The following is a 71,265-nucleotide window of genomic DNA, read 5'->3' as shown; positions in this document are numbered from 1 at the left end:
GTCCACTCACCCACGGCAGACGGTCAGGCAGGGCGCAGTGTGGATCTGGCTGTGTCCACTCACCCACGGCAGACGGGCAGGCAGGGCGCAGTGCGGATCCGGCTCTGTACACTCACCCACGGGAGACGGGCAGGCAGGGCGTAGTGCGGATCCGGCTGTGTCCACTCACCCACGGGAGACGGGCAGGCAGGGCGCAGTGCGGATCCGGCTGTGTCCACTCACCCACGGCAGACGGTCAGGCAGGGCGCAGTGCGGATCTGGCTGTGTCCACTCACCCACGGCAGGCGGTCAGGCAGGGTGCTGTGCGGATCTGGCTATGTCCACGCACCCACAGCAGGCGGTCAGCCAGGGCGCAGTGCGGATCTGGCTGTGTCCAGTCACCCACGGCAGACGGTCAGGCAGGGTACAGTTCGGATCTGGCTGTGTCCACTCACTTACGGCAGACGGGCAGGCAGGGCGCAGTGTGGATCTGGCTGTGTCCACTCACCCACGGCAGACGGTCAGGCAGGGCGCAGTGCGGATCTGGCTGTGTCCACTCACCCACGGGAGACGGGCCGGCAGGGCGCAGTGCAGATCTGGCTGTGTCCACTCGCCCACGGGAGACGGGCAGGCAGGGCGCAGTGCGGATCTGGCTGTGTCCACTCACACACGGCAGGCGGTCAGGCAGGGCGCAGTGCGGATATGGCTGTGTCCACTCACCCACGGCAGACGGTCAGGCAGTGCGCAGTGCGGATCTGGCTGTGTCCACTCACCCACGGGAGACGGGCAGGCAGGTCGCAGTGTGGTTCTGGCTGTGTCCACTCACCCACGGGAGGCGGGTAGTCAAGGCGCAGTGCGGATCTGGCTGTGTCCACTCACCCACTGGAGACGGGCAGAGAGGGTGCTGTGTGGATCTGGCTATGTCCACTGACCCACGGCAGATGGGCAGGCAGGGCGCAGTACGGATCTGGCTGTGTCCACTCACCCACGGCAGGCGGTCAGGCAGGGTGCAGTGCGGATCTGGCTGTGTCCACTCACCCCCGGGAGACGGGCAGGCAGGGCGCAGTGCGGATCTGGCTGTGTCCACTCACCCACGGGAGACGGGCATGCAGGGCGCAGTGCGGATCTGGCTGTGTCCACTCACCCACGGGAGACGGGTAGGAAGGGCGCAGTGCGGATCTGGCTGTGTCCACTCACCCACGGGAGACGGGCAGGCAGGGCGCAGGGCGGATCTGGCTGTGTCCACTAACCCACGGGAGATGGGCAGTGACGGTGCTGTGTGGATCTGGCTATGTCCACTTACCCACGGCAGACGGGCAGGCAGGGCGCAGTATGGATCTGGCTGTGTCCACTCACCCACGGCAGGCGGTCAGGTAGGGCGCAGTACGGATCTGGCTGTGTCCACTCACCCACGGGAGACGGACAGGCAGGGCGCAGTGCGGATCTGGCTGTGTCCACTCACCCACGGGAGACGGGCAGGCAGGGCGCAGTGCGGATCTGGCTGTGTCCACTCACCCACGGGAGACGGTCAGGCAGGGCGCAGTGCGATTATGGCTGTGTCCACTCAGTCACCGGAGATGGGCAGGCAGCTCGCAGTGCGGATCTGGCTGTGTCCACTCACCCACGGGAGACGGGCAGGCAGGGTGCAATGCGGATTTGGCTGTGTCCACTCACCCACTGGAGACGGGCAGGCAGGGCGCAGTGCGGATCTGGCTGTGTCCACTCGCCCACGGGAGACGGGCAGGCAGGGCGCAGTGCGGATCTGGCTGTGTCCACTCACCCACGGGAGACGGGCAGGCAGGGCGCAGTGCGGATCTGGCTGTGTCCACTCACCCACGGGAGATGGGCAGGCAGGGCGCAGTGCGGATCTGGCTGTGTCCACTCACCAACGGGAGACGGGCAGGCAGGGCGCAGTGCGGATCCGGCTGTGTCCACTCACCAACGGGAGATGGGATAAAGACGATGCTGTGTGGATCTGGCTATGTCCACTGACCCACGGCAGACGGGCAGGCAGGGCGCAGTACGGATCTGGCTGTGTCCACTCACCCACGGCAGGCGGACAGGCAGGGCGCAGTGCGGGTCTTGCTGTGTCCACTCACCCACGGCAGGAGGTCAGGCAGGGCGTAGTGCGGATCTGGCTGTGTCCACTCACCCACGGCAGACGGGCAGGCAGGGCGCAGTGTGGATCTGGCTGTGTCCACTCACCCACGGCAGATGGTCAGGCAGGGCGCAGTGCGGATCTGGCTGTGTCCACTCACCCACGGCAGACCGGCAGGCAGGGCGCAGTGCGGATCTGGCTGTGTTCACTCGCCCACGGGAGACGGGCAGGCAGGGCGCAGTACGGATCTGGCTGTGTCCACTAACCCACGGCAGGCGGTCAGGCAGGGCGCAGTGCGGATCTGGCTGTGTCCACTCACCCACGGCAGACGGTCAGGCAGGGCGCAGTGCGGATCTGGCTGTATCCACTCACCCACGGCAGGCGGTCAGGCAGGGCGCAGTGTGGATCTGGCTGTGTCCACGCACCCACAGCAGGCGGTCAGCCAGGGCGCAGTGCGGATCTGGCTGTGTCCACTGACCCACGGCAGACGGGCAGGCAGGGCGCAGTTCGGATCTAGCTGTGTCCACTCACCCACGGCAGGCGGTCAGGCAGGGCGCAGTGCGTATCTGGCTGTGTCCACTCACCCACGGCAGGCGGTCAGGCAGGGCGTAGTGCGGATCTGGCTGTGTACACTCATTCACGGCAGACTGGCAGGCACGGCGCAGTGTGGATCTGGCTGTGTCCACTCACCCACGGGAGACGGGTAGGAAGGGCGCAGTGCGGATCTGGCTGTGTCCACTCACCCACGGCAGGCGGTCAGGCAGGGTGCAGTGCGGATCTGGCTGTGTCCATTCACCCACGGGAGACGGGCAGGCAGGGCGCAGTGCGGATCTGGCTGTGTCCACTCACCCACGGCAGACGGTCAGGCAGGGCGCAGTGCGGATCTGGCTGTGTCCACTCACCCACGGCAGGTGGTCAGGCAGGGTGCAGTGCGGATCTGGCTGTGTCCACTCACCCACGGGAGACGGGCTGGCAGGGCGCAGTGCGGATCTGGCTGTGTCCACTCACCCACGGGAGACGGGCAGGCAGGGCGCAGAGCGGATCCGGCTGTGTCCACTCACCCACGGGAGATGGGCAGAGACGGTGCTGTGTGGATCTGGCTATGTCCACTGTCCCACGGCAGACGGGCAGGCAGGGCGCAGTACGGATCTGGCTGTGTCCACTCACCCACGGCAGGCGGACAGGCAGGGCGCAGTGCGGAACTGGCTGTGTCCACTCACCCACGGCAGGTGGTCAGGCAGGGCGCAGTGCGGTTCTGGCTGTGTCCACTCACCCACGGGAGACGGGGAGGCAAGGCGCAGTGCGGATCTTGTGTGTGCACTCACCCACGGGAGAAGGGCAGAGACGGTGCTGTGTGGATCTGGCTATGTCCACTGACCCACGGCAGACGGGCGGGCAGGGCGCAGTACGGATCTGGCTGTGTCCACTCACAACGGCAGGCGGTCAGGCAGGGCGCAGTGCGGATCTGGCTGTGTCCACTCACCCACGGGAGACGGGCAGGCAGGGCGCAGTGCGGATCTGGCTGTGTCCACTCACTCACGGGAGACGGGCAGGCAGGGCGCAGTGCGAATCTGGCTGTGTCCACTCACCCACGGGAGACTGGCAGAGACAGTGCTGTGTGGATCTGGCTATGTCCACTGACCCACGGCAGGCGGTCAGGCAGGGCGCAGTGCGGATATGGCTGTGTCCACTCACCCACGGCAGGCGGTCAGGCAGGGCGCAGTGCGGATCTGGCTGTGTCCACTCGCCCACGGGAGACGGGCAGGCAGGGCGCAGTGCGGATCTGGCTGTGTCCACTCACCCACGGCAGGCGGTCAGGCAGGGCGCAGTGCGGATCTGGCTGTGTCCACTCATTCACGGCAGACGGTCAGGCAGGGCACAGTGCGGATCTGGCTGTGTCCACTCACCCACGGCAGGCGGTCAGGCAGGGCGGAGTGCGGATCTGGCTGTGTCCACGCACCCACGGCAGGCGGTCAGCCAGTGCGCAGTGCGGATCTGGCTGTGTCCACTCACCCACGGCAGATGGTCAGGCAGGGCGCAGTGCGGATCTGGCTGTGTCTACTCACCCACGGCAGACGGGCAGGCAGGGCGCAGTGCGGATCTGGCTGTGTCCACTCACACACGGCAGACGGTCAGGCAGGGCGCAGTGCGGATCTGGCTGTGTCCACGCACCCACAGCAGGCGGTCAGCCAGGGCGCAGTGCGGATCTGGCTGTGTCCACTGACCGACGGCACACGGGCAGGCAGGGCGCAGTACGGATCTGGCTGTGTACACTCACCCACGGCAGGCGGTCAGGCAGGGCGCAGTGCGGATCTGGCTGTGTCCACTCACCCACGGCAGGCGGTCAGGCAGGGCGTAGTGCGGATCTGGCTGTGTCCAGGCACCCACGGCAGACGGGCAGGCAGGGCGCAGTGCGGATCCGGCTGTGTCCACTCACCCACGGGAGATGGGCAGAGACGGTGCTGTGTGGATCTGGCTATGTCTACTGACCCACGGCAGACGGGCAGGCAGGGCGCAGTACGGATCTAGCTGTGTCCACTCACCCACGGCAGGCGGTCAGGCAGGGCGTAGTGCGGATCTGGCTGTGTCCACTCACCCACGGCAGGCGGTCAGGCAGGGCGCAGTGCGGATCTGGCTGTGTCCACTCACCCACGGCAGGCGGTCAGGCAGGGCGCAGTGTGGATCTGGCTGTGTCCACTCACCCACGGCAGGCGGTCAGGCAGGGCGTAGTGCGGATCTGGCTGTGTCCACTCACCCACGGCAGACGGGCAGGCAGGGCGCAGTGCGGATCCGGCTGTGTCCACTCACCTACGGGAGATGGGCAGAGACGGTGCTGTGTGGATCTGGCTATGTCCACTGACCCACGGCAGACAGGCAGGCAGGGCGCAGTGCGGATCTGGCTGTGTCCACTCACCCACAGCAGACGGGCAGGCAGGGCGCAGTGCGATTTTGGCTGTGTCCACTCACCCACGGGAGACGGGCAGGCAGGGCGCAGTGCCTATCTGGCTGTGTCCACTCGCCCACGGGAGACGGGCAGGCAGGGCGCAGTTTGGATCTTTCTGTGTCCACTCACCCCCGGCAGGTGGTCAGGCAGGGCGCAGTGCGGATCTGGCTGTGTCCACTCATTCACGGCAGACGGTCAGGCAGGGCACAGTGCGGATCTGGCTGTGTACACTCACCCACGGCAGGCGGTCAGGCAGGGCGCAGTGCGGATCTGGCTGTGTCCACGCACCCACAGCAGGCGGTCAGCCAGGGCGCAGTGCGGATCTGGCTGTGTCCACTCACCCACGGCAGACGGTCATGCAGGGCGCAGTACGGATCTGGCTGTGTCCACTCACCCACGGCAGACGGTCAGGCAGGGCGCAGTGCGGATCTGGCTGTGTCCACTCACCCACGGCAGACGGGCAGGCAGGGCGCAGTGCGGATATGGCTCTGTCCACTCGTCCACGGGAGACGGGCAGGCAGGGCGCAATGCGGATCTGGCTGTGTCCACTCACCCACGGCAGGCGGTCAGGCAGGGCGCAGTGCGGATATGGCTGTGTCCACTCACCCACGGCAGACGGTCAGGCAGGGTGCAGTGCGGATCTGGCTGTGTCCACTCACCCACGGGAGACGGGCAGGCAGGGCGCAGTGCGGATCTGGCTGTGTCCACTCACCCACGGCAGACGGGCAGGCAGGGCGCAGTGCGGATCTGGCTGTGTCCACTTACCCACGGGATACGGGCAGAGACGGTGCTGTGTGGATCTGTCTATGTCCACTGACCCACGGCAGACGGGCGGGCAGGGCGCAGGACAGATCTGGCTGTGACCACTCACCCACGGCAGGCGGTCAGGCAGGGTGCAGTGCGGATCTGGCTGTGTCCACTCACCCACGGGAGACGGGCAGGCAAGGCGCAGTGCGGATCTTGTGTGTGCACTCACCCACGGGAGACGGGCAGAGACGGTGCTGTTCGGATCTGGCTATGTCCACTGACCCACGGCAGACGGGCGGGCAGGGCGCAGTACGGATCTGGCTGTGTCCACTCAACCACGGCAGGCGGTCAGGCAGGGTGCAGTGCGGATCTGGCTGTGTCCACTCACCCACGGGAGACGGGCAGGCAGGGCGCAGTGTGGATCTGGCTGTGTCCACTCACCCACGGGAGACGGGCAGGCAGGGCGCAGTGCGGATCTGGCTGTGTCCACTCACCCACGGGAGACGGGCAGAGACGGTGCTGTGTGGATCTGGCTATGTCCACTGACCCACGGCAGACGGGCGGGCAGGGCGCAGTACGGATCTGGCTGTGTCCACTCACCCACGGCAGGCGGTCAGGGAGGGCGCAGTGTGGATATTGCTGTGTCCACTCACCCACGGCAGACGGTCAGGCAGGGGGCAGTGCGGATCTGGCTGTGTCCACTCACCCACGGGAGACGGGCAGAGACGGTGCTGTGTGGATCTGGCTATGTCCACTGACCCACGGCAGGCGGTCAGGCAGGGCGCAGTGCGGATCTGGCTGTGTCCACTCACCCACGGCAGACGGTCAGGCAGGGCGCAGTGCGGATCTGGCTGTGTCCACTCACCACGGCAGGCGGTCAGGCAGGGCGCAATGCGGATCTGGCTGTGTCCACGCACCCACGGCAGGCGGTCAGCCAGGGCGCAGTGCGGATCTGGCTGTGTCCACTGACCCACGGCAGACGGGCAGGCAGGGCGCAGTGCGGATCTGGCTGTGTCCACTCACCCACGGGAGACGGGCAGTCAGGGTGCAGTGCGGATTTGACTGTGTCCACTCACCCACGGCAGGCGGTCAGGCAGGGCGCAGTGCGGATCTGGCTGTGTCCACTCACCCACGGCAGACGGTCAGGCAGGGCGCAGTGCGGATCTGGCTGTGTCCACTCACCCACGGCAGGCGGTCAGACAGGGCGCAGTGCGGATCTGGCTGTGTCCACGCACCCACGGAAGGCGGGCAGAGACGGTGCTGTTCGGATCTGGCTATGTCCACTGACCCACGGCAGACGGGCAGGCAAGGCGCAGTGCGGATCTTGTGTGTGCACTCACCCACGGGAGACGGGCAGAGACGGTGCTGTGTGGATCTGGCTATGTCCACTGACCCACGGCAGACGGGCGGGCAGGGCGCAGTACGGATCTGGCTGTGTCCACTCACCCACGGCAGGCGGTCAGGCAGGGTGCAGTGCGGATCTGGCTGTGTCCACTCACCCACGGGAGACGGGCAGGCAGGGCGCAGTGCGGATCTGGCTGTGTCCACTCACCCACGGGAGACAGGCAGGCAGGGCGCAGTGCGGATCTGGCTGTGTCCACTCACCCACGGGAGACGGGCAGAGACGGTGCTGTGTGGATCAGGCTATGTCCACTGACCCACGGCAGACGGGCGGGCAGGGCGCAGTACGGATCTGGCTGTGTCCACTCACCCACGGCAGGCGGTCAGGGAGGGCGCAGTGCGGATATTGCTGTGTCCACTCACCCACGGCATACGGTCAGGCAGGGGGCAGTGCGGATCTGGCTGTGTCCACTCACCCACGGGAGACGGGCAGGCACGGCACAGTGCGGATCTGGCTGTGTACACTCACACACGGCAGGCTGTCAGGCAGGGCGCAGTGCGGATATGGCTGTGTCCACTCACCCACGGCAGACGGTCAGGCAGGGCGCCGTGCGGATCTGGCTGTGTCCACTCACCCACGGCAGGCGGTCAGGCAGGGTGCAGTGCGGATCTGGCTGTGTCCACTCACCCACGGGAGATGGGCAGGCAGGGCGCAGTGCAGATCTGGCTGTGTCCAGTCACCCACGGGAGACGGGCAGGCAGGGCGCAGTGCGTATCTGGCCGTGTCCACTCGCCCACGGGAGACGGGCAGGCAGGGCGCAGTGCGGATCTGGCCGTGTCCACTCACCCACGGGAGACCGGCAGGCAGGGCGCAGTGCGGATCTGGCTGTGTCCACTCACCCACGGGAGACAGGCAGGCAGGGCGCAGTGCGGATCTGGCTGTGTCCACTCACCGACGGGAGACGGGCAGGCAAGGCGCAGTGCGGATCTGGCTGTGTCCACTCACCCACGGGAGACGGGCAGGCAGGGCGCAGTGCGGATCTGGCTGTGTCCACTCACCCACGGGAGACGGGCAGGCAGGGCGCAGTGCGGATCTGGCTGTGTCCACTCGCCCACGGGAGATGGGCAGGCAAGGCGCAGTGCGGATCTGGCTGTGTCCACTCACCGACGGGAGACGGGCAGGCAAGGCGCAGTGCGGATCTGGCTGTGTCCACTCACCCACGGGAGACGGGCAGGCAGGGCGCAGTGCGGATCTGGCTGTGTCCACTCACCCACGGGAGACGGGCAGGCAGGGCGCAGTGCGGATCTGGCTGTGTCCACTCACCCACGGGAGACGGGCAGGCAGGGCGCAGTGCGGATCTGGCTGTGTCTACTCACCCACGGCAGGCGGTCAGGCAGGGCGCAGTGCGGATCTGGCTGTGTCCACTCATTCACGGCAGGCGGTCAGGCAGGGCCAGTGCGGATATGGCTGTGTCCACTCACCCACGGCAGACGGTCAGGCAGGGCGCAGTGCGGATCTGGTTGTGTCCACACACCCACGGGAGACGGGCAGGCAGTGCGCAGTGCGGTTCTGGCTGTGTCCACTCACCCACGGGAGACGGGCAGGCAGGGCGCAGTGCGGATCTTGTGTGTGCACTCACCCACGGGAGAAGGGCAGAGACGGTGCTGTGTGGATCTGGCTATGTCCACTGACCCACGGCAGACGGGCGGGCAGGGCGCAGTACGGATCTAGCTGTGTCCACTCACCCACGGCAGGCGGTCAGGCAGGGCGCAGTGCGGATATGGCTGTGTCCACTCACCCACGGGAGACGGGCAGGCAGGGCGCAGTGCGGATCTGGCTGTGTCCACTCACCCACGGGAGATGGGCAGGCAGGGCGCAGTGCGGATCTGGCTGTGTCCACTCACCCACGGGAGACGGGCAGAGACGGTGCTGTGTGGATCTGGCTATGTCCACTGACCCACGGCAGACGGGCGGGCAGGGCGAAGTACGGATCTGTCTGTGTCCACTCACGCACGGCAGGCGGTCAGGGAGGGCGCAGTGCGGATATGGCTGTGTCCACTAACCCACGGCAGACGGTCAGGCAGGGGGCAGTGCGAATCTGGCTGTGTCTACTCACCCACGGGAGACTGGTAGAGACGGTGCTGTGTGGATCTGGCTATGTCCACTTACCCACGGCAGGCGATCAGGCAGGGCGCAGTGCGGATACGGCTGTGTCCACTCACCCACGGCAGGCGGTCAGGCAGGGCGCAGTGCTGATCTGGCTGTGTCCACTCGCCCACGGGAGACGGGCAGGCAGGGCGCAGTGCGGATCTGGCTGTGTCCACTCACCCACGGCAGGCGGTCAGGCAGGGCGCAGTGCGGATCTGGCTGTGTCCACTCATTCACGGCAGACGGTCAGGCAGGGCACAGTGCGGATCTGGCTGTGTCCACTGACCGACGGCAGACGGGCAGGCAGGGCGCAGTACGGATCTGGCTGTGTCCACTCACCCACGGCAGGCGGTCAGGCAGGGCGCAGTGCGGATCTGGCTGTGTCCACTCACCCACGGCAGGCGGTCAGGCAGGGCGTAGTGCGGATCTGGCTGTGTCCAGGCACCCACGGCAGACGGGCAGGCAGGGCGCAGTGCGTATCCGGCTGTGTCCACTCACCCACGGGAGATGGGCAGAGACGGTGCTGTGTGGATCTGGCTATGTCCACTGACCCACGGCAGACGGGCAGGCAGGGCGCAGTACGGATCTAGCTGTGTCCACTCACCCACGGCAGGCGGTCAGGCAGGGCGTAGTGCGGATCTGGCTGTGTCCACTCACCCACGGTAGGCGGTCAGGCAGGGCGCAGTGCGGATCTGGCTGTGTCCACTCACCCACGGCAGGCGGTCAGGCAGGGCGCAGTGTGGATCTGGCTGTGTCCACACACCCATGGCAAGCGGTCAGGCAGGGCGTAGTGCGGATCTGGCTGTGTCCACTCACCCACGGCAGACGGGCAGGCAGGGCGCAGTGCGGATCCGGCTGTGTCCACTCACCCACGGGAGATGGGCAGAGACGGTGATGTGTGGATCTGGCTATGTCCACTGACCCACGGCAGACGGGCAGGCAGGGCACAGTACGGATCTGGCTGTGTCCACTCACCCAAGGCAGGCGGTCAGGCAGGGTGCAGTGCGGATCTGGCTGTGTCCACTCTCCCACGGGAGACGGGCAGGCAGGGCACAGTGCGGATCTGTTTGTGTCCACTCACCCATGGGAGACGGGCAGGCAGGGCGCAGTGCGGATCTGGCTGTGTCCACTCACCCACGGGAGACGGGCAGGCAGGGCGCAGTGCGATTTTGGCTGTGTCCACTCACCCACGGGAGACGGGCAGGCAGGGCGCAGTGCCTATCTGGCTGTGTCCACTCGCCCACGGGAGACGGGCAGGCAGGGCGCAGTTTGGATCTGGCTGTGTCCACTCACCCACTGCAGGCGGTCAGGCAGGGCGCAGTGCGGATCTGGCTGTGTCCACTCATTCACGGCAGACGGTCAGGCAGGGCACAGTGCGGATCTGGCTGTGTCCACTCACCCACGGCAGGCGGTCAGGCAGGGCGGAGTGCGGATCTGGCTGTGTCCACGCACCCACAGCAGGCGGTCAGCCAGGGCGCAGTGCGGATCTGGCTGTGTCCAATCACCCACGGCAGATGGTCAGGCAGGGCGCAGTACGGATCTGGCTGTGTCCACTCACCCACGGCAGACGGGCAGGCAGGGCGCAGTGCGGATCTGGCTGTGTCCACTCACACACGGCAGACGGTCAGGCAGGGCGCAGTGCGGATCTGGCTGTGTCCACTCACCCACGGCAGACGGGCAGGCAGGGCGCAGTGCGGATCTGGCTGTGTCCACTCGCCCACGGGAGACGGGCAGGCAGGGCGCAGTGCGGATCTGGCTGTGTCCACTCACCCACCGCAGGGGTCAGGCAGGGCGCAGTGCGGTTCTGGCTGTGTCCACTCACCCACGGGAGACGGGTAGGCGAGGCGCAGTGCGGATCTGGCTGTGTCCACTCACCCACGGGAGATGGGCAGAGACGGTGCTGTGTGGATCTTGCTATGTCCACTGACCCACGGCAGACGGGAAGGCAGGGCGCAGTACGGATCTGGCTGTGTCCACTCACCCACGGCAGGCGGTCAGGCAGGGCGCAGTACGGATTTGGCTGTGTCCACTCACCCACGGCAGGCGGTCAGGCAGGGTGCAGTGTGGATCTGGCTGTGTCCACTCACCCACGGGAGACGGGCAGGCAGGGCGCAGTGCGGATCTGGCTGTGTCCACTCACCCACGGGAGACGGGCAGGCAGAACGCAGTGCGATTTTGGCTGTGTCCACTCACCCACGGGAGACGGGCAGGCAGGGCGCAGTGCGGATCTGGCTGTGTCTACTCACCCACGGCAGGCGGTCAGGCAGGGCGCAGTGCGGATCTGGCTGTGTCCACTCATTCACGGCAGACGGTCAGGCAGGGCGCAGTGCGGATCTGGCTGTGTCCACTCACACACGGCAGACGGTCAGGCAGGGCGCAGTGCGGATCTGGCTGTGTCCACTCACCCACGGCAGACGGGTAGGCAGGGCGCAGTGCGGATCTGGCTGTGTCCACTCGCCCACGGGAGACGGGCAGACAGGGCGCAGTGTGGATCTGGCTGTGTCCACTCACCCACGGCAGACGGGCAGGCAGGGGGCAGTGCGGATCCGGCTGTGTCCAATCACCCCCGGGAGATGGGCAGAGACGGTGCTGTGTGGATCTGGCTATGTCCACTGACCCACGGCAGACGGGCGGGCAGGGCGCAGTACGGATCTGGCTGTGTCCACTCACCCACGGCAGGCGGTCAGGCAGGGCGCAGTGCGGACCTGGCTGTGTCCACTCACCCACGGCAGGCGGTCAGGCAGGGCGTAGTGCGGATCTGGCTGTGTCCACTCACCCACGGCAGGCGGTCAGGCAGAGCGCAGTGCGGATCTGGCTGTGTCCACGCACCCACAGCAGGCGGTCAGCAAGGGCGCAGTGCGGATCTGGCTGTGTCCACTGACCGACGGCAGACGGGCAGGCAGCGCGCAGTACGGATCTGGCTGTGTCCACTCACCCACGGCAGGCGGTCAGGCAGGGCACAGTGCGGATCTGGCTGTGTCCACTCACCCACGGCAGGCGGTCAGGCAGGGCGTAGTGCGGATCTGGCTGTGTCCAGGCACCCACGGCAGACGGGCAGGCAGGGCGCAGTGCGGATCCGGCTGTGTCCACTCACCCACGGGAGATGGGCAGAGACGGTGCTGTGTGGATCTGGCTATGTCCACTGACCCACGGCAGACGGGCAGGCAGGGCGCAGTACGGATCTAGCTGTGTCCACTCACCCACGGCAGGCGGTCAGGCAGGGCGTAGTGCGGATCTGGCTGTGTCCACTCACCCACGGCAGGTGGTCAGGCAGGGCGCAGTGCGGATCTGGCTGTGTCCACTCACCCACGGCAGGCGGTCAGGCAGGGCGCAGTGTGGATCTGGCTGTGTCCACACACCCATGGCAAGCGGTCAGGCAGGGCGTAGTGCGGATCTGGCTGTGTCCACTCACCCACGGCAGACGGGCAGGCAGGGCGCAGTGCGGATCCGGCTGTGTCCACTCACCCACGGGAGATGGGCAGAGACGGTGATGTGTGGATCTGGCTATGTCCACTGACCCACGGCAGACGGGCAGGCAGGGCACAGTACGGATCTGGCTGTGTCCACTCACCCAAGGCAGGCGGTCAGGCAGGGTGCAGTGCGGATCTGGCTGTGTCCACTCTCCCACGGGAGACGGGCAGGCAGGGCACAGTGCGGATCTGTTTGTGTCCACTCACCCATGGGAGACGGGCAGGCAGGGCGCAGTGCGGATCTGGCTGTGTCCACTCACCCACGGCAGGCGGTCAGGCAGGGCGCAGTGCGGATCTGGCAGTGTCCACGCACCCACAGCAGGCGGTTAGCCAGGGCGCAGTGCGGATCTGGCTGTGTCCACTCACCCAGGGCAGGTGGTCAGGCAGGGCGTAGTGCGGATCTGGCTGTGTCCACTAACCCACGGCAGGCGGGCAGGCAGGGCGCAGTGTGGATCTGGCTGTGTCCACTCACACACGGCAGACGGTCAGGCAGGGCGCAGTGCGGATCTGGCTGTGTCCACTCACCCACGGCAGACGGGTAGGCAGGGCGCAGTGCGGATCTGGCTGTGTCCACTCGCCCACGGGAGACGGGCAGACAGGGCGCAGTGCGGATCTGGCTGTGTCCACTCACCCACGGCAGACGGGCAGGCAGGGGGCAGTGCGGATCCGGCTGTGTCCAATCACCCCCGGGAGATGGGCAGAGACGGTGCTGTGTGGATCTGGCTATGTCCACTGACCCACGGCAGACGGGCGGGCAGGGCGCAGTACGGATCTGGCTGTGTCCACTCACCCACGGCAGGCGGTCAGGCAGGGCGCAGTGCGGATCTGGCTGTGTCCACTCACCCACGGCAGGCGGTCAGGCAGGGCGTAGTGCGGATCTGGCTGTGTCCACTCACCCACGGCAGGCGGTCAGGCAGAGCGCAGTGCGGATCTGGCTGTGTCCACGCACCCACAGCAGGCGGTCAGCAAGGGCGCAGTGCGGATCTGGCTGTGTCCACTGACCGACGGCAGACGGGCAGGCAGCGCGCAGTACGGATCTGGCTGTGTCCACTCACCCACGGCAGGCGGTCAGGCAGGGCACAGTGCGGATCTGGCTGTGTCCACTCACCCACGGCAGGCGGTCAGGCAGGGCGTAGTGCGGATCTGGCTGTGTCCAGGCACCCACGGCAGACGGGCAGGCAGGGCGCAGTGCGGATCCGGCTGTGTCCACTCACCCACGGGAGATGGGCAGAGACGGTGCTGTGTGGATCTGGCTATGTCCACTGACCCACGGCAGACGGGCAGGCAGGGCGCAGTACGGATCTAGCTGTGTCCACTCACCCACGGCAGGCGGTCAGGCAGGGCGTAGTGCGGATCTGGCTGTGTCCACTCACCCACGGCAGGTGGTCAGGCAGGGCGCAGTGCGGATCTGGCTGTGTCCACTCACCCACGGCAGGCGGTCAGGCAGGGCGCAGTGTGGATCTGGCTGTGTCCACACACCCATGGCAAGCGGTCAAGCAGGGCGTAGTGCGGATCTGGCTGTGTCCACTCACCCACGGCAGACGGGCAGGCAGGGCGCAGTGCGGATCCGGCTGTGTCCACTCACCCACGGGAGATGGGCAGAGACGGTGATGTGTGGATCTGGCTATGTCCACTGACCCACGGCAGACGGGCAGGCAGGGCACAGTACGGATCTGGCTGTGTCCACTCACCCAAGGCAGGCGGTCAGGCAGGGTGCAGTGCGGATCTGGCTGTGTCCACTCTCCCACGGGAGACGGGCAGGCAGGGCACAGTGCGGATCTGTTTGTGTCCACTCACCCATGGGAGACGGGCAGGCAGGGCGCAGTGCGGATCTGGCTGTGTCCACTCACCCACGGGAGACGGGCAGGCAGGGCGCAGTGCGATTTTGGCTGTGTCCACTCACCCACGGGAGACGGGCAGGCAGGGCGCAGTGCCTATCTGGCTGTGTCCACTCGCCCACGGGAGACGGGCAGGCAGGGCGCAGTTTGGATCTGGCTGTGTCCACTCACCCACTGCAGGCGGTCAGGCAGGGCGCAGTGCGGATCTGGCTGTGTCCACTCATTCACGGCAGACGGTCAGGCAGGGCACAGTGCGGATCTGGCTGTGTCCACTCACCCACGGCAGGCGGTCAGGCAGGGCGGAGTGCGGATCGGGCTGTGTCCACGCACCCACAGCAGGCGGTCAGCCAGGGCGCAGTGCGGATCTGGCTGTGTCCAATCACCCACGGCAGATGGTCAGGCAGGGCGCAGTACGGATCTGGCTGTGTCCACTCACCCACGGCAGACGGGCAGGCAGGGCGCAGTGCGGATCTGGCTGTGTCCACTCACACACGGCAGACGGTCAGGCAGGGCGCAGTGCGGATCTGGCTGTGTCCACTCACCCACGGCAGACGGGCAGGCAGGGCGCAGTGCGGATCTGGCAGTGTCCACTCGCCCACGGGAGACGGGCAGGCAGGGCGCAGTGCGGATCTGGCTGTGTCCACTCACCCACCGCAGGGGTCAGGCAGGGCGCAGTGCGGTTCTGGCTGTGTCCACTCACCCACGGCAGACGGACAGGCAGGGCGCAGTGCGGATCCGGCTGTGTCCAATCACCCCCGGGAGATGGGCAGAGACGGTGCTGTGTGGATCTGGCTATGTCCACTGACCCACGGCAGACGGGCGGGCAGGGCGCAGTACGGATCTGGCTGTGTCCACTCACCCACGGCAGGCGGTCAGGCAGGGCGCAGTGCGGATCTGGCTGTGTCCACTCACCCACGGCAGGCGGTCAGGCAGGGCGTAGTGCGGATCTGGCTGTGTCCACTCACCCACGGCAGGCGGTCAGGCAGAGCGCAGTGCGGATCTGGCTGTGTCCACGCACCCACAGCAGGCGGTCAGCAAGGGCGCAGTGCGGATCTGGCTGTGTCCACTGACCGACGGCAGACGGGCAGGCAGGGCGCAGTACGGATCTGGCTGTGTCCACTCACCCACGGCAGGCGGTCAGGCAGGGCACAGTGCGGATCTGGCTGTGTCCACTCACCCACGGCAGGCGGTCAGGCAGGGCGTAGTGCGGATCTGGCTGTGTCCAGGCACCCACGGCAGACGGGCAGGCAGGGCGCAGTGCGGATCCGGCTGTGTCCACTCACCCACGGGAGATGGGCAGAGACGGTGCTGTGTGGATCTGGCTATGTCCACTGACCCACGGCAGACGGGCAGGCAGGGCGCAGTACGGATCTAGCTGTGTCCACTCACCCACGGCAGGCGGTCAGGCAGGGCGTAGTGCGGATCTGGCTGTGTCCACTCACCCACGGCAGGCGGTCAGGCAGGGCGCAGTGCGGATCTGGCTGTGTCCACTCACCCACGGCAGGCGGTCAGGCAGGGCGCAGTGTGGATCTGGCTGTGTCCACACACCCATGGCAGGCGGTCAGGCAGGGCGTAGTGCGGATCTGGCTGTGTGCACTCACCCACGGCAGACGGGCAGGCAGGGCGCAGTGCGGATCCGGCTGTGTCCACTCACCCACGGCAGACGGTCAGGCAGGGCGCAGTACGGATCTGGCTGTGTCCACTCACCCACGGCAGGCGGTCAGGCAGGGCGCAGTGCGGATATGGCTGTGTCCACTCACCCACGGCAGACGGTCAGGCAGGGCGCAGTGCGGATCTGGCTGTGTCCACTCACCCACGGGAGACGGGCAGGCAGGGCGCAGTGCGGATCTGGCTGTGTCCACTCACCCACGGGAGACGGGTAGGCAAGGCGCAGTGCGGATCTGGCTGTGTCCACTCACCCACGGGAGACGGGCAGAGACGGTGCAGTGTGGATCTGGCTATGTCCACTGACCCACGGCAGATGGGCGGGCAGGGCGCAGTACGGATCTGGCTGTGTCCACTCACCCACGGCAGGCGGTCAGGCAGGGCGCAGTGCGGATCTGGCTGTGTCCACTCACCCACGGGAGACGGGCAGGCAGGGCGCAGTGCGGATCTGGCTGTGTCCACGCACCCACAGCAGGCAGTCAGCCAGGGCGCAGTGCGGATCTGGCTGTGTCCACTGACCCACGGCAGACGGGCAGGCAGGGCGAAGTACGGATCTGGCTGTGTCCACTCACCCACGGCAGGCGGTCAGGCAGGGCGCAGTGCGGATCTGGCTGTGTCCACTCACCCACGGCAGGCGGTCAGGCAGGGCGTTGTGCGGATCTGGCTGTGTCCACTCACCCACGGCAGACGGGCAGGCAGGGCGCAGTACGGATATGGCTGTGTCCACTCGCCCACGGGAGACGGGCAGGCAGGGCGCAGTGCGGATCTGGCTGTGTCCACTCACCCACGGGAGACCGGCAGAGACGGTGCTGTGTGGATCTGGCTATGTCCACTAACCAACGGCAGACGGGCGGGCAGGGCGCAGTACGGATCTGGCTGTGTCCACTCACCCACGGCAGGCGGTCAGGGAGGGCGCAGTGCGGATATGGCTGTGTCCACTCACCCACGGCAGACGGTCAGGCAGGGGGCAGTGCGGATCTGGCTGTGTCCACTCACTCATGGAAGACGGGCAGAGACGGTGCTGTGTGGATCTGGCTATGTCCACTGACCCACGGCAGGCGGTCAGGCAGGGCGCAGTGCGGATATGGCTGTGTCCACTCACCCACGGCAGACTGTCAGACAGGGGGCAGTGCGGATCTGGCTGTGTCCACTCACCCACGGGAGACGGGCAGGCAGGGCGCAGTGCGGATCTGGCTGTGTCCACTCACCCACGGGAGACGGGCAGGCAAGGCGCAGTGCGGATCTGGCTGTGTCCACTCACCCACGGGAGATGGTCAGGCAGGGCGCAGTGCGGCTCTGGCTGTGTCCTCTCACCCACGGCAGGCGGTCAGGCAGGGCGTAGTGTGGATCTGGCTGTGTCCACTCACCCACGGCAGGCTGTCAGGCAGGGCGCAGTGCGATTCTGGCGGTGTCCACGCACTCACAGCAGGCGGTCAGCCAGGGTGCAGTGCGGATCTGGCTGTGTCCACTGACCCACGGCAGACGGGCAGGCAGGGCGCATTACGGATCTGGCTGTGTCCACTCATCCACGGCAGGCAGTCAGGCAGGGCGCAGTGCGGATCTGGCTGTGTCCACTCTCCCACGGCAAGCGGTCAGGCAGGTCGTAGTGCGGATCTGGCTGTGTCCACTAACCCACGGCAGACGGGCAGGCAGGGCGCAGTGCGGATCCGGCTGTGTCCACTCACCCACGGGAGATGGGCAGAGACGGTGATGTGTGGATCTGGCTATGTCCACTGACCCACGGCAGATGGGCAGGCAGGGCGCAGTACGGATCTGGCTGTGTCCACTCACCCACGGCAGGCGGTCAGGCAGGGTGCAGTGCGGATCTGGCTTTGTCCACTCACCCACGGCAGGCGGTCAGGCAGGGCGTAGTGCGGATCTGGCTGTGTCCACTCACCCACGGCAGACGGGCAGGCAGGGCGCAGTGTGGATCTGGCTGTGTCCACTCAACCATGGTAGACGGTCAGGCAGGGCGCAGTGCGGATCTGGCTGTGTCCACTCACCCACGGCAGACGGGCAGGCAGGGCGCAGTGCGGATGTGGCTGTGTCCACTCGCCCACGGGAGACTTGCAGGCAGGGCGCAGTGCGGATCTGGCTGTGTCCACTCACCAACGGCAGGCGGTCAGGCAGGGCGCAGTGCGGATCTGGCTGTGTCCACGCACCCAGAGCAGGCGGTCAGCCAGGGCGCATTGCGGATCTGGCTGTGTCCACCCACCCACGGCAGACGGTCAGGCAGGGCGCAGTACTGATCTGGCTGTGTCCACTCACCCACGGCAGACGGGCAGGCAGGGCGCAGTGCGGATCTGGCTGTGTCCACTCACCCACGGGAGACGGGCAGGCAGGGCGCAGTGAGGATCTGGCTGTGTCTACACACCCACGAGGGACCGGCTGGCAGGGTGCTGTGTGGATTTGGCTGTATCCACTCACCCACCAGGGACGGGCAGGTAGGGTGCAGTGTGGATGTGGCTGTGTCCACACACCCACGGAGACGGGCAGGTAGGGTGCTGTCTGGAACTGGCTGTTTCCACTCACCCACGGGAGACGGGCAGGCAGGGTGCTGTCTGGATATGGCTTTGTCCACACACACATGGGGGATGGGCAGGCAGGGTGCTGTGTGGTTTTGGCTGTGTCCACTCACCTACGGGAGATGGGCAGGCCGGGTGCTGTGTGGTTCTGGCTGTGTCCACTCACCCACGGGAGACGGGCAGGCAGGGCGCAGTGCGGATCTGGCTGTGTCCACTCACCCACGGAAGACGGACAGGCAAGGCGCAGTGTGGATCTGGCTGTGTCCACTCACCCACGGCAGACGGGCAGGCAGAGCGCAGTGCGGATCTGGCTGTGTCCACTCACCCACAGCAGACGGTCAGGCAGGTCGCAGTGCGTATCTGGCTGTGTCCACTCACCCACGGCAGACGGGCAGGCAGGGCGCAGTGCGGATCTGGCTGTGTCCACTCGCCCACGGGAGACGGGCAGGCACGGCGCAGTGCGGATCTGGCTGTGTCCACTCGCCCACGGCAGGCGGTCAGGCAGGGCGCAGTGCGGATCTGGCTGTGTCCACTCACCCACGACAGACGGTCAGGCAGGGCGCCGTGCGGATCTGGCTGTGTCCACTCACCCACGGCAGGCGGTCAGGCAGGGCGCCGTGCGGATCTGGCTGTGTCCACGCACCCACAGCAGGCGGTCAGCCAGGGCGCAGTGCGGATCTGGCTGTGTCCACTCACCCACGGCAGGCGGTCAGGCAGGGCCAGTGCGGATATGGCTGTGTCCACTCACCCACGGTAGACGGTCAGGCAGGGCGCAGTGCGGATCTGGTTGTGTCCACACACCCACGGGAGACGGGCAGGCAGGGCGGAGTGCGGTTCTGGCTGTGTCCACTCACCCACGGGAGACGGGCAGGCAGGGCGCAGTGCGGATCTTGTGTGTGCACTCACCCACGGGAGAAGGGCAGAGACGGTGCTGTGTGGATCTGGCTATGTCCACTGACCCACGGCAGACGGGCGGGCAGGGCGCAGTACGGATCTGGCTGTGTCCACTCACCCACGGCAGGCGGTCAGGCAGGGCGCAGTGCGGATCTGGCTGTGTCCACACACCCACGGGAGACGGGCAGGCAGGGCGCAGTGCGGATCTGGCTGTGTCCACTCACCCACGGGAGACGGGCAGGCAGGGCGCAGTGCGGATCTGGCTGTGTCCACTCACCCACGGGAGACGGGCAGAGACGGTGCTGTGTGGATCTGGCTATGTCCACTGACCCACGGCAGACGGGCGGGCAGGGCGAAGTACGGATCTGGCTGTGTCCACTCACCCACGGCAGGCGGTCAGGGAGGGCGCAGTGCGGATATGGCTGTGTCCACTCACCCACGGCAGACGGTCAGGCAGGGGGCAGTGCGAATCTGGCTGTGTCCACTCACCCACGGGAGACTGGTAGAGACGGTGCTGTGTGGATCTGGCTATGTCCACTGCCCCACGGCAGGCTGTCAGGCAGGGCGCAGTGCGGATATGGCTGTGTCCACTCACCCACGGCAGGCGGTCAGGCAGGGCGCAGTGCGGATCTGGCTGTGTCCACTCGCCCACGGGAGACGGGCAGGCAGGGCGCAGTGCGGATCTGGCTGTGTCCACTCACCCACGGCAGGCGGTCAGGCAGGGCGCAGTGCGGATCTGGCTGTGTCCACTCATTCACGGCAGACGGTCAGGCAGGGCACAGTGCGGATCTGACTGTGTCCACTCACCCACGGCAGGCGGTCAGGCAGGGCGGAGTGCGGATCTGGCTGTGTCCACGCACCCACAGCAGGCGGTCAGCCAGGGCGCAGTGCGGATCTGGCTGTGTCCACTCACCCACGGCAGGTGGTCAGGCAGGGCGCAGTACGGATCTGGCTGTGTCCACTCACCCACGGCAGACGGGCAGGCAGGGCGCAGTGCGGATCTGGCTGTGTCCACTCACACACGGCAGACGGTCAGGCAGGGCGCAGTGCGGATCTGGCTGTGTTCACTCACCCACGGCAGACGGGCAGGCAGGGCGCAGTGCGGATCTGGCTGTGTCCACTCGCCCACGGGAGACGGGAAGGCAGGGCGCAGTGCGGATCTGGCTGTGTCCACTCACCCACCGCAGGGGTCAGGCAGGGCGCAGTGCGGTTCTGGCTGTGTCCACTCACCCACGGAAGACGGGTAGGCAAGGCGCAGTGCGGATCTGGCTGTGTCCACTCACCCACGGGAGACGGGCAGAGACGGTGTTGTGTGGATCTGGCTATGTCCACTGACCCACGGCAGAAGGGCAGGCAGGGCGCAGTACGGAGCTGGCTGAGTCCACTCACCTACGGCAGGCGGTCAGGCAGGGTGCAGTGTGGATCTGGCTGTGTCCATTCACCCACGGGAGACGGGCAGGCAGGGCGCAGTGCTGATCTGGCTGTGTCCACTCACACATGGGAGACGGGCAGGCAGGGCGCAGTGCGGATCTGGCTGTGTCCACTCGCCCACGGGAGATGGGCAGGCAGGGCGCAGTGCGGATCTGGCTGTGTACACTCGCCCACGGGAGACGGGCAGGCAGGGCGCAGTGCGGATCTGGCTGTGTCCACTCGCCCACGGGAGACGGGCAGGCAGGGCGCAGTGCGGATCCGGCTGTGTCCACTCACCCACGGGAGATGGGCAGAGACGGTGCTGTGTGGATCTGGCTATGTCCACTGACCCACGGCAGACGGGAAGGCAGGGCGCAGTACGGATCTGGCTGTGTCCACTCACCCACGGCAGGCGGTCAGGCAGGGCGCAGTACGGATTTGGCTGTGTCCACTCACCCACGGCAGGCGGTCAGGCAGGGTGCAGTGTGGATCTGGCTGTGTCCACTCACCCACGGGAGACTGGCAGGCAGGGCGCAGTGCGGATCTGGCTGTGTCCACTCACCCACGGGAGACGGGCAGGCAGAACGCAGTGCGATTTTGGCTGTGTCCACTCACCCACGGGAGACGGGCAGGCAGGGCGCAGTGCGGATCTGGCTGTGTCTACTCACCCACGGCAGGCGGTCAGGCAGGGCGCAGTGCGAATCTGGCTGTGTCCACTCATTCACGGCAGACGGTCAGGCAAGGCACAGTGCGGATCTGGCTGTGTCCACTCACCCACGGCAGGCGGTCAGGCAGGGCGCAGTGCGGATCTGGCTGTGTCCACGCACCCACAGCAGGCGGTCAGCCAGGGCGCAGTGCGGATCTGGCTGTGTCCACTCACCCAGGGCAGGTGGTCAGGCAGGGCGTAGTGCGGATCTGGCTGTGTCCACTAACCCACGGCAGGCGGGCAGGCAGGGCGCAGTGTGGATCTGGCTGTGTCCACTCACCCACGGCAGACGGTCAGGCAGGGCGCAGTGCGGATCTGGCTGTGTCCACTCACCCACAGCAGACGGGTAGGCAGGGCGCAGTGCGGATCTGGCTGTGTCCACTCGCCCACGGGAGACGGGCAGACAGGGCGCAGTACGGATCTGGCTGTGTACACTCACCCACGACAGGCGGTCAGGCAGGGCGCAGTGCGGATCCGGCTGTGTCCAATCACCCCCGGGAGATGGGCAGAGACGGTGCTGTGTGGATCTGTCTATGTCCACTGACCCACGGCAGACGGGCAGGCAGGGCGCAGTACGGATCTGGCTGTGTCCACTCACCCACGGCAGGCGGTCAGGCAGGGCGCAGTGCGGATCTGGCTGTGTCCACTCACCCACGGCAGGCGGTCAGGCAGGGCGTAGTGCGGATCTGGCTGTGTCCACTCACCCACGGCAGGCGGTCAGGCAGAGCGCAGTGCGGATCTGGCTGTGTCCACGCACCCACAGCAGGCGGTCAGCAAGGGCGCAGTGCGGATCTGGCTGTGTCCACTGACCGACGGCAGACGGGCAGGCAGGGCGCATTGCGGATCTGGCTGTGTCCACTCGCCCACGGGAGACGGGCAGGCAGGGCGCAGTGCGTATCTGGCTGTGTCCACTCACCCACGGCAGGCGGTCAGGCGGGGCGCAGTGCGGATCTGGCTGTGTCCACTCACCCACAGCAGACGGTCAGGCAGGGCGCAGTGCGGATCTGGCTGTGTCCACTCGCCCACGGGATACGGGCAGGCAGGGCGCAGTGCGGATCTGGCTGTGTCCACTCACCCACGCCAGATGGTAAGGCAGGGCGCAGTGCGGATCTGGCTGTGTCCACTCACTCACGGCAGACGGTCAGGCAGGGCGCAGTACGGATCTGGCTGTGTCCACTCACCCACGGCAGACGGTCAGACAGGGTGCAGTGCGGATCTGGCTGTGTCCACTCACCCACGGGAGACGGGCAGGCAGGGCGCAGTGCGGATCTGGCTTTGTCCACTCACCCACGTGAGACGGGCAGGCAAGGCTCAGTGCGGATCTGGCTGTGTCCAATCACCCACGGGAGACGGGCAGGCAGGGCGCAGTGCGGATCTGGCTGTGTCCACTCGCCCATGGCAGACGGGCAGGCAGGGCGCAGTGCGGATCTGGTTGTGTCCACTCGCCCACGGCAGACGGTCAGGCAGGGCCCAGTGCGGATCTGGCTGTGTCCACTCGCCCACGGCAAACGGGCAGGCAGGGCGCAGTGCGGATCTGGCTGTGTCCACTCGCCCACGGGAGACGGGCAGGGAGGGCGCAGTGCGGATCTGGCTGTGTCCACTCACCCACGGCAGGCGGTCAGGCAGGGCGCAGTGCGGATCTGGCTGTGTACACTCGCCCACGGCAGACGGTCAGGCAGGGCGCAGTGCGGATCTGGCTGTGTCCACTCGCCCACGGCAGACGGGCAGGCAGGGCGCAGTGCGGATCTGGCTGTGTCCACTCACCCACGGGAGATGGTAAGGCAGGGCGCAGTGCGGATCTGGCTGTGTCCACTCACTCACGGCAGACGGTCAGGCAGGGCGCAGTGCGGATCTGGCTGTGTCCACTCACCCACGGCAGACGGTCAGACAGGGTGCAGTGCGGATCTGGCTGTGTCCACTCACCCACGGGAGACGGGCAGGCAGGGCGCAGTGCGGATCTGGCTGTGTCCACTCACCCACGTGAGACGGGCAGGCAAGGCTCAGTGCGGATCTGGCTGTGTCCACTCACCCACGGGAGACGGGCAGGCAGGGCGCAGTGCGGATCTGGCTGTGTCCACTCGCCCACGGAAGACGGGCAGGCAGGGCGCAGTGCGGATCTGTCTGTGTCCACTCACCCACGGGACACGGGCAGGGAGGGCGCAGTGCGGATCTGGCTGTGTCCACTCGCCCACGGAAGACGGGCAGGCAGGGCGCAGTGCGGATCTGTCTGTGTCCACTCACCTACGGGAAACGGGCAGGCAGGGCGCCGTGCGGATCTGGCTGTGTCCACTCACCCACAGCAAACGGTCAGGCAGGGCGCAGTGCGGATCTGGCTGTGTCCACTAACTGACGGGGGACGGGCAGGCAAGGCGCAGTGAGGATCTGGCTGTGTCCACTCACCCACCGGAAACGGGCAGGCAGGGCGCAGTGCGGATCTGGCTATGTCCACTCACCCACGGGAGACGGGCAGGCAGGGCGCAGTGCGGATCTGGCTGTGTCCCCTCACCCAGGGGAGACGGGCAGGCAAGGCGCAGTGCGGATCTGGCAATGTCCAATCACCCACGGGAGACGGGCAGAGAGGGTGATGTGTGGATATGGCTATGTCCACTGACCCACGGCAGACGGGCAGGCAGGGCGCAGTGCGCATCTGGCTGTGTGCACTCACCCACGGCAGATGGTCAGACAGGGCGCAGTGCGGATCTGGCTGTGTCCACTCGCCCACGGCAGACGGGCAGGCAGGGCGCAGTGCGGATCTGGCTGTGTCCACTCACCCACGTGAGACAGGCAGGCAAGGCTCAGTGCGGATCTGGCTGTGTCCACTCATTCACGGGAGACGGTCAGTCAGGGCGCAGTGCGGATCTGGCTGTGTCCACTCGCCCACGGGAGACGGGCAGTAAGGGCGCAGTGCGGATCTGGCTGTGTCCACTCACCCACGGCAGGCGGTCAGGCAGGGCGCAGTGCGGATATGGCTGTGTCCACTCACCCACGGCAGACAGTCAGGCAGGGCGCAGTGCGGATCTGGCTGTGTCCACTCACCCATGGCAGATGGGCAGGCAGGGCGCAGTGTGGATCTGGCTGTGTCCACTCACCCACGGCAGACGGTCAGGCAGGGCGCAGTGCGGATCTGGCTGTGTCCAATCACCCACGGCAGACGGGCAGGCAGGGCGCAGTGCGGATCTGGCTGTGTCCACTCGCCCACGGGAGACGGGCAGGCAGTGCGCAGTGCGTATCTGGCTGTGTCCGCTCACCCACGGGAGACGAGCAGGCAGGGCGCAGTGCGGATCTGGCTGTGTCCACTCACCCACGGTAGACGGGCAAGCAGTGCGCAGTGTGGATCTGGCTGTGTCCACTGACCCACGGCAGACGGGCAGGCAGGGCGCAGTGTGGATCTGGCTGTGTCCACTCACTCACGGCAGACGGTCAGGCAGGGCGCAGTGCGGATCTGGCTGTGTCCACTCACACACGGCAGACGGGCAGGCAGGGCGCAGTGCGGATCTCGCTGTGTCCACTCACCCACGGCAGACGGTCAGACAGGGTGCAGTGCGGATCTGGCTGTGTCCACTCACCCATGGTTGACTGGCAGGCAGGGCGCAGTGCGAATCTGGCTGTGTCTACTCACCCACGTGAAACGGGCAGTCAATGATCAGTGCGGATCTGGCATTGTCCACTCACCCACGGGAGACTGGCAGGCAGGGCGCAGTGCGGATCTGGCTGTGTCCACTCACCCACGGGAGACGGGCAGGAAGGCTCAGTGCGGATCTGGCTGTGTCCATTCATTCACAGGAGACGGGCAGGCAGGGCGCAGTGCGGATCTGGCTGTGTCCGCTCACAGACGGCAGGCAGTCAGGCAGGGCGCAGTGCGGATCTGGCTTTGTCCACTCACCCACGGCAGACGGTCAGGCAGGGCGCAGTGAGGATCTGGCTGTGTCCAGTCGCCCACGGCAGACGGGCAGGCAGGGCGTAGTGTGTATCTGGCTGTGTCCACTCACCCACGGCAGACGGTCAGGCTGGGCTCAGTGCGGATCTGGCTGTGTCCACTCGCCCACGGCAGACAGGCAGGCAGAGCGCAGTGCGTATCTGGCTGTGTCCACTCGCCCACGGGAGACAGGCAGGCAGGGTGCAGTGCGGATCTGGCTGTGTCCACTCACCCACGGCAGACGGTCAGGCAGGGCGCAGTGCAGATCTGGCTGTGTCCACTCGCCCACGGCAGACGGGCAGGCAGGGCGCAGTGCGGATCTGGCTGTGTCCACTCACCCATGGCAGATGGTCAGGCAGGGCGCAGTGCGGATCTGGCTGTGTCCACTCACCCACGGCAGACGGTCAGGCAGGGCGCAGTGCGGATCTGGCTGTGTCCACTCACCCTCGGCAGATGGGCAGGCAGGGCGCAGTGTGGATCTGGCTATGTCCACTCACCCACGGCAGATGGTCAGGCAGGGCGCAGGGCGGATCTGGCTGTGTCCACTCACCCACGGCAGACGGGCAGGCAGGGCGCAGTGCGGATCTGGATGTGTCCACTCGCCCACGGGAGACGGGCAGGCAGGGCGCAGTGCGTATCTGGCTGTGTCCACTCACCCACGGCAGGCGGTCAGGCAGGGGGCAGTGCGGATCTGGCTGTGTCCACTCACCCACGGCAGACGGTCAGGCAGGGTGCAGTGCGGATCTGGCTGTGTCCACTCACCCACGGGAGACGGGCAGGCAGGGCGCAGTGCGGATCTGGCTGTGTCCACTCACCCACGTGAGACTGGCAGGCAAGGCTCAGTGCGGATCTGGCTGTTTCCACTCACCCACGGGAGACGGGCAGGCAGGGCGCAGTGCGGATCTGGCTGTGTCCACTCGCCCAAGGAAGACGGGCAGGCAGGGCGCAGTGCGGATCTGTCTGTGTCCACTCACCCACGGGAAACGGGCAGGGAGGGCGCAGTGCGGATCTGGCTGTGTCCACTCGCCCACAGAAGACGGGCAGGCAGGGCGCAGTGCGGATCTGTCTGTGTCCACCCACCTACGGGAAACGGGCAGGCAGGGCGCCGTGCGGATCTGGCTGTGTCCACTCACCCACAGCAAACGGTCAGGCAGGGCGCAGTGCGGATCTGGCTGTGTCCACTCACTGACGGGGGACGGGCAGGCAAGGCGCAGTGCGGATCTGGCTGTGTCCACTCACCCACGGGAGACGGGCAGCAGGGCGCAGTGCGGATATGGCTGTGTCCCCTCACCCAGGGGAGACGGGCAGGCAAGGCGCAGTGCGTATCTGGCAGTGTCCAATCACCCACGGAAGACGGGCAGAGAGGGTGATGTGTGGATATGGCTATGTCCACTGACCCACGGCAGACGGGCAGGCAGGGTACAGTGCGCATCTGGCTGTGTCCACTCACCCACGGCAGACTGTCAGACAGGGCGCAGTGCGGATCTGGCTGTGTCCACTCGCCCACGGCAGACGGGCAGGCAGGGCGCAGTGCGGATCTGGCTGTGTCCACTCGCCCACGGGAGACGGGCAGGCAGGGCGCAGTGCGGATCTGGCTGTGTCCACTCGCCCACGGGAGACGGGCAGGCAAGGCTCAGTGCGGATCTGGCTGTGTCCACTCACCCACGGGAGACGGGCAGAGAGGGTGATGTGTGGATATGGCTATGTCCACTGACCCACGGCAGACGGGCAGGCAGGGCGCAGTGCGGATCTGGCTGTGTCCACTCACCCACGGCAGACGGTCAGACAGGGTGCAGTGCGGATCAGGCTGTGTCCACTCACCCACGGGAGACGGGCAGGCAGGGCGCACTGCGGATATTGCTGTGTCCACTCACCCACGTGAGAGGGGTAGGCAAGGCTCAGTGCGGATCTGGCTGTGTCCACTCACCCACGGGAGACGGGCAGGCAGGGCGCAGTGCGGATCTGGCTGTGTCCACTCACCCACGTGAGACGGGCAGGCAAGGCTCAGTGCGGATCTGGCTGTGTCCACTCATTCACGGGAGACGGTCAGTCAGGGCGCAGTGCGGATCTGGCTGTGTCCACTCGCCCACGGGAGACGGGCAGTAAGGGCGCAGTGCGGATCTGGCTGTGTCCACTCACCGCGGCAGGCAGTCAGGCAGGGCGCAGTGCGGATATGGCTGTGTCCACTCACCCACGGCAGACAGTCAGGCAGGGCGCAGTGCGGATCTGGCTGTGTCCACTCAGCCATGGCAGACGGGCAGGCAGGGCGCAGTGTGGATCTGGCTGTGTCCACTCACCCACCGCAGACGGTCAGGCAGGGCGCAGTGCGGATCTGGCTGTGTCCAATCACCCACGGCAGACGGGCAGGCAGGGCGCAGTGCGGATCTGGCTGTGTCCACTCGCCCACAGGAGACGGGCACGCAGGGCGCAGTGCGTATCTGGCTGTGTCCACTCACCCACGGGAGACGAGCATGCAGGGCGCAGTGCGGTTCTGGCTGTGTCCACTCACCCACGGGAGACGGGCAAGCAGTGCGCAGTGTGGATTTGGCTGTGTCCACTGACCCACGGCAGACGGGCAGGCAGGGCGCAGTGTGGATCTGGCTGTGTCCACTCACCCACGTCAGAAGGGCAGGCAGGGCGCAGTGCGAATCTGGCTGTGTCTACTCACCCACGTGAAACGGGCAGGCAATGATCAGTGCGGATCTGGCATTGTCCACTCACCCACGGGAGACGGGCAGGCAGGGCGCAGTGCGGATCTGGCTGTGTCCACTCACCCACGGGAGACGGGCAGGAAGGCTCAGTGCGGATCTGGCTGTGTCCATTCATTCACAGGAGACGGGCAGGCAGGGCGCAGTGCGGATCTGGCTGTGTCCGCTCACAGACGGCAGGCAGTCAGGCAGGGCGCAGTGCGGATCTGGCTTTGTCCACTCACCCACGGCAGACGGTCAGGCAGGGCGCAGTGAGGATCTGGCTGTGTCCAGTCGCCCACGGCAGACGGGCAGGCAGGGCGTAGTGTGGATCTGGCTGTGTCCACTCACCCACGGCAGACGGTCAGGCTGGGTTCAGTGCGGATCTGGCTGTGTCCACTCGCCCACGGCAGACAGGCAGGCAGAGCGCAGTGCATATTTGGCTGTGTCCACTCGCCCACGGGAGACAGGCAGGCAGGGCGCAGTGCGGATCTGGCTGTGTCCACTCACCCACGGCAGACGGTCAGGCGGGGCGCAGTGCAGATCTGGCTGTGTCCACTCGCCCACGGCAGACGGGCAGGCAGGGCGCAGTGCGGATCTGGCTGTGTCCACTCACCCATGGCAGATGGTCAGGCAGGGCGCAGTGCGGATCTGGCTGTGTCCACTCACCCACGGCAGACGGGCAGGCAGTGCGCAGTGCGGATCTGGCTGTGTCCACTCGCCCACGGGAGACGGGCAGGCAGGGCGCAATGCGGATCTGGCTGTGTCCACTCACCCACGGGAGACGGGCAGGCAGGGCGCAGTGCGGATCTGGCTGTGTACACTCACTGACGGGAGACGGGCAGGCAAGGCGCAGTGCGGATCTGGCTGTGTCCACTCACCCACGGGGGACGGGCAGGCAGGGCGCAGTGCGGATCTGGCTGTGTCCACTCGCCCACGGCAGACGGGCAGGCAGGGCGCAGTGCGGATCTGGCTGTGTCCTCTCGCCCACGGGAGACGGGTAGGCAGGGCGCAGTGCGGATCTGGCTGTGTCCACTCGCCCACGGGAGACGGGCAGGCAAGGCTCAGTGCGGATCTGGCTGTGTCCACTCACCCACGGGAGACGGGGAGAGAGGGTGATGTGTGGATATGGCTATGTCCACTGACCCACGGCAGACGGGCAGGCAGGGCGCAGTGCGCATCTGGCTGTGTCCACTCACCCACGGCAGATGGTCAGACAGGGTGCAGTGCGGATCTGGCTGTGTCCACTCACCCACGGGAGACGGACAGGCAGGGCGCACTGCGGATATTGCTGTGTCCACTCACCCACGTGAGAGGGGCAGGCAAGGCTCAGTGCGGATCTGGCTGTGTCCACTCACCCACGGGAGACGGGCAGGCAGGGCGCAGTGCGGATCTGGCTGTGTCCACTCACCCACGTGAGACGGGCAGGCAAGGCTCAGTGCGGATCTGGCTGTGTCCACTCATTCACGGGAGACGGTCAGTCAGGGCGCAGTGCGGATCTCGCTGTGTCCACTCGCCCACGGGAGACGGGCAGTAAGGGCGCAGTGCGGATCTGGCTGTGTCCACTCACCCACGGCAGACGGTCAGGCAGGGCCCAGTGCGGATCTGGCTGTGTCCACTCGCCCACGGCAGACGGTCAGGCAGGGCGCAGTGCGGATCTGGCTATGTCCACTCACCCACGGCAGACGGGCAGGCAGGGCGCAGTGCGGATCTGGCTGTGTCAATTCGCCCACGGGAGACGGGCAGGCAGGGCGCAGTGCGTATCTGGCTGTGTCCACTCACCCACGGCAGGCGGTCAGGCAGGGCGCAGTGCAGATCTGGCTGTTTCCACTCACCCACGGCAGACGGTCAGCCAGGGCGCAGTGCGGATCTGGCTATGTCCACTCACCCACGGCAGACGGTCAGGCAGGGCGCAGTGCGGATCTGGCTGTGTCCACTCACCCACGGCAGACGGGCAGGCAGGGCGCAGTGCGGATCTGGCTGTGTCCACTCGCCCACGGGAGATGGGCAGGCAGGGCGCAGTGTGGATCTGGCTGTGTCCACTCGCCCACGGGAGACGGGCAGAGAGGGTGATGTGTGGATATGGCTATGTCCTCTGACCCACGGTAGACGGGCAGGCAGGGCGCAGTGCGGATCTGGCTGTGTCCACTAGCCCACGGCAGACGGTCAGACAGGGTGCAGTGCGGATCTGGCTGTGTCCACTCACCCACGGGAGACGGGCATGCAGGGCGCACTGCGGATCTTGCTGTGTCCACTCACCCACGTGAGAGGGGCAGGCAAGGCTCAGTGCGGATCTGGCTGTGTCCACTCACCCACGGGAGACGGGCAGGCAGGGCGCAGTGCGGATCTGGCTGTGTCCACTCACCCACGTGAGACGGGCAGGCAAGGCTCAGTGCGGATCTGGCTGTGTCCACTCATTCACGGGAGACGGTCAGTCAGGGCGCAGTGCGGATCTGGCTGTGTCCGCTCGCCCACGGGAGACAGGCAGTAAGGGCGCAGTGCGGATCTGGCTGTGTCCACTCCCCCACGGCAGACAGTCAGGCAGGGCGCAGTGCGGATCTGGCTGTGTCCACTCACCCACGGCAGACGGGCAGGCAGGGCGCAGTGCGGATCTGGCTGTGTCCACTCACCCACGGCAGACGGTCATACAGGGTGCAGTGCGGATCTGGCTGTGTCCACTCACCCACGGGAGACGGGCAGGCAGGGCGCAGTGCGAATCTGGCTGTGTCTACTCACCCACGTGAAACGGGCAGGCAATGATCAGTGCGGATCTGGCAGTGTCCACTCACCCACGGGAGACGGGCAGGCAGGGCGCAGTGCGGATCTGGCTGTGTCCACTCACCCACGGGAGACGGGCAGGAAGGCTCAGTGCGGATCTGGCTGTGTCCATTCATTCACAGGAGACGGGCAGGCAGGGCGTAGTGCGGATCTGGCTGTGTCCGCTCACAGACGGCAGGCAGTCAGGCAGGGCGCAGTGCGGATCTGGCTTTGTCCACTCACCCACGGCAGACGGTCAGGCAGGGCGCAGTGAGGATCTGGCTGTGTCCAGTCGCCCACGGCAGACGGGCAAGCAGGGCGCAGTGCGGATCTGGCTGTGCCTATTCACCCATGGGAGACGGGCTGGCAGGGCGCACTGTGGATCTGGCTGTGTCCACTCACCCAAGGGAGACGGGCAGAGAGGGTGCTGTGTGGATCTGGCTATGTCCAATGACCCACGGTAGACGGGCAGGCAGGGCGCAGTGTGGATCTGGCTATGTCCAATCACCCACAGCAGACGGTCAGGCAGGGCGCAGTGCGGATATGGCTGTGTCCACTCACCCACGGGAGACGGGTAGGCAAGGCGCAGTGTGGATCTGGCTGTGTCAACTCACCCACGGGAGACGGGCAGAGAGGGTGCTGTGTGGATCTCCATATGTCCACTGACCCACGGCTGACGGGCAGGCAGGGCGCAGTGCGGATCGGGCTGTGTCCACTCACCCACGGCAGACGGGCATGCAGGGCGCAGTGCGTATCTGGCTGTGTCCACTCACCCATGGGAGACGGGCAGGCAAGGCGCAGTGTGGATCTGGCTGTGTCCACTCACCCACGGGAGACGGGCAAGGGGGTGCTGTGTGGATCTGTCTATGTACACAGACCCACGGCAGACGGGCAGGCAGGGCGGTGTGCGGATCTGGCTCTGTCCACTCACCCATGGGAGACGGGCAGGCAAGGCACAGTGTGGATCTGGCTGTGTCCACTCACCCACGGGAGACGGGCAGAGAGGGTGCTGTGTGGATCTGGCTATGTCCACTGACCCATGGCAGACGGGCAGGGAGGGCGCAGTGCGGATCTGGCTGTGTCCACTGACCCACGGCAGACGGGCAGGCAGGGCGCAGTGCGGATCTGGCTGTGTCCACTCACCCACTGGAGACAGGCAGGGAAGGCGCAGTGTGGATCTGCCGGTGTCCACTCACCAACGGGAGACGGGCAAGAGGGCGCAGTGCGGATCTGGCTGTGTCCACTCACCCATGGGAGACGGGCAGGCAGGGCACATTGCGGATCTGGCTGTGTCCACTCACCCAAGGGAGACGGGCTGGCAAGGCGCAGTGTGGATCTGGCTGTGTCCACTCACCCACGGGAGACGGGCAGAGAGGGTGCAGTGTGGTCTGGCTATGTCCACTGACCCACGGCAGACGGGCATGCAGGGCGCAGTGCAGATCTGGCTGTGTCCCCTAACTCACGGCAGACGGTCAGGCAGGGCGCAGTGCGGATCTGGCTGTGTCCACTCACCCACGGCAGACGGTAAGGCAAGGCGCAGTGTGGATCTGGCTGTTTCCACTCACCCACGGGAGACGGGCAGAAAGGGCGCTGTGTGGATCTGGCTATGTCCACTGACCGACGGCAGACTGGCAGGCAGGGCACAGTGCGGATCTGGCTGTGTCCACTCACCCACGGGAGACGGGCAGGCAGGGCGCAGTGCGGATCTGCCTGTGTCCACTCACCCACGGGAGACAGGTAGGCAAGGAGCAGTGTGGATCTGGATGTGTCCACTCACCCACGGGAGACGGGCAGAGAGGGTGCTGTCCGGATCTGGCTATGTCCACAGACCCACGGCAGACGGGCAGGCAGGGCGCAGTGCGGATGTGGCTGGGTCCAATCACCCACGGCAGACAGGCAGGCAGGGCGCAGTGCGGATCTGGCTGTGTCCACTCACCCACGGCAGACGGTCAGGCAGGGCGCAGTGCGGATCTGGCGGTGTCCACTCACCCACGGGAGACGGGCAGGCAGGGCGCAGTGTGTATCTGGCTATGTCCACTCTCCCACGGAGGACAAGCAGGCAAGGAGCAGTGTGGATCTGGCTGTGTCCACTCACCCAAGGGACACGGGCAGAGAGGGTGCTGTGTGGATCTGGCTATGTCCACTGACCCACGGCAGAGGGGCAGGCAGGGCGCAGTGCGGATCTCGCTGTGTCCAATCACGCACGGCAGACGGTCAGGCAGGGTGCAGTGCGGATCTGGCTGTGTCCACTCACCCACGGGAGACGGGCAGGAAAGGCGCACTGTTGATCTGGCTGTGACCACTCACCCACGGGAGACGGGCAGAGAGGGTACTGTGTGGATCTAGCTATGTCCACTGACCCACGGCAGACGGGCAGGCCGGGTACAGTGCGGATCTGGCTGTGTCCAATCACCCACGGCAGACGGGCAGGCAGGGCGCAGTGCGGATCTGGCTGTGTCCACTCACCCACGGTGGACGGTCAGGCAGGGTGCAGTGCGGATCTGGCTGTGTCCACTCACCCAAGGGAGACGGGTAGGCAAGGCACAGTGTGGATCTGGCTGTGTCCACTCACCCACCTGAGATGGGCAGAGAGGGTGCTGTGTGGATCTGGCTATGTCCACTGACCCACGGCAGACGGGCAGGCAGGGCGCAGTGCGGATCTGGCTGTGTCCACTCACCCACGGCAGACGGTCAGGAAGGGCGCAGTGCGGATCTGGCTGTGTCCACTCACCCACGGGAGACGGGCAGGCAGGGCGCAGTGCGGATCTGGCTGTGTCCACTCACCCACGGGAGACGGGCAGGCAGGGCGCAGTGCGGATCTGGCTGTGTCCACTCACCCACGGGAGACGGGCAGGCAAGGCGCAGTGTGGATCTGGCTATGTCCACTCACCCACGGGAGACGGGCAGAAAGGGCGCTGTGTGGATCTGGCTATGTCCTCTGACCCACGGCAGACGGGTAGGCAAGGCACAGTGTGGATCTGGCTGTGTCCACTCACCACGGGAGACGGGTAGAGAGGGTGCTGTGTGGATCTGGCTATGTAAACTTATCACGGCAGACGGGCAGGCAGGGCGCAGTACGGATCTGGCTGAGTCCACTCACCCACGGCAGACGGTCAGGCAGGGCGCAGTGCGGATCTGGATGTGTCCACTCACACACGGCAGACAGGCAGGTAGGGCGCAGTGCGGATCTGGCTGTTTCCACTCACCCATGGGAGACTGGCAGGCAAGGCGCAGTTTGGATTTGGCTGTGTCCTCTCACCCACGGGAGACGGGCAGAGAGGTTGCTGTGTGGATCTGGCTATGTCCACTGATCCATGGCAGACGGGCAGGGAGGGCGCATGCAGATCTCGCTGTGTCCACTCACCCACGGCAGAAGGGCAGGTTGGCGCAATGCGGATCTGGCTGTGTCCACTCACCCACGGGAGACGGCGAGGCAAGGTGCAGTGTGGATCTGGCTGTGTCCACTCACGCACGGGAGACGGTCAGAGAGGGTGCTGTGTGGATCTGACAATGTACACTGACCCACGGCAGACGAACAGGCAGGGCGTAATGCGGATCTGGCTGTGTCCACTCACCCACTGCAGACGGTCAGGAAGGGCGCAGTGCGGATCTGGCTGTGTCCTCTCACCCACGGGAGACGGGCAGGCAGGGCGCAGTGCGGATCTGACTGTGTCTACTCACCCACGGCATACGATTAGGCAGGGCGCAGTGCGGATCTGGCTGTGTCCACTCACCCACGGGAGACGGGCAGGCAAGGCATAGTGTAGATCTGGCTGTGTCCACTCACCCACGGGAGACCCGTAGGCAAGGCGCAGTGTGGATCTGGCTGTGTGCATTCAACTACGGGAGACGGGCAGGCAGGGCGCAGTGCAATCTGGCGGTGTCCACTCACCCACGGCAGACGGGCAGGCAGGGCGCAGTGCATATCTGGCTGTGTCGACTCACCCACGGCAGACAGGCAGTCAGGGCGCAGTGCGGATTTGGCTGTGTCCACTCACCCACGGCAGACGGTCAGGCAGGGGGCAGTGCGGATCTGGCTGTGTCCACTCACCCACGGCAGGCGGTCAGGCAGGGCCAGTGCGGATATGGCTGTGTCCACTAACCCACGGCAGACGGTCAGGCAGGGCGCAGTGCGGATCTGGCTTTGTCCACACACCCACGGGAGACGGGCAGGCACGGCGCAGTGCGGATCTGGCTGTGTCCACTCACCCACGGGAGACGGGCAGGCAAGGCGCAGTGCGGATCTTGTGTGTGCACTCACCCACGGGAGACGGGCAGAGACGGTGCTGTTCGGATCTGGCTATGTCCACTGACCCACGGCAGACGGGCGGGCAGGGCGCAGTACGGATCTGGCTGTGTCCACTCAACCACGGCAGGCGGTCAGGCAGGGTGCAGTGCGGATCTGGCTGTGTCCACTCACCCACGGGAGACGGGCAGGCAGGGCGCAGTGTGGATCTGGCTGTGTCCACTCACCCACGGGAGACGGGCAGGCAGGGCGCAGTGCGGATCTGGCTGTGTCCACTCACCCACGAGAGACGGGCAGAGACGGTGCTGTGTGCATCTGGCTATGTCCACTGACCCACGGCAGACGGGCGGGCAGGGCGCAGTACGGATCTGGCTGTGTCCACTCACCCACGGCAGGCGGTCAGGGAGGGCGCAGTGTGGATATTGCTGTGTCCACTCACCCACGGCAGACGGTCAGGCAGGGGGCAGTGCGGATCTGGCTGTGTCCACTCACCCACGGGAGACGGGCAGAGACGGTGCTGTGTGGATCTGGCTATGTCCACTGACCCACGGCAGGCGGTCAGGCAGGGCGCAGTGCGGATCTGGCTGTGTCCACTCACCCACGGCAGACGGTCAGGCAGGGCGCAGTGCGGATCTGGCTGTGTCCACTCACCACGGCAAGCGGTCAGGCAGGGCGCAATGCGGATCTGGCTGTGTCCACGCACCCACGGCAGGCGGTCAGCCAGGGCGCAGTGCGGATCTGGCTGTGTCCACTGACCCACGGCAGACGGGCAGGCAGGGCGCAGTGCGGATCTGGCTGTGTCCACTCACCCACGGGAGACGGGCAGTCAGGGTGCAGTGCGGATTTGACTGTGTCCACTCACCCACGGCAGGCGGTCAGGCAGGGCGCAGTGCGGATCTGGCTGTGTCCACTCACCCACGGCAGACGGTCAGGCAGGGCGCAGTGCGGATCTGGCTGTGTCCACTCACCCACGGCAGGCGGTCAGACAGGGCGCAGTGCGGATCTGGCTGTGTCCACGCACCCACGGAAGGCGGGCAGAGACGGTGCTGTTCGGATCTGGCTATGTCCACTGACCCACGGCAGACGGGCAGGCAAGGCGCAGTGCGGATCTTGTGTGTGCACTCACCCACGGGAGACGGGCAGAGACGGTGCTGTGTGGATCTGGCTATGTCCACTGACCCACGGCAGACGGGCGGGCAGGGCGCAGTACGGATATGGCTGTGTCCACTCACCCACGGCAGGCGGTCAGGCAGGGTGCAGTGCGGATCTGGCTGTGTCCACTCACCCACGGGAGACGGGCAGGCAGGGCGCAGTGGGGATCTGGCTGTGTCCACTCACCCACGGGAGACAGGCAGGCAGGGCGCAGTGCGGATCTGGCTGTGTCCACTCACCCACGGGAGACGGGCAGAGACGGTGCTGTGTGGATCAGGCTATGTCCACTGACCCACGGCAGACGGGCGGGCAGGGCGCAGTACGGATCTGGCTGTGTCCACTCACCCACGGCAGGCGGTCAGGGAGGGCGCAGTGCGGATATTGCTGTGTCCACTCACCCACGGCATACGGTCAGGCAGGGGGCAGTGCGGATCTGGCTGTGTCCACTCACCCACGGGAGACGGGCAGGCACGGCACAGTGCGGATCTGGCTGTGTCCACTCACACACGGCAGGCTGTCAGGCAGGGCGCAGTGCGGATATGGCTGTGTCCACTCACCCACGGCAGACGGTCAGGCAGGGCGCCGTGCGGATCTGGCTGTGTCCACTCACCCACGGCAGGCGGTCAGGCAGGGTGCAGTGCGGATCTGGCTGTGTCCACTCACCCACGGGAGATGGGCAGGCAGGGCGCAGTGCAGATCTGGCTGTGTCCAGTCACCCACGGGAGACGGGCAGGCAGGGCGCAGTGCGTATCTGGCCGTGTCCACTCGCCCACGGGAGACGGGCAGGCAGGGCGCAGTGCGGATCTGGCCGTGTCCACTCACCCACGGGAGACCGGCAGGCAGGGCGCAGTGCGGATCTGGCTGTGTCCACTCACCCACGGGAGACAGGCAGGCAGGGCGCAGTGCGGATCTGGCTGTGTCCACTCACCGACGGGAGACGGGCAGGCAAGGCGCAGTGCGGATCTGGCTGTGTCCACTCACCCACGGGAGACAGGCAGGCAGGGCGCAGTGCGGATCTGGCTGTGTCCACTCACCCACGGGAGACGGGCAGGCAGGGCGCAGTGCGGATCTGGCTGTGTCCACTCGCCCACGGGAGATGGGCAGGCAAGGCGCAGTGCGGATCTGGCTGTGTCCACTCACCGACGGGAGACGGGCAGGCAAGGCGCAGTGCGGATCTGGCTGTGTCCACTCACCCACGGGAGACGGGCAGGCAGGGCGCAGTGGGGATCTGGCTGTGTCCACTCACCCACAAGAGACGGGCAGGCAGGGCGCAGTGCGGATCTGGCTGTGTCCACTCACCCACGGGAGACGGGCAGGCAGGGCGCAGTGCGGATCTGGCTGTGTCTACTCACCCACGGCAGGCGGTCAGGCAGGGCGCAGTGCGGATCTGGCTGTGTCCACTCATTCACGGCAGGCGGTCAGGCAGGGCCAGTGCGGATATGGCTGTGTCCACTAACCCACGGCAGACGGTCAGGCAGGGCGCAGTGCGGATCTGGTTGTGTCCACACACCCACGGGAGACGGGCAGGCAGTGCGCAGTGCGGTTCTGGCTGTGTCCACTCACCCACGGGAGACGGGCAGGCAGGGCGCAGTGCGGATCTTGTGTGTGCACTCACCCACGGGAGAAGGGCAGAGACGGTGCTGTGTGGATCTGGCTATGTCCACTGACCCACGGCAGACGGGCGGGCAGGGCGCAGTACGGATCTAGCTGTGTCCACTCACCCACGGCAGGCGGTCAGGCAGGGCGCAGTGCGGATCTGGCTGTGTCCACTCACCCACGGGAGACGGGCAGGCAGGGCGCAGTGCGGATCTGGCTGTGTCCACTCACCCACGGGAGATGGGCAGGCAGGGCGCAGTGCGGATCTGGCTGTGTCCACTCACCCACGGGAGACGGGCAGAGACGGTGCTGTGTGGATCTGGCTATGTCCACTGACCCACGGCAGACGGGCGGGCAGGGCGAAGTACGGATCTGTCTGTGTCCACTCACGCACGGCAGGCGGTCAGGGAGGGCGCAGTGCGGATATGGCTGTGTCCACTAACCCACGGCAGACGGTCAGGCAGGGGGCAGTGCGAATCTGGCTGTGTCTACTCACCCACGGGAGACTGGTAGAGACGGTGCTGTCTGGATCTGGCTATGTCCACTTACCCACGGCAGGCGATCAGGCAGGGCGCAGTGCGGATACGGCTGTGTCCACTCACCCACGGCAGGCGGTCAGGCAGGGCGCAGTGCGGATCTGGCTGTGTCCACTCGCCCATGGGAGACGGGCAGGCAGGGCGCAGTGCGGATCTGGCTGTGTCCACTCACCCACGGCAGGCGGTCAGGCAGGGCGCAGTGCGGATCTGGCTGTGTCCACTCATTCACGGCAGACGGTCAGGCAGGGCACAGTGCGGATCTGGCTGTGTCCACTGACCGACGGCAGACGGGCAGGCAGGGCGCAGTACGGATCTGGCTGTGTCCACTCACCCACGGCAGGCGGTCAGGCAGGGCGCAGTGCGGATCTGGCTGTGTCCACTCACCCACGGCAGGCGGTCAGGCAGGGCGTAGTGCGGATCTGGCTGTGTCCAGGCACCCACGGCAGACGGGCAGGCAGGGCGCAGTGCGTATCCGGCTGTGTCCACTCACCCACGGGAGATGGGCAGAGACGGTGCTGTGTGGATCTGGCTATGTCCACTGACCCACGGCAGACGGGCAGGCAGGGCGCAGTACGGATCTAGCTGTGTCCACTCACCCACGGCAGGCGGTCAGGCAGGGCGTAGTGCGGATCTGGCTGTGTCCACTCACCCACGGTAGGCGGTCAGGCAGGGCGCAGTGCGGATCTGGCTGTGTCCACTCACCCACGGCAGGCGGTCAGGCAGGGCGCAGTGTGGATCTGGCTGTGTCCACACACCCATGGCAAGCGGTCAGGCAGGGCGTAGTGCGGATCTGGCTGTGTCCACTCACCCACGGCAGACGGGCAGGCAGGGCGCAGTGCGGATCCGGCTGTGTCCACTCACCCACGGGAGATGGGCAGAGACGGTGATGTGTGGATCTGGCTATGTCCACTGACCCACGGCAGACGGGCAGGCAGGGCACAGTACGGATCTGGCTGTGTCCACTCACCCAAGGCAGGCGGTCAGGCAGGGTGCAGTGCGGATCTGGCTGTGTCCACTCTCCCACCGGAGACGGGCAGGCAGGGCACAGTGCGGATCTGTTTGTGTCCACTCACCCATGGGAGACGGGCAGGCAGGGCGCAGTGCGGATCTGGCTGTGTCCACTCACCCACGTTAGACGGGCAGGCAGGGCGCAGTGCGATTTTTGCTGTGTCCACTCACCCACGGGAGACGGGCAGGCAGGGCGCAGTGCCTATCTGGCTGTGTCCACTCGCCCACGGGAGACGGGCAGGCAGGGCGCAGTTTGGATCTGGCTGTGTCCACTCACCCACTGCAGGCGGTCAGGCAGGGCGCAGTGCGGATCTGGCTGTGTCCACTCATTCACGGCAGACGGTCAGGCAGGGCACAGTGCGGATCTGGCTGTGTCCACTCACCCACGGCAGGCGGTCAAGCAGGGCGGAGTGCGGATCTGGCTGTGTCCACGCACCCACAGCAGGCGGTCAGCCAGGGCGCAGTGCGGATCTGGCTGTGTCCAATCACCCACGGCAGATGGTCAGGCAGGGCGCAGTACGGATCTGGCTGTGTCCACTCACCCACGGCAGACGGGCAGGCAGGGCGCAGTGCGGATCTGGCTGTGTCCACTCACACACGGCAGACGGTCAGGCAGGGCGCAGTGCGGATCTGGCTGTGTCCACTCACCCACGGCAGACGGGTAGGCGAGGCGCAGTGCGGATCTGGCTGTGTCCACTCACCCACGGGAGATGGGCAGAGACGGTGCTGTGTCGATCTTGCTATGTCCACTGACCCACGGCAGACGGGAAGGCAGGGCGCAGTACGGATCTGGCTGTGTCCACTCACCCACGGCAGGCGGTCAGGCAGGGCGCAGTACGGATTTGGCTGTGTCCACTCACCCACGGCAGGCGGTCAGGCAGGGTGCAGTGTGGATCTGGCTGTGTCCACTCACCCACGGGAGACGGGCAGGCAGGGCGCAGTGCGGATCTGGCTGTGTCCACTCACCCACGGGAGACAGGCAGGCAGAACGCAGTGCGATTTTGGCTGTGTCCACTCACCCACGGGAGACGGGCAGGCAGGGCGCAGTGCGGATCTGGCTGTGTCTACTCACCCACGGCAGGCGGTCAGGCAGGGCGCAGTGCGGATCTGGCTGTGTCCACTCATTCACGGCAGACGGTCAGGCAGGGCACAGTGCGGATCTGGCTGTGTCCACTCACCCACGGCAGGCGGTCAGGCAGGGCGCAGTGCGGATCTGGCAGTGTCCACGCACCCACAGCAGGAGGTTAGCCAGGGCGCAGTGCGGATCTGGCTGTGTCCACTCACCCAGGGCAGGCGGTCAGGCAGGGCGTAGTGCGGATCTGGCTGTGTCCACTAACCCACGGCAGGCGGGCAGGCAGGGCGCAGTGTGGATCTGGCTGTGTCCACTCACACACGGCAGACGGTCAGGCAGGGCGCAGTGCGGATCTGGCTGTGTCCACTCACCCACGGCAGACGGGTAGGCAGGGCGCAGTGCGGATCTGGCTGTGTCCACTCGCCCACGGGAGACGGGCAGACAGGGCGCAGTGTGGATCTGGCTGTGTCCACTCACCCACGGCAGACGGGCAGGCAGGGGGCAGTGCGGATCCGGCTGTGTCCAATCACCCCCGGGAGATGGGCAGAGACGGTGCTGTGTGGATCTGGCTATGTCCACTGACCCACGGCAGACGGGCGGGCAGGGCGCAGTACGGATCTGGCTGTGTCCACTCACCCACGGCAGGCGGTCAGGCAGGGCGCAGTGCGGATCTGGCTGTGTCCACTCACCCACGGCAGGCGGTCAGGCAGGGCGTAGTGCGGATCTGGCTGTGTCCACTCACCCACGGCAGGCGGTCAGGCAGAGCGCAGTGCGGATCTGGCTGTGTCCACGCACCCACAGCAGGCGGTCAGCAAGGGCGCAGTGCGGATCTGGCTGTGTCCACTGACCGACGGCAGACGGGCAGGCAGCGCGCAGTACGGATCTGGCTGTGTCCACTCACCCACGGCAGGCGGTCAGGCAGGGCACAGTGCGGATCTGGCTGTGTCCACTCACCCACGGCAGGCGGTCAGGCAGGGCGTAGTGCGGATCTGGCTGTGTCCAGGCACCCACGGCAGACGGGCAGGCAGGGCGCAGTGCGGATCCGGCTGTGTCCACTCACCCACGGGAGATGGGCAGAGACGGTGCTGTGTGGATCTGGCTATGTCCACTGACCCACGGCAGACGGGCAGGCAGGGCGCAGTACGGATCTAGCTGTGTCCACTCACCCACGGCAGGCGGTCAGGCAGGGCGTAGTGCGGATCTGGCTGTGTCCACTCACCCACGGCAGGCGGTCAGGCAGGGCGCAGTGCGGATCTGGCTGTGTCCACTCACCCACGGCAGGCGGTCAGGCAGGGCGCAGTGTGGATCTGGCTGTGTCCACACACCCATGGCAGGCGGTCAGGCAGGGCGTAGTGCGGATCTGGCTGTGTGCACTCACCCACGGCAGACGGGCAGGCAGGGCGCAGTGCGGATCCGGCTGTGTCCACTCACCCACGGCAGACGGTCAGGCAGGGCGCAGTACGGATCTGGCTGTGTCCACTCACCCACGGCAGGCGGTCAGGCAGGGCGCAGTGCGGATATGGCTGTGTCCACTCACCCACGGCAGACGGTCAGGCAGGGCGCAGTGCGGATCTGGCTGTGTCCACTCACCCACGGGAGACGGGCAGGCAGGGCGCAGTGCGGATCTGGCTGTGTCCACTCACCCACGGGAGACGGGTAGGCAAGGCGCAGTGCGGATCTGGCTGTGTCCACTCACCCACGGGAGACGGGCAGAGACGGTGCTGTGTGGATCTGGCTATGTCCACTGACCCACGGCAGATGGGCGGGCAGGGCGCAGTACGGATCTGGCTGTGTCCACTCACCCACGGCAGGCGGTCAGGCAGGGCGCAGTGCGGATCTGGCTGTGTCCACTCACCCACGGGAGACGGGCAGGAAGGGCGCAGTGCGGATCTGGCTGTGTCCACTCACCCACGGGAGACGGGCAGGCAGGGCGCAGTGCGGATCTGGCTGTGTCCACTCACCCACGGGAGACGGGCAGAGACGGTGCTGTGTGGATTTGGCTATGTCCATTGACCCACGGCAGACGGGCGGGCAGGGCGCAGTGCGGATCTGTCTGTGTCCACTCACCAACGGCAGGCGGTCAGGGAGGGCGCAGTGCGGATATGGCTATGTCCACTCACCCACGGCAGACGGTCAGGCAGGGGGCAGTGCGGATCTGGCTGTGTCCACTCACCCACGGGAGACGGGCAGAGACGGTGCTGTGTGGATCTGGCTATGTCCACTGACCCACGGCAGGCGGTCAGGCAGGGCAAAGTGCGGATATGGCTGTGTCCATTCACCCACGGCAGACTGTCAGACAGGGGCAGTGCGGATCTGGCTGTGTCCACTCATCCACGGGAGAATGGCAGGCAGGGCGCAGTGCGGATCTGGCTGTGTCCACTCAACCACGGGAGACGGGCAGGCAAGGCGCAGTGCGGATCTGGCTGTGTCCACTCACCCACGGGAGATGGGCAGGCAGGGCGCAGTGTGGATCTGGCTGTGTCCACTCGCCCACGGGAGACGGGCAGGCAGGGTGCAGTGCGGATTTGGCTGTGTCCACTCACCCACGGCAGGCGGTCAGGCAGGGCGCAGTGCGGAACTGGCTGTGTCCAATAACCCACGGCAGACGGTCAGGCAGGGCGCAGTGCGGATCTGGCTGTGTCCACTCACCCACGGCAGAAGGTCAGGCAGTGCGCAGTGGGGATCTTGCTGTGTCCACGCACCCACGGCAGGCGGTCAGCCAGGGCGCAGTGCGGATCTGGCTGTGTCCACTGACCCACGGCAGAAAGGCAGGCAGGGCGCAGTGCGGATCTGGCTGTGTCCACTCACCCACGGGAGACGGGCAGGCAGGGCGCAGTGCGGATCTGGCTGTGTCCACTCACCCACGGGAGATGGGCAGGCAGGGAGCAGTGCGGATCTGGCTGTGTCCACTCACCCACGGCAGAAGGTCAGGCAGGGCGTAGTGCGGATCTGGCTGTGTCCACTCACCCACGGCAGATGGGCAGGCAGGGCGCAGTGCGGATCTGGCTGTGTCCACTCACCCACGGGAGACGGGCAGGCAGGGCGCAGTGCGGTTCCGGCTGTGTCCACTCACCCACAGGAGATGGGCAGAGACGGTGCTGTGTGGATCTGGCTATGTCCACTGACCCACGGCAGACGGGCAGGCAGGGCGCAGTACGGATCTGGCTGTGTCCACTCACCCACGGCAGGCGGTGAGGCAGGGCGCAGTGCGGATCTGGCTGTGTCCACTCACCCACGGCAGGCGGTCAGGCAGGGCGTAGTGCGGATCTGGCTGTGTCCACTGACCCACGGCAGATGGACAGGCAGGGCGCAGTACGGATCTGGCTGTGTCCACTCACCCACGGCAGGAGGTCAGGCAGGGCGCAGTGCGGATCTGGCTGTGTCCACTCACCCACGGCAGGCGGTCAGGCAGGGCGTAGTGCGGATCTGGCTGTGTCCAGGCACCCACGGCAGACGGGCAGGCAGGGCGCAGTGCGGATCCGGCTGTGTCCACTCACCCACGGGATATGGGCAGAGACGGTGCTGTGTGGATCTGGCTATGTCCACTGACCCACGGCAGACGGGCAGGCAGGGCGCAGTACGGATCTAGCTGTGTCCACTCACCCACGGGAGACGGGCAGGCAGGGCGCAGTGCGGATCCGGCTGTGTCCACTCACCCACGGGAGATGGGCAGAGACGGTGCTGTGTGGATCTGGCTATGTCCACTGACCCACGGCAGGCGGTCAGGCAGGGCGTAGTGCGGATCTGGCTGTGTCCACTCACCCACGGCAGACGGGAAGGCAGGGCGCAGTACGGATATGGCTGTGTCCACTCGCCCACGGGAGACGGGCAGGCAGGGCGCAGTGCGGATCTGGCTGTGTCTACTCACCCACGGCAGGCGGTCAGGCAGGGCGCAGTGCGGATCTGGCTGTGTCCACTCACCCACGGCTGACGGTCAGGCAGGGCGCAAGGCGGATCTGGCTGTGTCCAATCACCCACGGCAGGCGGTCAGGCAGGGCGCAGTGTGGATCCGGCTGTGTCCACGCACCCACAGCAGGCGATCAGCCAGGGCGCAGTGCGGATCTGGCTGTGTCCACTCACCCACGGCAGGTGGTCAGGCAGGGCGTAGTGCGGATCTGGCTGTGTCCACTCACCCACGGCAGGCGGGCAGGCAGGGCGCAGTGTGGATCTGGCTGTGTCCACTCACCCACGGCAGACGGTCAGGCAGGGCGCAGTGCGGATCTGGCTGTGTCCACTCACCCACGGCAGACGGGTAGGCAGGGCGCAGTGCGGATCTGGCTGTGTCCACTCGCCCACGGGAGACGGGCAGGCAGGGCGCAGTGCGGATCTCGCTGTGTCTACTCACCCACGGCAGGCCGTCAGGCAGGGCGCAGTGCGGATCTGGCTGTGTCCACTCATTCACGGCAGACGGTCAGGCAGGGCACAGTGCGGATCTGGCTGTGTCCACTCACCCACGGGAGACAAGCAGGCAGGGCGCAGTGCGATTTTGGCTGTGTCCACTCACCCACGGGAGACGGGCAGGCAGGGCGCAGTGCCTAACTGGCTGTGTCCACTCGCCCATGGGAGACGGGCAGGCAGGGTGCAGTGGGGATCTGGCTGTGTCCACTCACCCACGGGAGACGGGCAGGCAGGGCGCAGTGCGGATCTGGCTGTGTCCCCTCACCCACGGGAGACGGGCAGGCAGGGCGCAGTGCGGATCCGGCTGTGTCCACTCACCCACGGGAGATGGGCAGAGACGGTGCTGTGTGGATCTGGCTATGTCCACTGACCCACGGCAGGCGGTCAGGCAGGGCGTAGTGCGGATCTGGCTGTGTCCACTCACCCACGGCAGACGGGAAGGCAGGGCGCAGTACGGATATGGCTGTGTCCACTCGCCCACGGGAGACGGGCAGGCAGGGCGCAGTGCGGATCTGGCTGTGTCTACTCACCCACGGCAGGCGGTCAGGCAGGGCGCAGTGCGGATCTGGCTGTGTCCACTCACCCACGGCTGACGGTCAGGCAGGGCGCAAGGCGGATCTGGCTGTGTCCAATCACCCACGGCAGGCGGTCAGGCAGGGCGCAGTGTGGATCCGGCTGTGTCCACGCACCCACAGCAGGCGATCAGCCAGGGCGCAGTGCGGATCTGGCTGTGTCCACTCACCCACGGCAGGTGGTCAGGCAGGGCGTAGTGCGGATCTGGCTGTGTCCACTCACCCACGGCACACGGGCAGGCAGGGCGCAGTGCGGATCTGGCTGTGTCCACTCACCCACGGCAGGCGGTCAGGCAGGGCGCAGTGCGGATATGGCTGTGTCCACTCACCCACGGCAGACGGTCAGGCAGGGCGCAGTGCGGATCTTGCTGTGTCCACTCACCCACGGGAGACGGGCAGGCAGGGCGCAGTGCGGATCTGGCTGTGTCCACTCACCCAAGGGAGACGGGTAGGCAAGGCGCAGTGCGGATCTGGCTGTGTCCACTCACCCACGGGAGACGGTCAGAGACGGTGCTGTGTGGATCTGGCTATGTCCACTGACCCACGGCAGACGGGCAGGCAGGGCGCAGTACGGAGCTGGCTGAGTCCACTCACCCACGGCAGGCGGTCAGGCAGGGTGCAGTGTGGATCTGGCTGTGTCCATACACCCACGGGAGACGGGCAGGCAGGGCGCAGTGCGGATCTGGCTGTGTCCACTCACCCACGGGTGACGGGCAGGCAGGGTGCAGTGCGGATCTGGCTGTGTCCACTCACCCACGGGAGACGGGCAGGCAGGGCGCAGTGCGGATTTGGGTGTGTCCACCTGCCCACGGGAGATGGGCAGGCAGGGCGCAGTGCGGATCTGGCCGTGTCCACTCGCCCACGGGAGACAGGCAGGCAGGGCGCAGTGCGGATCTGGCTGTGTCCACTCGCCCACGGGAGACGGGCAGGCAGGGCGCAGTGCGGATCCGGCTGTGTCTACTCACCCACGGGAGATGGGCAGAGACGGTGCTGTGTGGATCTGGCTATGTCCACTGACCCACGGCAGACGGGAAGGCAGGGCGCAGTACGGATCTGGCTGTGTCCACTCACCCACGGCAGGCGGTCAGGCAGGGCGCAGTACGGATCTGGCTGTGTCCACTCACCCACGGCAGGCGGTCAGGCAGGGTGCAGTGCGGATCTGGCTGTGTCCACTCACCCACGGGAGACGGGCAGGCAGGGCACAGTGCGGATCTGGCTGTGTCAACTCACCCACGGGAGACGGGCAGGCAGGGCGCAGTGCGGATCTGGCTGTGTCCACTCACCCACGGGAGACGGGCAGGCAGGGCGCAGTGCGATTTTGGCTGTGTCCACTCACCCACGGGAGACGGGCAGGCAGGGCGCAGTGCCTATCTGGCTGTGTCCACTCGCCCATGGGAGACGGGCAGGCAGGGCGCAGTGTGGATCTGGCTGTGTCCACTCACCCACGGGAGACGGGCAGGCAGGGCGCAGTGCGGATCAGGCTGTGTCCACTCACCCACGGGAGACGGGCAGGTAGGGCGCAGTGCGGATCCGGCTGTGTCCACTCACCCACGGGAGATGGGCAGAGACGGTGCTGTGTGGATCTGGCTATGTCCACTGACCCACGGCAGGCGGTCAGGCAGGGCGTAGTAGGGATCTGGCTGTGTCCACTCACCCACGGCAGACGGGAAGGCAGGGTCCAGTGCGGATCTGTCTGTGTCCACTCACCCACGGGAGATGGGCAAGCAGGGCGCAGTGCCGATCTGGCTTTGTCCACTCACCCACGGGAGATGGGCAGGCAGGGCGCAGTGCGGATCTGGCTGTGTCCACTCACCCACGGGAGACGGGCAAGCAGGGCGCAGTGCGGATCTGGCTGTGTCCACTCACCCACGGGAGATGGGCAGGCAGGGCGCAGTGCAGATCTGGCTGTGTCCACTCACCCACGAGAGACGGGCAGGCAGGGCGCAGTGCGGATCCGGCTGTGTCCACTCACCCACGGGAGATGGGCAGAGACGGTGCTGTGTGGATCTGGCTATGTCCACTGACCCACGGCAGACGGGCAGGCAGGGCGCAGTACGGATCTGGCTGTGTCCACTCACCCACGGCAGACCGTCAGGCAGGGCGCAGTGCGGATCTGGCTGTGTCCACTCACCCACGGCAGACGGGCAGGCAGGGCGCGGTGCGGATCTGGCTGTGTCCACACGCCCACGGGAGACGGGCAGGCAGGGCGCAGTGTGGATCTGGCTTTGTCCACTCGCCCACGGCAGGCGGTCATGCAGGGCGCAGTGCGGATCTGGCTGTGTCCACCCACCCACAGCAGGCGGTGAGCCAGGGCGCAGTGCGGATCTGGCTGTGTCCACTCACCCACGGCAGGCGGTCAGGCAGGGCCAGTGCGGATATGGCTGTGTCCACTCACCCACGGGAGACGGGCAGGCAAGGCGCTGTGCGGATCTTGTGTGTGCACTCACCCACGGGAGACGGGCAGAGACGGTGCTGTGTGGATCTGGCTATGTCCACTGACCCATGGCAGACGGGCGGGCAGGGCGCTGTACGGATCTGGCTGTGTCCACTCACCCACGGCAGGCGGTCAGGCAGGGCGCAGTGCGGATCTGGCCGTGTCCACTCACCCACGGGAGACCGGCAGGCAGGGCGCAGTGCGGATCTGGCTGTGTCCACTCACCCACGGGAGACGGGCAGGCAGGGCGCAGTGCGGATTCGGCTGTGTCCACTCACCCACGGGAGATGGGCAGAGACGGTGCTGTGTGGATCTGGCTATGTCCACTGACCCACGGCAGACGGGCAGGCAGGGCGCAGTACGGATCTGGCTGTGTCCATTCACCAACGGCCGACGGGCAGGCAGGGCGCCGAGCGGATCTGGCTGTGTCCACTCACCCACGGCAGGCGGTCATGCAGGGCGCAGTGCGGATCTGGCTGTGTCCACGCACCCACAGCAGGCGGTGAGCCAGGGCGCAGTGCGGATCTGGCTGTGTCCACTCACCCACGGCAGGCGGTCAGGCAGGGCCAGTGCGGATATGGCTGTGTCCACTCACCCACGGGAGACGGGCAGGCAAGGCGCAGTGCGGATCTTGTGTGTGCACTCACCCACGGGAGACGGGCAGAGACGGTGCTGTGTGGATCTGGCTATGTCCACTGACCCATGGCAGACGGGCGGGCAGGGCGCTGTACGGATCTGGCTGTGTCCACTCACCCACGGCAGGCGGTCAGGCAGGGTGCAGTGCGGATCTGGCTGTGTCCACTCACCCACGGGAGACGGGCAGGCAGGGCGCAGTGCGGATCTCGCGGTGTCCACTCACCAACGGGAGACGGGCAGGCAGGGCGCAGTGCGGATCTGGCTGTGTCCACTCACCCACGGGAGACGGGCAGAGACGGTGCTGTGTGGATTTGGCTATGTCCACTGACCCACGGCAGACGGGCAGGCAGGGCGCACTACGGATCTGGCTGTGTCCACTCACCCACGGCAGGCGTTCAGGGAGGGCGCAGTGCGGATATGGCTGTGTCCACTCACCCACGGCAGACGGTCAGGCAGGGGGCAGTGCGGATCTGGCTGTGTCCACTCACCCACGGGAGACGGGCAGAGACGGTGCTGTGTGGATCTGGCTATGTCCACTGACCCACGGCAGGCGGATAGGCAGGGCGCAGTGCGGATATGGCTGTGTCCACTCACCCACGGGAGACTGTCAGGCAGGGGGCAGTGCGGATCTGGCTGTGTCCACTCACCCACGGGAGACGGGCAGGCAGGGCGCAGTGCGGATCGGGCTGTGTCCACTCACCCACGGGAGACGGGCAGGCACGGCGCAGTGCGGATCTGGCTGTGTCTACTCACCCACGGGAGACGGGCAGGCAGGGCGCAGTGCCGATCTGGCTGTGTCCACTCACCCACAGCAGGCGGTCAGGCAGGGCGCAGTGCGGATCTGGCTGTGTCCACTCACCCACGGCAGACGTTCAGGCAGGGCACAGTGCGGATCTGGCTGTGTCCACTCACCCACGGCAGGCGGTCAGGCAGGGCGCAGTGCGGATCTCGCTGTGTCCACGCACCCACAGCAGGCGGTCAGCCAGGGCGCAGTGCGGATCTGGCTGTGTCCACTCACCCACGGCAGACGGTCAGGCAGGGCGCAGTACGGATCTGGCTGTGTCCACTCACCCACGGGAGATGGGCAGGCAGGGCGCAGTGCGGATCTGGCTGTGTCCACTCACCCACGGAAGACGGGCAGGCAGTGCGCAGTGCGGATCTGGCTGTGTCCACTGACCCACGGCAGACGGGCTGGCAGGGCGCAGTACGGAGCTGGCTGAGTCCACACACCGACGGCAGGCGGTCAGGCAGGTTGCAGTGTGGATCTGGCTGTGTACACTCTCCCACGGGAGACGGGCAGGCAGGGCGCAGTGCGGATCTGGCTGTGTCCACTCACCCACGGCAGGCGGTCAGGCAGGGCGCAGTGCGGATCTGGCTGTGTCCACTCACCCACGGCTGACGGTCAGGCAGGGCGCAAGGCGGATCTGGCTGTGTCCAATCACCCACGGCAGGCGGTCAGGCAGGGCGCAGTGTGGATCCGGCTGTGTCCACGCACCCACAGCAGGCGATCAGCCAGGGCGCAGTGCGGATCTGGCTGTGTCCACTCACCCACGGCAGGTGGTCAGGCAGGGCGTAGTGCGGATCTGGCTGTGTCCACTCACCCACGGCAGGCGGGCAGGCAGGGCGCAGTGTGGATCTGGCTGTGTCCACTCACCCACGGCAGACGGTCAGGCAGGGCGCAGTGCGGATCTGGCTGTGTCCACTCACCCACGGCAGACGGGTAGGCAGGGCGCAGTGCGGATCTGGCTGTGTCCACTCGCCCACGGGAGACGGGCAGGCAGGGCGCAGTGCGGATCTCGCTGTGTCTACTCACCCACGGCAGGCCGTCAGGCAGGGCGCAGTGCGGATCTGGCTGTGTCCACTCATTCACGGCAGACGGTCAGGCAGGGCACAGTGCGGATCTGGCTGTGTCCACTCACCCACGGGAGACAAGCAGGCAGGGCGCAGTGCGATTTTGGCTGTGTCCACTCACCCACGGGAGACGGGCAGGCAGGGCGCAGTGCCTAACTGGCTGTGTCCACTCGCCCATGGGAGACGGGCAGGCAGGGCGCAGTGGGGATCTGGCTGTGTCCACTCACCCACGGGAGACGGGCAGGCAGGGCGCAGTGCGGATCTGGCTGTGTCCCCTCACCCACGGGAGACGGGCAGGCAGGGCGCAGTGCGGATCCGGCTGTGTCCACTCACCCACGGGAGATGGGCAGAGACGGTGCTGTGTGGATCTGGCTATGTCCACTGACCCACGGCAGGCGGTCAGGCAGGGCGTAGTGCGGATCTGGCTGTGTCCACTCACCCACGGCAGACGGGAAGGCAGGGCGCAGTACGGATATGGCTGTGTCCACTCGCCCACGGGAGACGGGCAGGCAGGGCGCAGTGCGGATCTGGCTGTGTCTACTCACCCACGGCAGGCGGTCAGGCAGGGCGCAGTGCGGATCTGGCTGTGTCCACTCACCCACGGCTGACGGTCAGGCAGGGCGCAAGGCGGATCTGGCTGTGTCCAATCACCCACGGCAGGCGGTCAGGCAGGGCGCAGTGTGGATCCGGCTGTGTCCACGCACCCACAGCAGGCGATCAGCCAGGGCGCAGTGCGGATCTGGCTGTGTCCACTCACCCACGGCAGGTGGTCAGGCAGGGCGTAGTGCGGATCTGGCTGTGTCCACTCACCCACGGCACACGGGCAGGCAGGGCGCAGTGCGGATCTGGCTGTGTCCACTCACCCACGGCAGGCGGTCAGGCAGGGCGCAGTGCGGATATGGCTGTGTCCACTCACCCACGGCAGACGGTCAGGCAGGGCGCAGTGCGGATCTTGCTGTGTCCACTCACCCACGGGAGACGGGCAGGCAGGGCGCAGTGCGGATCTGGCTGTGTCCACTCACCCAAGGGAGACGGGTAGGCAAGGCGCAGTGCGGATCTGGCTGTGTCCACTCACCCACGGGAGACGGTCAGAGACGGTGCTGTGTGGATCTGGCTATGTCCACTGACCCACGGCAGACGGGCAGGCAGGGCGCAGTAAGGAGCTGGCTGAGTCCACTCACCCACGGCAGGCGGTCAGGCAGGGTGCAGTGTGGATCTGGCTGTGTCCATACACCCACGGGAGACGGGCAGGCAGGGCGCAGTGCGGATCTGGCTGTGTCCACTCACCCACGGGTGACGGGCAGGCAGGGTGCAGTGCGGATCTGGCTGTGTCCACTCACCCACGGGAGACGGGCAGGCAGGGCGCAGTGCGGATTTGGGTGTGTCCACCTGCCCACGGGAGATGGGCAGGCAGGGCGCAGTGCGGATCTGGCCGTGTCCACTCGCCCACGGGAGACAGGCAGGCAGGGCGCAGTGCGGATCTGGCTGTGTCCACTCGCCCACGGGAGACGGGCAGGCAGGGCGCAGTGCGGATCCGGCTGTGTCTACTCACCCACGGGAGATGGGCAGAGACGGTGCTGTGTGGATCTGGCTATGTCCACTGACCCACGGCAGACGGGAAGGCAGGGCGCAGTACGGATCTGGCTGTGTCCACTCACCCACGGCAGGCGGTCAGGCAGGGCGCAGTACGGATCTGGCTGTGTCCACTCACCCACGGCAGGCGGTCAGGCAGGGTGCAGTGCGGATCTGGCTGTGTCCACTCACCCACGGGAGACGGGCAGGCAGGGCACAGTGCGGATCTGGCTGTGTCAACTCACCCACGGGAGACGGGCAGGCAGGGCGCAGTGCGGATCTGGCTGTGTCCACTCACCCACGGGAGACGGGCAGGCAGAGCGCAGTGCGATTTTGGCTGTGTCCACTCACCCACGGGAGACGGGCAGGCAGGGCGCAGTGCCTATCTGGCTGTGTCCACTCGCCCATGGGAGACGGGCAGGCAGGGCGCAGTGTGGATCTGGCTGTGTCCACTCACCCACGGGAGACGGGCAGGCAGGGCGCAGTGCGGATCAGGCTGTGTCCACTCACCCACGGGAGACGGGCAGGTAGGGCGCAGTGCGGATCCGGCTGTGTCCACTCACCCACGGGAGATGGGCAGAGACGGTGCTGTGTGGATCTGGCTATGTCCACTGACCCACGGCAGGCGGTCAGGCAGGGCGTAGTAGGGATCTGGCTGTGTCCACTCACCCACGGCAGACGGGAAGGCAGGGTCCAGTGCGGATCTGTCTGTGTCCACTCACCCACGGGAGATGGGCAAGCAGGGCGCAGTGCCGATCTGGCTTTGTCCACTCACCCACGGGAGATGGGCAGGCAGGGCGCAGTGCGGATCTGGCTGTGTCCACTCACCCACGGGAGACGGGCAAGCAGGGCGCAGTGCGGATCTGGCTGTGTCCACTCACCCACGGGAGATGGGCAGGCAGGGCGCAGTGCAGATCTGGCTGTGTCCACTCACCCACGAGAGACGGGCAGGCAGGGCGCAGTGCGGATCCGGCTGTGTCCACTCACCCACGGGAGATGGGCAGAGACGGTGCTGTGTGGATCTGGCTATGTCCACTGACCCACGGCAGACGGGCAGGCAGGGCGCAGTACGGATCTGGCTGTGTCCACTCACCCACGGCAGACCGTCAGGCAGGGCGCAGTGCGGATCTGGCTGTGTCCACTCACCCACGGCAGACGGGCAGGCAGGGCGCGGTGCGGATCTGGCTGTGTCCACACGCCCACGGGAGACGGGCAGGCAGGGCGCAGTGCGGATCTGGCTTTGTCCACTCGCCCACGGCAGGCGGTCATGCAGGGCGCAGTGCGGATCTGGCTGTGTCCACCCACCCACAGCAGGCGGTGAGCCAGGGCGCAGTGCGGATCTGGCTGTGTCCACTCACCCACGGCAGGCGGTCAGGCAGGGCCAGTGCGGATATGGCTGTGTCCACTCACCCACGGGAGACGGGCAGGCAAGGCGCTGTGCGGATCTTGTGTGTGCACTCACCCACGGGAGACGGGCAGAGACGGTGCTGTGTGGATCTGGCTATGTCCACTGACCCATGGCAGACGGGCGGGCAGGGCGCTGTACGGATCTGGCTGTGTCCACTCACCCACGGCAGGCGGTCAGGCAGGGCGCAGTGCGGATCTGGCCGTGTCCACTCACCCACGGGAGACCGGCAGGCAGGGCGCAGTGCGGATCTGGCTGTGTCCACTCACCCACGGGAGACGGGCAGGCAGGGCGCAGTGCGGATTCGGCTGTGTCCACTCACCCACGGGAGATGGGCAGAGACGGTGCTGTGTGGATCTGGCTATGTCCACTGACCCACGGCAGACGGGCAGGCAGGGCGCAGTACGGATCTGGCTGTGTCCACTCACCAACGGCAGACGGGCAGGCAGGGCGCCGAGCGGATCTGGCTGTGTCCACTCACCCACGGCAGGCGGTCATGCAGGGCGCAGTGCGGATCTGGCTGTGTCCACGCACCCACAGCAGGCGGTGAGCCAGGGCGCAGTGCGGATCTGGCTGTGTCCACTCACCCACGGCAGGCGGTCAGGCAGGGCCAGTGCGGATATGGCTGTGTCCACTCACCCACGGGAGACGGGCAGGCAAGGCGCAGTGCGGATCTTGTGTGTGCACTCACCCACGGGAGACGGGCAGAGACGGTGCTGTGTGGATCTGGCTATGTCCACTGACCCATGGCAGACGGGCGGGCAGGGCGCTGTACGGATCTGGCTGTGTCCACTCACCCACGGCAGGCGGTCAGGCAGGGTGCAGTGCGGATCTGGCTGTGTCCACTCACCCACGGGAGACGGGCAGGCAGGGCGCAGTGCGGATCTCGCGGTGTCCACTCACCAACGGGAGACGGGCAGGCAGGGCGCAGTGCGGATCTGGCTGTGTCCACTCACCCACGGGAGACGGGCAGAGACGGTGCTGTGTGGATTTGGCTATGTCCACTGACCCACGGCAGACGGGCAGGCAGGGCGCACTACGGATCTGGCTGTGTCCACTCACCCACGGCAGGCGTTCAGGGAGGGCGCAGTGCGGATATGGCTGTGTCCACTCACCCACGGCAGACGGTCAGGCAGGGGGCAGTGCGGATCTGGCTGTGTCCACTCACCCACGGGAGACGGGCAGAGACGGTGCTGTGTGGATCTGGCTATGTCCACTGACCCACGGCAGGCGGATAGGCAGGGCGCAGTGCGGATATGGCTGTGTCCACTCACCCACGGCAGACTGTCAGGCAGGGGGCAGTGCGGATCTGGCTGTGTCCACTCACCCACGGGAGACGGGCAGGCAGGGCGCAGTGCGGATCGGGCTGTGTCCACTCACCCACGGGAGACGGGCAGGCACGGCGCAGTGCGGATCTGGCTGTGTCTACTCACCCACGGGAGACGGGCAGGCAGGGCGCAGTGCCGATCTGGCTGTGTCCACTCACCCACAGCAGGCGGTCAGGCAGGGCGCAGTGCGGATCTGGCTGTGTCCACTCACCCACGGCAGACGTTCAGGCAGGGCACAGTGCGGATCTGGCTGTGTCCACTCACCCACGGCAGGCGGTCAGGCAGGGCGCAGTGCGGATCTCGCTGTGTCCACGCACCCACAGCAGGCGGTCAGCCAGGGCGCAGTGCGGATCTGGCTGTGTCCACTCACCCACGGCAGACGGTCAGGCAGGGCGCAGTACGGATCTGGCTGTGTCCACTCACCCACGGGAGATGGGCAGGCAGGGCGCAGTGCGGATCTGGCTGTGTCCACTCACCCACGGAAGACGGGCAGGCAGTGCGCAGTGCGGATCTGGCTGTGTCCACTGACCCACGGCAGACGGGCTGGCAGGGCGCAGTACGGAGCTGGCTGAGTCCACTCACCGACGGCAGGCGGTCAGGCAGGTTGCAGTGTGGATCTGGCTGTGTACACTCACCCACGGGAGACGGGCAGGCAGGGCGCAGTGCGGATCTGGCTGTGTCCACTCACCCAGGGGAGACGGGCAGGCAGGGCGCAGTGCGGATCTGGCTGTGTCCACTCACCCACGGGAGACGGGCAGGCAGGGCGCAGTGCGGATCTGGCTGTTTCCACTCACCCACGGGAGACGGGCAGGCAGGGCGCAGTGCGGATCTGACTGTGTCCACTCGCCCACGGGAGATGGGCAGGCAGGGCACAGTGCGGATCTGGCTGTGTCCACTCGCCCACGGGAGACGGGCAGGCAGGGCGCAGTGCGGATCTGGCTGTGTCCACTCGCCCACGGGAGACGGGCAGGCAGGGCGCAGTGCGGATCCGGCTGTGTCCACTCACCCACGGGAGATGGGCAGAAACGGTGCTGTGTGGATCTGGCTATGTCCACTGACCCACGGCAGACGGGAAGGCAGGGCGCAGTACGGATCTGGCTGTGTCCACTCACCCATGGCAGGCGGTCAGGCAGGGCGCAGTACGGTTCTGGCTGTGTCCACACACCCACAGCAGACGGGCAGGCAGGGCACAGTACGGATCTGGCTGTGTCCAATCACCCACGGCAGGCGGTCAGGCAGGGTGCAGTGCGTATCTGGCTGTGTCCACTCACCCACGGGAGACGGGCAAGCAGCGCGCAGTGCGGATCTGCCTGTGTTCACTCACCCACGGGAGATGGGCAGGCAGGGCGCAGTGCAGATCTGGCTGTGTCCACTCACCCACGGGAGATGGGCAGAGACGGTGCTGTGTGGATCTGGCTATGTCCACTGACCCACGGCAGACGGGCAGGCAGGGCGCAGTACGGATCTGGCTGTGTCCACTCACCCACGGCAGGCGGTCAGGCAGGGCGCAGTGCGGATCTGGCTGTGTCCACTCACCCACGGCAGGCGGTCAGGCAGGGCGTAGTGCGGATCTGGCTGTGTCCACTCACCCACGGCAGGCGGTCAGGCAGGGCGCAGTGCAGATCTGGCTGTGTCCACGCACCCACAGCAGGCGGTCAGCCAGGGCGCAGTGCGGATCTGGCTGTGTCCACTGACCCACGGCAGACGGGCAGGCAGGGCGAAGTACGGATCTGGCTGTGTCCACTCACCCACGGCAGGCGGTCAGGCAGGGCGCAGTGCGGATCTGGCTGTGTCCACTCACCCACGGCAGGCGGTCAGGCAGGGCGTTGTGCGGATCTGGCTGTGTCCACTCACCCACGGCAGACGGGCAGGCAGGGCGCAGTACGGATATGGCTGTGTCCACTCGCCCACGGGAGACGGGCAGGCAGGGCGCAGTGCGGATCTGGCTGTGTCCACTCACCCACGGGAGACGGGCAGAGACGGTGCTGTGTGGATCTGGCTATGTCCACTAACCAACGGCAGACGGGCGGGCAGGGCGCAGTACGGATCTGGCTGTGTCCACTCACCCACGGCAGGCGGTCAGGGAGGGCGCAGTGCGGATATGGCTGTGTCCACTCACCCACGGCAGACGGTCAGGCAGGGGGCAGTGCGGATCTGGCTGTGTCCACTCACTCATGGGAGACGGGCAGAGACGGTGCTGTGTGGATCTGGCTATGTCCACTGACCCACGGCAGGCGGTCAGGCAGGGCGCAGTGCGGATATGGCTGTGTCCACTCACCCACGGCAGACTGTCAGACAGGGGGCAGTGCGGATCTGGCTGTGTCCACTCACCCACGGGAGACGGGCAGGCAGGGCGCAGTGCGGATCTGGCTGTGTCCACTCACCCACGGGAGACGGGCAGGCAAGGCGCAGTGCGGATCTGGCTGTGTCCACTCACCCACGGGAGATGGTCAGGCAGGGCGCAGTGCGGCTCTGGCTGTGTCCTCTCACCCACGGCAGGCGGTCAGGCAGGGCGTAGTGTGGATCTGGCTGTGTCCACTCACCCACGGCAGGCTGTCAGGCAGGGCGCAGTGCGATTCTGGCGGTGTCCACGCACTCACAGCAGGCGGTCAGCCAGGGTGCAGTGCGGATCTGGCTGTGTCCACTGACCCACGGCAGACGGGCAGGCAGGGCGCATTACGGATCTGGCTGTGTCCACTCATCCACGGCAGGCAGTCAGGCAGGGCGCAGTGCGGATCTGGCTGTGTCCACTCTCCCACGGCAAGCGGTCAGGCAGGTCGTAGTGCGGATCTGGCTGTGTCCACTAACCCACGGCAGACGGGCAGGCAGGGCGCAGTGCGGATCTGGCTGTGTCCACTCACCCACGGGAGATGGGCAGAGACGGTGATGTGTGGATCTGGCTATGTCCACTGACCCACGGCAGACGGGCAGGCAGGGCGCAGTACGGATCTGGCTGTGTCCACTCACCCACGGCAGGCGGTCAGGCAGGATGCAGTGCGGATCTGGCTTTGTCCACTCACCCACGGCAGGCGGTCAGGCAGGGCGTAGTGCGGATCTGGCTGTGTCCACTCACCCACGGCAGACGGGCAGGCAGGGCGCAGTGTGGATCTGGCTGTGTCCACTCAACCATGGTAGACGGTCAGGCAGGGCGCAGTGCGGATCTGGCTGTGTCCACTCACCCACGGCAGACGGGCAGGCAGGGCGCAGTGCGGATGTGGCTGTGTCCACTCGCCCACGGGAGACTTGCAGGCAGGGCGCAGTGCGGATCTGGCTGTGTCCACTCACCCACGGGAGACGGGCAGGCAGGGCGCAGTGCGGATCTGGCTGTGTCCCCTCACCCACGGGAGACGGGCAGGCAGGGCGCAGTGCGGATCCGGCTGTGTCCACTCACCCACGGGAGATGGGCAGAGACGGTGCTGTGTGGATCTGGCTATGTCCACTGACCCACGGCAGGCGGTCAGGCAGGGCGTAGTGCGGATCTGGCTGTGTCCACTCACCCACGGCAGACGGGAAGGCAGGGCGCAGTACGGATATGGCTGTGTCCACTCGCCCACGGGAGACGGGCAGGCAGGGCGCAGTGCGGATCTGGCTGTGTCTACTCACCCACGGCAGGCGGTCAGGCAGGGCGCAGTGCGGATCTGGCTGTGTCCACTCACCCACGGCTGACGGTCAGGCAGGGCGCAAGGCGGATCTGGCTGTGTCCAATCACCCACGGCAGGCGGTCAGGCAGGGCGCAGTGTGGATCCGGCTGTGTCCACGCACCCACAGCAGGCGATCAGCCAGGGCGCAGTGCGGATCTGGCTGTGTCCACTCACCCACGGCAGGTGGTCAGGCAGGGCGTAGTGCGGATCTGGCTGTGTCCACTCACCCACGGCACACGGGCAGGCAGGGCGCAGTGCGGATCTGGCTGTGTCCACTCACCCACGGCAGGCGGTCAGGCAGGGCGCAGTGCGGATATGGCTGTGTCCACTCACCCACGGCAGACGGTCAGGCAGGGCGCAGTGCGGATCTTGCTGTGTCCACTCACCCACGGGAGACGGGCAGGCAGGGCGCAGTGCGGATCTGGCTGTGTCCACTCACCCAAGGGAGACGGGTAGGCAAGGCGCAGTGCGGATCTGGCTGTGTCCACTCACCCACGGGAGACGGTCAGAGACGGTGCTGTGTGGATCTGGCTATGTCCACTGACCCACGGCAGACGGGCAGGCAGGGCGCAGTACGGAGCTGGCTGAGTCCACTCACCCACGGCAGGCGGTCAGGCAGGGTGCAGTGTGGATCTGGCTGTGTCCATACACCCACGGGAGACGGGCAGGCAGGGCGCAGTGCGGATCTGGCTGTGTCCACTCACCCACGGGTGACGGGCAGGCAGGGTGCAGTGCGGATCTGGCTGTGTCCACTCACCCACGGGAGACGGGCAGGCAGGGCGCAGTGCGGATTTGGGTGTGTCCACCTGCCCACGGGAGATGGGCAGGCAGGGCGCAGTGCGGATCTGGCCGTGTCCACTCGCCCACGGGAGACAGGCAGGCAGGGCGCAGTGCGGATCTGGCTGTGTCCACTCGCCCACGGGAGACGGGCAGGCAGGGCGCAGTGCGGATCCGGCTGTGTCTACTCACCCACGGGAGATGGGCAGAGACGGTGCTGTGTGGATCTGGCTATGTCCACTGACCCACGGCAGACGGGAAGGCAGGGCGCAGTACGGATCTGGCTGTGTCCACTCACCCACGGCAGGCGGTCAGGCAGGGCGCAGTACGGATCTGGCTGTGTCCACTCACCCACGGCAGGCAGTCAGGCAGGGTGCAGTGCGGATCTGGCTGTGTCCACTCACCCACGGGAGACGGGCAGGCAGGGCACAGTGCGGATCTGGCTGTGTCAACTCACCCACGGGAGACGGGCAGGCAGGGCGCAGTGCGGATCTGGCTGTGTCCACTCACCCACGGGAGACGGGCAGGCAGGGCGCAGTGCGATTTTGGCTGTGTCCACTCACCCACGGGAGACGGGCAGGCAGGGCGCAGTGCCTATCTGGCTGTGTCCACTCGCCCATGGGAGACGGGCAGGCAGGGCGCAGTGTGGATCTGGCTGTGTCCACTCACCCACGGGAGACGGGCAGGCAGGGCGCAGTGCGGATCAGGCTGTGTCCACTCACCCACGGGAGACGGGCAGGTAGGGCGCAGTGCGGATCCGGCTGTGTCCACTCACCCACGGGAGATGGGCAGAGACGGTGCTGTGTGGATCTGGCTATGTCCACTGACCCACGGCAGGCGGTCAGGCAGGGCGTAGTAGGGATCTGGCTGTGTCCACTCACCCACGGCAGACGGGAAGGCAGGGTCCAGTGCGGATCTGTCTGTGTCCACTCACCCACGGGAGATGGGCAAGCAGGGCGCAGTGCCGATCTGGCTTTGTCCACTCACCCACGGGAGATGGGCAGGCAGGGCGCAGTGCGGATCTGGCTGTGTCCACTCACCCACGGGAGACGGGCAAGCAGGGCGCAGTGCGGATCTGGCTGTGTCCACTCACCCACGGGAGATGGGCAGGCAGGGCGCAGTGCAGATCTGGCTGTGTCCACTCACCCACGAGAGACGGGCAGGCAGGGCGCAGTGCGGATCCGGCTGTGTCCACTCACCCACGGGAGATGGGCAGAGACGGTGCTGTGTGGATCTGGCTATGTCCACTGACCCACGGCAGACGGGCAGGCAGGGCGCAGTACGGATCTGGCTGTGTCCACTCACCCACGGCAGACCGTCAGGCAGGGCGCAGTGCGGATCTGGCTGTGTCCACTCACCCACGGCAGACGGGCAGGCAGGGCGCGGTGCGGATCTGGCTGTGTCCACACGCCCACGGGAGACGGGCAGGCAGGGCGCAGTGTGGATCTGGCTTTGTCCACTCGCCCACGGCAGGCGGTCATGCAGGGCGCAGTGCGGATCTGGCTGTGTCCACCCACCCACAGCAGGCGGTGAGCCAGGGCGCAGTGCGGATCTGGCTGTGTCCACTCACCCACGGCAGGCGGTCAGGCAGGGCCAGTGTGGATATGGCTGTGTCCACTCACCCACGGGAGACGGGCAGGCAAGGCGCTGTGCGGATCTTGTGTGTGCACTCACCCACGGGAGACGGGCAGAGACGGTGCTGTGTGGATCTGGCTATGTCCACTGACCCATGGCAGACGGGCGGGCAGGGCGCTGTACGGATCTGGCTGTGTCCACTCACCCACGGCAGGCGGTCAGGCAGGGCGCAGTGCGGATCTGGCCGTGTCCACTCACCCACGGGAGACCGGCAGGCAGGGCGCAGTGCGGATCTGGCTGTGTCCACTCACCCACGGGAGACGGGCAGGCAGGGCGCAGTGCGGATTCGGCTGTGTCCACTCACCCACGGGAGATGGGCAGAGACGGTGCTGTGTGGATCTGGCTATGTCCACTGACCCACGGCAGACGGGCAGGCAGGGCGCAGTACGGATCTGGCTGTGTCCACTCACCAACGGCAGACGGGCAGGCAGGGCGCCGAGCGGATCTGGCTGTGTCCACTCACCCACGGCAGGCGGTCATGCAGGGCGCAGTGCGGATCTGGCTGTGTCCACGCACCCACAGCAGGCGGTGAGCCAGGGCGCAGTGCGGATCTGGCTGTGTCCACTCACCCACGGCAGGCGGTCAGGCAGGGCCAGTGCGGATATGGCTGTGTCCACTCACCCACGGGAGACGGGCAGGCAAGGCGCAGTGCGGATCTTGTGTGTGCACTCACCCACGGGAGACGGGCAGAGACGGTGCTGTGTGGATCTGGCTATGTCCACTGACCCATGGCAGACGGGCGGGCAGGGCGCTGTACGGATCTGGCTGTGTCCACTCACCCACGGCAGGCGGTCAGGCAGGGTGCAGTGCGGATCTGGCTGTGTCCACTCACCCACGGGAGACGGGCAGGCAGGGCGCAGTGCGGATCTCGCGGTGTCCACTCACCAACGGGAGACGGGCAGGCAGGGCGCAGTGCGGATCTGGCTGTGTCCACTCACCCACGGGAGACGGGCAGAGACGGTGCTGTGTGGATTTGGCTATGTCCACTGACCCACGGCAGACGGGCAGGCAGGGCGCACTACGGATCTGGCTGTGTCCACTCACCCACGGCAGGCGTTCAGGGAGGGCGCAGTGCGGATATGGCTGTGTCCACTCACCCACGGCAGACGGTCAGGCAGGGGGCAGTGCGGATCTGGCTGTGTCCACTCACCCACGGGAGACGGGCAGAGACGGTGCTGTGTGGATCTGGCTATGTCCACTGACCCACGGCAGGCGGATAGGCAGGGCGCAGTGCGGATATGGCTGTGTCCACTCACCCACGGCAGACTGTCAGGCAGGGGGCAGTGCGGATCTGGCTGTGTCCACTCACCCACGGGAGACGGGCAGGCAGGGCGCAGTGCGGATCGGGCTGTGTCCACTCACCCACGGGAGACGGGCAGGCACGGCGCAGTGCGGATCTGGCTGTGTCTACTCACCCACGGGAGACGGGCAGGCAGGGCGCAGTGCCGATCTGGCTGTGTCCACTCACCCACAGCAGGCGGTCAGGCAGGGCGCAGTGCGGATCTGGCTGTGTCCACTCACCCACGGCAGACGTTCAGGCAGGGCACAGTGCGGATCTGGCTGTGTCCACTCACCCACGGCAGGCGGTCAGGCAGGGCGCAGTGCGGATCTCGCTGTGTCCACGCACCCACAGCAGGCGGTCAGCCAGGGCGCAGTGCGGATCTGGCTGTGTCCACTCACCCACGGCAGACGGTCAGGCAGGGCGCAGTACGGATCTGGCTGTGTCCACTCACCCACGGGAGATGGGCAGGCAGGGCGCAGTGCGGATCTGGCTGTGTCCACTCACCCACGGAAGACGGGCAGGCAGTGCGCAGTGCGGATCTGGCTGTGTCCACTGACCCACGGCAGACGGGCTGGCAGGGCGCAGTACGGAGCTGGCTGAGTCCACACACCGACGGCAGGCGGTCAGGCAGGTTGCAGTGTGGATCTGGCTGTGTACACTCACCCACGGGAGACGGGCAGGCAGGGCGCAGTGCGGATCTGGCTGTGTCCACTCACCCACGGCAGGCGGTCAGGCAGGGCGCAGTGCGGATCTGGCTGTGTCCACTCACCCACGGCTGACGGTCAGGCAGGGCGCAAGGCGGATCTGGCTGTGTCCAATCACCCACGGCAGGCGGTCAGGCAGGGCGCAGTGTGGATCCGGCTGTGTCCACGCACCCACAGCAGGCGATCAGCCAGGGCGCAGTGCGGATCTGGCTGTGTCCACTCACCCACGGCAGGTGGTCAGGCAGGGCGTAGTGCGGATCTGGCTGTGTCCACTCACCCACGGCAGGCGGGCAGGCAGGGCGCAGTGTGGATCTGGCTGTGTCCACTCACCCACGGCAGACGGTCAGGCAGGGCGCAGTGCGGATCTGGCTGTGTCCACTCACCCACGGCAGACGGGTAGGCAGGGCGCAGTGCGGATCTGGCTGTGTCCACTCGCCCACGGGAGACGGGCAGGCAGGGCGCAGTGCGGATCTCGCTGTGTCTACTCACCCACGGCAGGCCGTCAGGCAGGGCGCAGTGCGGATCTGGCTGTGTCCACTCATTCACGGCAGACGGTCAGGCAGGGCACAGTGCGGATCTGGCTGTGTCCACTCACCCACGGGAGACAAGCAGGCAGGGCGCAGTGCGATTTTGGCTGTGTCCACTCACCCACGGGAGACGGGCAGGCAGGGCGCAGTGCCTAACTGGCTGTGTCCACTCGCCCATGGGACACGGGCAGGCAGGGCGCAGTGGGGATCTGGCTGTGTCCACTCACCCACGGGAGACGGGCAGGCAGGGCGCAGTGCGGATCTGGCTGTGTCCCCTCACCCACGGGAGACGGGCAGGCAGGGCGCAGTGCGGATCCGGCTGTGTCCACTCACCCACGGGAGATGGGCAGAGACGGTGCTGTGTGGATCTGGCTATGTCCACTGACCCACGGCAGGCGGTCAGGCAGGGCGTAGTGCGGATCTGGCTGTGTCCACTCACCCACGGCAGACGGGAAGGCAGGGCGCAGTACGGATATGGCTGTGTCCACTCGCCCACGGGAGACGGGCAGGCAGGGCGCAGTGCGGATCTGGCTGTGTCTACTCACCCACGGCAGGCGGTCAGGCAGGGCGCAGTGCGGATCTGGCTGTGTCCACTCACCCACGGCTGACGGTCAGGCAGGGCGCAAGGCGGATCTGGCTGTGTCCAATCACCCACGGCAGGCGGTCAGGCAGGGCGCAGTGTGGATCCGGCTGTGTCCACGCACCCACAGCAGGCGATCAGCCAGGGCGCAGTGCGGATCTGGCTGTGTCCACTCACCCACGGCAGGTGGTCAGGCAGGGCGTAGTGCGGATCTGGCTGTGTCCACTCACCCACGGCACACGGGCAGGCAGGGCGCAGTGCGGATCTGGCTGTGTCCACTCACCCACGGCAGGCGGTCAGGCAGGGCGCAGTGCGGATATGGCTGTGTCCACTCACCCACGGCAGACGGTCAGGCAGGGCGCAGTGCGGATCTTGCTGTGTCCACTCACCCACGGGAGACGGGCAGGCAGGGCGCAGTGCGGATCTGGCTGTGTCCACTCACCCAAGGGAGACGGGTAGGCAAGGCGCAGTGCGGATCTGGCTGTGTCCACTCACCCACGGGAGACGGTCAGAGACGGTGCTGTGTGGATCTGGCTATGTCCACTGACCCACGGCAGACGGGCAGGCAGGGCGCAGTAAGGAGCTGGCTGAGTCCACTCACCCACGGCAGGCGGTCAGGCAGGGTGCAGTGTGGATCTGGCTGTGTCCATACACCCACGGGAGACGGGCAGGCAGGGCGCAGTGCGGATCTGGCTGTGTCCACTCACCCACGGGTGACGGGCAGGCAGGGTGCAGTGCGGATCTGGCTGTGTCCACTCACCCACGGGAGACGGGCAGGCAGGGCGCAGTGCGGATTTGGGTGTGTCCACCTGCCCACGGGAGATGGGCAGGCAGGGCGCAGTGCGGATCTGGCCGTGTCCACTCGCCCACGGGAGACAGGCAGGCAGGGCGCAGTGCGGATCTGGCTGTGTCCACTCGCCCACGGGAGACGGGCAGGCAGGGCGCAGTGCGGATCCGGCTGTGTCTACTCACCCACGGGAGATGGGCAGAGACGGTGCTGTGTGGATCTGGCTATGTCCACTGACCCACGGCAGACGGGAAGGCAGGGCGCAGTACGGATCTGGCTGTGTCCACTCACCCACGGCAGGCGGTCAGGCAGGGCGCAGTACGGATCTGGCTGTGTCCACTCACCCACGGCAGGCGGTCAGGCAGGGTGCAGTGCGGATCTGGCTGTGTCCACTCACCCACGGGAGACGGGCAGGCAGGGCACAGTGCGGATCTGGCTGTGTCAACTCACCCACGGGAGACGGGCAGGCAGGGCGCAGTGCGGATCTGGCTGTGTCCACTCACCCACGGGAGACGGGCAGGCAGGGCGCAGTGCGATTTTGGCTGTGTCCACTCACCCACGGGAGACGGGCAGGCAGGGCGCAGTGCCTATCTGGCTGTGTCCACTCGCCCATGGGAGACGGGCAGGCAGGGCGCAGTGTGGATCTGGCTGTGTCCACTCACCCACGGGAGACGGGCAGGCAGGGCGCAGTGCGGATCAGGCTGTGTCCACTCACCCACGGGAGACGGGCAGGTAGGGCGCAGTGCGGATCCGGCTGTGTCCACTCACCCACGGGAGATGGGCAGAGACGGTGCTGTGTGGATCTGGCTATGTCCACTGACCCACGGCAGGCGGTCAGGCAGGGCGTAGTAGGGATCTGGCTGTGTCCACTCACCCACGGCAGACGGGAAGGCAGGGTCCAGTGCGGATCTGTCTGTGTCCACTCACCCACGGGAGATGGGCAAGCAGGGCGCAGTGCCGATCTGGCTTTGTCCACTCACCCACGGGAGATGGGCAGGCAGGGCGCAGTGCGGATCTGGCTGTGTCCACTCACCCACGGGAGACGGGCAAGCAGGGCGCAGTGCGGATCTGGCTGTGTCCACTCACCCACGGGAGATGGGCAGGCAGGGCGCAGTGCAGATCTGGCTGTGTCCACTCACCCACGAGAGACGGGCAGGCAGGGCGCAGTGCGGATCCGGCTGTGTCCACTCACCCACGGGAGATGGGCAGAGACGGTGCTGTGTGGATCTGGCTATGTCCACTGACCCACGGCAGACGGGCAGGCAGGGCGCAGTACGGATCTGGCTGTGTCCACTCACCCACGGCAGACCGTCAGGCAGGGCGCAGTGCGGATCTGGCTGTGTCCACTCACCCACGGCAGACGGGCAGGCAGGGCGCGGTGCGGATCTGGCTGTGTCCACACGCCCACGGGAGACGGGCAGGCAGGGCGCAGTGCGGATCTGGCTTTGTCCACTCGCCCACGGCAGGCGGTCATGCAGGGCGCAGTGCGGATCTGGCTGTGTCCACCCACCCACAGCAGGCGGTGAGCCAGGGCGCAGTGCGGATCTGGCTGTGTCCACTCACCCACGGCAGGCGGTCAGGCAGGGCCAGTGCGGATATGGCTGTGTCCACTCACCCACGGGAGACGGGCAGGCAAGGCGCTGTGCGGATCTTGTGTGTGCACTCACCCACGGGAGACGGGCAGAGACGGTGCTGTGTGGATCTGGCTATGTCCACTGACCCATGGCAGACGGGCGGGCAGGGCGCTGTACGGATCTGGCTGTGTCCACTCACCCACGGCAGGCGGTCAGGCAGGGCGCAGTGCGGATCTGGCCGTGTCCACTCACCCACGGGAGACCGGCAGGCAGGGCGCAGTGCGGATCTGGCTGTGTCCACTCACCCACGGGAGACGGGCAGGCAGGGCGCAGTGCGGATTCGGCTGTGTCCACTCACCCACGGGAGATGGGCAGAGACGGTGCTGTGTGGATCTGGCTATGTCCACTGACCCACGGCAGACGGGCAGGCAGGGCGCAGTACGGATCTGGCTGTGTCCACTCACCAACGGCAGACGGGCAGGCAGGGCGCCGAGCGGATCTGGCTGTGTCCACTCACCCACGGCAGGCGGTCATGCAGGGCGCAGTGCGGATCTGGCTGTGTCCACGCACCCACAGCAGGCGGTGAGCCAGGGCGCAGTGCGGATCTGGCTGTGTCCACTCACCCACGGCAGGCGGTCAGGCAGGGCCAGTGCGGATATGGCTGTGTCCACTCACCCACGGGAGACGGGCAGGCAAGGCGCAGTGCGGATCTTGTGTGTGCACTCACCCACGGGAGACGGGCAGAGACGGTGCTGTGTGGATCTGGCTATGTCCACTGACCCATGGCAGACGGGCGGGCAGGGCGCTGTACGGATCTGGCTGTGTCCACTCACCCACGGCAGGCGGTCAGGCAGGGTGCAGTGCGGATCTGGCTGTGTCCACTCACCCACGGGAGACGGGCAGGCAGGGCGCAGTGCGGATCTCGCGGTGTCCACTCACCAACGGGAGACGGGCAGGCAGGGCGCAGTGCGGATCTGGCTGTGTCCACTCACCCACGGGAGACGGGCAGAGACGGTGCTGTGTGGATTTGGCTATGTCCACTGACCCACGGCAGACGGGCAGGCAGGGCGCACTACGGATCTGGCTGTGTCCACTCACCCACGGCAGGCGTTCAGGGAGGGCGCAGTGCGGATATGGCTGTGTCCACTCACCCACGGCAGACGGTCAGGCAGGGGGCAGTGCGGATCTGGCTGTGTCCACTCACCCACGGGAGACGGGCAGAGACGGTGCTGTGTGGATCTGGCTATGTCCACTGACCCACGGCAGGCGGATAGGCAGGGCGCAGTGCGGATATGGCTGTGTCCACTCACCCACGGCAGACTGTCAGGCAGGGGGCAGTGCGGATCTGGCTGTGTCCACTCACCCACGGGAGACGGGCAGGCAGGGCGCAGTGCGGATCGGGCTGTGTCCACTCACCCACGGGAGACGGGCAGGCACGGCGCAGTGCGGATCTGGCTGTGTCTACTCACCCACGGGAGACGGGCAGGCAGGGCGCAGTGCCGATCTGGCTGTGTCCACTCACCCACAGCAGGCGGTCAGGCAGGGCGCAGTGCGGATCTGGCTGTGTCCACTCACCCACGGCAGACGTTCAGGCAGGGCACAGTGCGGATCTGGCTGTGTCCACTCACCCACGGCAGGCGGTCAGGCAGGGCGCAGTGCGGATCTCGCTGTGTCCACGCACCCACAGCAGGCGGTCAGCCAGGGCGCAGTGCGGATCTGGCTGTGTCCACTCACCCACGGCAGGCGGTCAGGCAGGGCGCAGTGCGGATCTGGCTGTGTCCTCTCACCCACGGCAGGCGGTCAGGCAGGGCGTAGTGTGGATCTGGCTGTGTCCACTCACCCACGGCAGGCTGTCAGGCAGGGCGCAGTGCGATTCTGGCGGTGTCCACGCACTCACAGCAGGCGGTCAGCCAGGGTGCAGTGCGGATCTGGCTGTGTCCACTGACCCACGGCAGACGGGCAGGCAGGGCGCATTACGGATCTGGCTGTGTCCACTCATCCACGGCAGGCAGTCAGGCAGGGCGCAGTGCGGATCTGGCTGTGTCCACTCTCCCACGGCAAGCGGTCAGGCAGGTCGTAGTGCGGATCTGGCTGTGTCCACTAACCCACGGCAGACGGGCAGGCAGGGCGCAGTGCGGATCCGGCTGTGTCCACTCACCCACGGGAGATGGGCAGAGACGGTGATGTGTGGATCTGGCTATGTCCACTGACCCACGGCAGACGGGCAGGCAGGGCGCAGTACGGATCTGGCTGTGTCCACTCACCCACGGCAGGCGGTCAGGCAGGGTGCAGTGCGGATCTGGCTTTGTCCACTCACCCACGGCAGGCGGTCAGGCAGGGCGTAGTGCGGATCTGGCTGTGTCCACTCACCCACGGCAGACGGGCAGGCAGGGCGCAGTGTGGATCTGGCTGTGTCCACTCAACCATGGTAGACGGTCAGGCAGGGCGCAGTGCGGATCTGGCTGTGTCCACTCACCCACGGCAGACGGGCAGGCAGGGCGCAGTGCGGATGTGGCTGTGTCCACTCGCCCACGGGAGACTTGCAGGCAGGGCGCAGTGCGGATCTGGCTGTGTCCACTCACCCACGGGAGACGGGCAGGCAGGGCGCAGTGCGGTTCCGGCTGTGTCCACTCACCCACAGGAGATGGGCAGAGACGGTGCTGTGTGGATCTGGCTATGTCCACTGACCCACGGCAGACGGGCAGGCAGGGCGCAGTACGGATCTGGCTGTGTCCACTCACCCACGGCAGGCGGTGAGGCAGGGCGCAGTGCGGATCTGGCTGTGTCCACTCACCCACGGCAGGCGGTCAGGCAGGGCGTAGTGCGGATCTGGCTGTGTCCACTGACCCACGGCAGATGGACAGGCAGGGCGCAGTACGGATCTGGCTGTGTCCACTCACCCACGGCAGGAGGTCAGGCAGGGCGCAGTGCGGATCTGGCTGTGTCCACTCACCCACGGCAGGCGGTCAGGCAGGGCGTAGTGCGGATCTGGCTGTGTCCAGGCACCCACGGCAGACGGGAAGGCAGGGCGCAGTGCGGATCCGGCTGTGTCCACTCACCCACGGGATATGGGCAGAGACGGTGCTGTGTGGATCTGGCTATGTCCACTGACCCACGGCAGACGGGCAGGCAGGGCGCAGTACGGATCTAGCTGTGTCCACTCACCCACGGGAGACGGGCAGGCAGGGCGCAGTGCGGATCCGGCTGTGTCCACTCACCCACGGGAGATGGGCAGAGACGGTGCTGTGTGGATCTGGCTATGTCCACTGACCCACGGCAGGCGGTCAGGCAGGGCGTAGTGCGGATCTGGCTGTGTCCACTCACCCACGGCAGACGGGAAGGCAGGGCGCAGTACTGATATGGCTGTGTCCACTCGCCCACGGGAGACGGGCAGGCAGGGCGCAGTGCGGATCTGGCTGTGTCTACTCACCCACGGCAGGCGGTCAGGCAGGGCGCAGTGCGGATCTGGCTGTGTCCACTCACCCACGGCTGACGGTCAGGCAGGGCGCAAGGCGGATCTGGCTGTGTCCAATCACCCACGGCAGGCGGTCAGGCAGGGCGCAGTGTGGATCCGGCTGTGTCCACGCACCCACAGCAGGCGATCAGCCAGGGCGCAGTGCGGATCTGGCTGTGTCCACTCACCCACGGCAGGTGGTCAGGCAGGGCGTAGTGCGGATCTGGCTGTGTCCACTCACCCACGGCAGGCGGGCAGGCAGGGCGCAGTGTGGATCTGGCTGTGTCCACTCACCCACGGCAGACGGTCAGGCAGGGCGCAGTGCGGATCTGGCTGTGTCCACTCACCCACGGCAGACGGGTAGGCAGGGCGCAGTGCGGATCTGGCTGTGTCCACTCGCCCACGGGAGACGGGCAGGCAGGGCGCAGTGCGGATCTCGCTGTGTCTACTCACCCACGGCAGGCCGTCAGGCAGGGCGCAGTGCGGATCTGGCTGTGTCCACTCATTCACGGCAGACGGTCAGGCAGGGCACAGTGCGGATCTGGCTGTGTCCACTCACCCACGGGAGACAAGCAGGCAGGGCGCAGTGCGATTTTGGCTGTGTCCACTCACCCACGGGAGACGGGCAGGCAGGGCGCAGTGCCTAACTGGCTGTGTCCACTCGCCCATGGGAGACGGGCAGGCAGGGCGCAGTGGGGATCTGGCTGTGTCCACTCACCCACGGGAGACGGGCAGGCAGGGCGCAGTGCGGATCTGGCTGTGTCCCCTCACCCACGGGAGACGGGCAGGCAGGGCGCAGTGCGGATCCGGCTGTGTCCACTCACCCACGGGAGATGGGCAGAGACGGTGCTGTGTGGATCTGGCTATGTCCACTGACCCACGGCAGGCGGTCAGGCAGGGCGTAGTGCGGATCTGGCTGTGTCCACTCACCCACGGCAGACGGGAAGGCAGGGCGCAGTACGGATATGGCTGTGTCCACTCGCCCACGGGAGACGGGCAGGCAGGGCGCAGTGCGGATCTGGCTGTGTCTACTCACCCACGGCAGGCGGTCAGGCAGGGCGCAGTGCGGATCTGGCTGTGTCCACTCACCCACGGCTGACGGTCAGGCAGGGCGCAAGGCGGATCTGGCTGTGTCCAATCACCCACGGCAGGCGGTCAGGCAGGGCGCAGTGTGGATCCGGCTGTGTCCACGCACCCACAGCAGGCGATCAGCCAGGGCGCAGTGCGGATCTGGCTGTGTCCACTCACCCACGGCAGGTGGTCAGGCAGGGCGTAGTGCGGATCTGGCTGTGTCCACTCACCCACGGCACACGGGCAGGCAGGGCGCAGTGCGGATCTGGCTGTGTCCACTCACCCACGGCAGGCGGTCAGG

Source organism: Microcebus murinus, chromosome 22 (genome assembly GCF_040939455.1).
Source record: "Microcebus murinus isolate Inina chromosome 22, M.murinus_Inina_mat1.0, whole genome shotgun sequence".
Classification (NCBI taxonomy): domain Eukaryota; kingdom Metazoa; phylum Chordata; class Mammalia; order Primates; family Cheirogaleidae; genus Microcebus; species Microcebus murinus.
This window is presented reverse-complemented; position numbering follows the sequence as displayed.